General features: G+C 37.2%; 6 protein-coding genes and 1 pseudogene across 9 annotated transcripts; 6 read left to right on the top strand and 1 right to left on the bottom strand.

Moving 5' to 3' along the window:
- Positions 1-11229: 11229 nt before the first annotated feature.
- Positions 11230-28753, top strand: SFC (ARF GTPase-activating protein). Of its 2 annotated transcripts, XM_088123784.1 has the most exons (20): positions 11230-12014; positions 13198-13236; positions 13397-13473; positions 14144-14244; positions 14653-14723; positions 15036-15098; positions 16800-16844; positions 17959-18024; positions 18122-18169; positions 18272-18367; positions 18449-18490; positions 21430-21645; positions 21773-21904; positions 22010-22234; positions 22352-22438; positions 22523-22861; positions 23229-23374; positions 23481-23574; positions 27679-28142; positions 28246-28753. In XM_088123784.1, the coding sequence occupies exons 1-20, from the start codon at positions 11970-11972 to the stop codon at positions 28361-28363; spliced, it is 2514 nt and encodes an 837-aa protein (XP_087979910.1). In that variant the 5' UTR covers positions 11230-11969; the 3' UTR covers positions 28364-28753. The 2 variants fall into 2 exon arrangements, with proteins under 2 accessions (XP_087979910.1, XP_087979911.1); XM_088123785.1 differs by lacking the exon at positions 13198-13236.
- Positions 28754-29236: 483 nt separating this feature from the next.
- Positions 29237-31942, top strand: LOC148211249 (inactive leucine-rich repeat receptor-like protein kinase CORYNE). Its single transcript, XM_088123786.1, has 2 exons — positions 29237-30964; positions 31450-31942. Exons 1-2 carry the CDS (start codon positions 30081-30083, stop codon positions 31766-31768), a joined length of 1203 nt encoding a protein of 400 aa, XP_087979912.1. The 5' UTR covers positions 29237-30080; the 3' UTR covers positions 31769-31942.
- Positions 31943-35779: 3837 nt separating this feature from the next.
- Positions 35780-38155, top strand: LOC111015222 (phenylalanine ammonia-lyase-like). The gene has a single exon (XM_088124067.1). The coding sequence runs from the start codon at positions 36321-36323 to the stop codon at positions 37992-37994; it is 1674 nt and encodes a 557-aa protein (XP_087980193.1). The 5' UTR covers positions 35780-36320; the 3' UTR covers positions 37995-38155.
- Positions 35869-36240, top strand: LOC148211248 (phenylalanine ammonia-lyase 1-like). Its single transcript, XM_088124341.1, has one exon. It carries the CDS (start codon positions 35869-35871, stop codon positions 36238-36240), a length of 372 nt encoding a protein of 123 aa, XP_087980467.1.
- A 3685-nt stretch (positions 38156-41840) lies between the features above and the next one.
- Positions 41841-44245, top strand: LOC111015165 (phenylalanine ammonia-lyase-like; annotated as a pseudogene).
- A 15627-nt stretch (positions 44246-59872) lies between these two features.
- On the top strand, positions 59873-66506 carry LOC111015179 (protein NEOXANTHIN-DEFICIENT 1). Of its 3 annotated transcripts, none has more exons than XM_088123800.1 (11): positions 59874-60347; positions 62161-62254; positions 62356-62439; positions 62711-62774; positions 62892-62938; positions 63600-63654; positions 64648-64686; positions 64945-65107; positions 65662-65716; positions 65815-65871; positions 66138-66396. In XM_088123800.1, the coding sequence occupies exons 1-11, from the start codon at positions 60212-60214 to the stop codon at positions 66178-66180; spliced, it is 837 nt and encodes a 278-aa protein (XP_087979926.1). In that variant the 5' UTR covers positions 59874-60211; the 3' UTR covers positions 66181-66396. The 3 variants fall into 3 exon arrangements, with proteins under 3 accessions (XP_087979925.1, XP_087979926.1, XP_087979924.1); XM_088123798.1 differs by having other exon boundaries at positions 59876-60347; positions 66127-66506; XM_088123799.1 differs by lacking the exon at positions 65815-65871 and having other exon boundaries at positions 59873-60347; positions 66127-66506.
- SCPL45 (serine carboxypeptidase-like 45) lies at positions 66352-69882 on the bottom strand. The gene is made up of 10 exons (XM_088123797.1): positions 69142-69882; positions 68961-69062; positions 68741-68836; positions 68125-68217; positions 67959-68032; positions 67580-67861; positions 67384-67508; positions 67206-67298; positions 67000-67117; positions 66352-66890 (listed from the first exon to the last, which is right to left on the bottom strand). The coding sequence occupies exons 1-10, from the start codon at positions 69515-69517 to the stop codon at positions 66741-66743; spliced, it is 1509 nt and encodes a 502-aa protein (XP_087979923.1). The 5' UTR covers positions 69518-69882; the 3' UTR covers positions 66352-66740.
- Between the last annotated feature and the right edge of the window lie 186 nt (positions 69883-70068).

The following is a 70068-nucleotide window of genomic DNA, read 5'->3' as shown; positions in this document are numbered from 1 at the left end:
GTTTTTGTTATTCGCAACGGAAACACTAAAGATTCAAGAATTCATAAATTTATTTTCCTGGATGATGAGATAGAGTATAAAATTATATTTTCATATTAATATATTAATGATTTATTTTAGTTTTAATGTTCGTATTTGTTCTGATAAGACTCTTAGTTGTTGCTATCCTCGGTCTTAACTATTAAATTTCTTATTTCATGTTTATTTTTATGTTTATGTCTTTTATTAACTAATTTGGGTTTCTAAACTGATGAGTTAGTTTTGACCGATAATTTATATATTGTGATTATATTTGAGTACTTGACAAAATGTTTTTTTTTATAACAATCATTTATTACTTGAATTGTTAAATTAATTATTTTACATATTCGATTAGTGAGTTAGTTTTCATATTCTACTTATTAATTGGACTGTTGCTTTCCTATATTGCCATTAAAATTTTAATAAAATCATATTTTGTCCTTCAATCTTTTGTACGTTGAGAAGAACAATTATTCACATAAAGATGTCTGTTCAAAGAAATTAATCTAATGGATGTGGTTACACAAAAAAGAGCATTCTCATCCGCGTATGGCATGATCCAGACCGATAATATGAAACATCACAATTAAATGGTAGAGATGTGTCTATGAAGGAGAATGTATGTTTCTTATTTCGTCCTTTACATTTCTATAAATTACTATTTTAGTTTTTTAATTTTTAGTATGCTTAAGGGACACGACTGTTTAGGTCAAGACGTTTATTGAGATAAGTTAATCTTATGGTGGTAGTTCACGATGAAATGGAGCATCCATTCGCGTATGTATGTACCACCACCAATTCATAAAAGAATACAAAACATGCCAAACTAATTCATATATCTCGATGTTTTTTTATTTACTATTATTGTTATGATTTTCAAAGTTTTCAAAATAAAAATGATGAAATATTAAAAAATATTCATGTTAAAGATTTGAGATTAGGTAAAGAAGCTAGTGGTCACATAATTTCAGTATGTAATACTTTCAAAAATATGTAATATCACTTTATTTACAAGAATAGACAACAAAGAAAAAAAAGAGATAACGTTGTTTCATGCTTCAAAACTATATTCTTTTTGTCACTAAAAAATTCTTTACATTTTATGTATAGTGTATTAGCAAATAAGCAAATAAACAAATATGATACCCCTTAAGAAATTCATATGAATTATTGAGTGAGTTCATCGTTGTTTGCAACTTCCAATAATTGAAATACAAAGAAAATTTTTTTAATTTCAATTATTCTTTATATGAAGATATTAAGTAATAATTTATTGAATTTAATTTTTATCATAATTATTTGATCCGTCGTAATAATAAATCTTAAAAATACTTTTATAAATAGAAATTATAATATTTTAAATAATTAAAAAATACAATAATTCTATAAATATCTGAAAAAGTAATATATAAATAAGAAAACTAATATAAAAAGTGATTGTTTGATTAAAAAATATTTTTTTACAAAAATTTAAAATTTAGTATAATTTTGAAGATTTTTTAAAAATAATTTTAAAGACTTTCTTAATTACATGAGTTAAATATCATTTTTAAAATTAGATAAATATTTATTTCCACGTGCATTACATGTAATTATTGCTAGTAGAAAAAAAGGAAGGAAATTAACTGGGCATAAAGTTAGCGGCAAGTTAATAATTTGGCATTCATGATGACATAAGCAATATTATAGAAAAGTTTATGTTTCTAAAAATTGGGCAAAATCTATTGGTCACCTCCCAAGGGTTATTCCTACCAATTTTTCCTATTTTTTATTTGAGTATTTTTTTCAATTTAATCTTTATAATTTAAAAAGTTTCAATTTAATTACTTATTATTGGTAAATGTTAAAATTAGTTGATGATAAATTAATGGGTAGAAATTTAAAGAAAGGAAAAAAATGTTATTTACAAGAGGAAAGTTTCTAATTTTCTTCCCAAATTTTTAAAAATAGTAGAAATTCCAAATTTTATTTTCTTGTTGATATTTTTTCTACTTTTAAAATTTTAGCATATCTAATAAGTATTACGTCATATAAATTTATCATAAGTCAATTTTAACATTGACCGAGAAACTTGTTTATGCAGGAATTTGCACAACGGTTCTGCACGAATCGAGCTCGAACCCGGTCTCCGGTTCCGACCTGAACACTAGAGTGGACCTGCACAAGAGGGTAAGCACTCCGACGCTCAAGTCAGTATAGATCGGACTCCGTATTTAGTTCGAGGTGAGATTCGATACCTGAGCGTGAAATGAAGCCCTCTATTTATAGGTGACGGATCCGACAGCACACACGACCGGCGGTTACATGTCTTTTCTCATGTCGGACCTGTCGGGTTCCGAGCAGGTCGGTCCCCAGTCAGGTCGAACCTTGGTGCCCATACTTCATCTTTTATAACGGGCAAACCCAGTCTCCTCGGCGGGGCCGAGGTGGACCTAAGCAATCATTTTTATTTAATTTCTTCAAACACTAATAAGGGTCCTCCACGTGTCTTGGGTATGTTTACCCCCAAACATTGGCCCCCTCTCTGTCAGGTTCGATCTCGACCTGGCAGAGAAGTTTATTCGAATCTATTTTGGACATGTGGCGACTTTTCATTTGTAGAGGGAATATGATCGTTGCGGAAGACGTTTCGACCTGCCAGGTTGTCGGAGCACTCAAGTGTTTCGCCGTTGCGTATCTCGAGAAGATCCCAGCCGCTCGTTGATTACACATGTACGGCGCAGATGTTTTTCCGATCAGCTATAAATAGTCCCGAAACTTCAGGTCAAACCTTACGTTTCCTGAATTTCTGGAGTTCGATCTGAAACCAGCTCGAACCCTTTCTCTAGGTCAGTCACTTTTCCTTGCTCTTACTCTTCTTTCAAACATGGTAGTTTTCTTGTCTTCCCCCTCCAGTAGTGATAGCGTGGGTAGTGTAGGTTGGACAATAAGTAGTTTTTCCCCCAAACCAAGTGACTCTGGGGAGGTCTTAGCTCGTAGGTTAGAGTCCGAGCTGGAAGAAATAGAGAACTTTAGGTTCTCAGATGACGGAGAGGATAGCGATACCTCCACCTCGGGCCAGGGTCTGGAGTACCCTTCTAGGATGCCCGAGCACTATCTTGGACCCCTTCGTAGGGGGTTTAAAATTTTGAATGACATCCTCCTTAGGGTTCCGGAGGAAGGGGAAAGGGCTGACAATCCTCCGGAGGGATGGGTCACTCTTTATTTGAAGATGTTTGAGTACGGCCTCAGACTTCCCCTTCATCCCTTTGCTCAGGAGTTCTTAAACCGAACTGGACTGACTCCTGCTCAAGTGGCCCCCAATGGGTGGGGTGTCATTTTTGCTTTAGCCATTCTTTTTTGGTTGCGAGCTCGGGACGAGGATGAGGCAGAGCTGCTAAGTGTTGACCAGCTTCTTGGGTGTTTTGAGGCCAAGAGGATAGCCAAAAAACCAGGTCGATACTATATGTGCGCAAGGAAGGGCGCGGGTGGTATAGTCAAGGGGCCGACCTCCATCAAAGGATGGGTAGGCAAGTGGTTCTTTGCCTCTGGAGAGTGGTTGACAAAGGACGAATCAGGTCGTGCCTTTTTTGATGTTCCCACTAGGTTCGGGAAATTAGGTATGGAGTCTTTCTTGTTCTCTTTTCTTTTAATTTCTTGATATTCACTTCTAACTTCGAAATTTTGTTTGTTTTGTGCAGTATCAATCAAGCCGATTCCCGAGCTCGCTCAAGCCACCTTCGACACCCTCAAATACTACAAAGACAACTTCCCCAGGGACCGGAAGATTTGGACCTTGGTACCGACAAGCTGCTCTTAGAATCAGAGCTATTGGACTACAACCCTTTAGTTCGTCCGATTGAAGCTTCGAGGCCAAACTCCAAGCTCGGTAAGCCGTGTTCAATCTTCGACTCCTATGCCAGCTTCAAGTTTTCACTTTTGACTTTTTGTTTGTTTGTTTTTATTGCAGCCATGGTGTGTGGATTCACGAGTAGCGTGAAACGTAAGTCTAGGGGCCGTGTTCACGCCCTTAAGACAGTCCAAAGCTCTGATCCAGTTACTCCTGCTGTGGATCAGTGTGTAGCTCAGGACCAGGCGGGTCCATCTTCTGAAGTTCCAACTCCGGTGATCGAGTTGGATTCTACTGGGGAGCGCTCCAGGGAGAAGCGCTCGAGGAGCGAGTCCGAAGCATTGGACGTGTCACCTCTTCACGAGGTGAGAGAGGGCTCTCCTCTGAAGAGGAGGAAGAAAAAGAAGAAAGCCACCTCCTCCTCGAAGGTTGGACCTCGTGGCCCCCTGCCCTCAAGCCACGCCGATCTGGTGGACGACCCGGAAGCTCGGATGGGGGGGACATCCGACGTGAAGATGCGGTTCAGAATGGAACCGTCGAGCTCCGGGGTGAAAGACCAGGTGTCACGCATCTCGGCTGCCTGCTTGGTTCGCTGTCTCAAGAGAGCCTCCAAGTTTGTGAGCGACCCATGGTCCGTGCTGCAACGAACTATCGACCACGCCGTCGAGGTAAGACCTGCTCTTTAGCACTTGGTTTTACTTCCTTATTTTGTGATTTGGTCTAACATATGCTCGCCTTCTATGTTTCGCAGGCGTTTACTGCCTCCATCCACTCAGAAATCATGATCAAGGTCGAGTTGGATGGGAGGGAAGCCTTGACAGCGAAGGAGAGGGAGAACCCCTCTGCTGCCTTGGAGGCTGCCACTATGCTCAAGGGCGAGCTGCTGAAGGCTTGCAGCGAGGTGGATATATTGAGGGCCGAGGTTGAAGCCAAGGCCGAGCTGCTGAAGAGGGAGGATGAGAGGCATAAGGCCCACCTCCGAGCTGCCCACGCCATCACAAAAGGGTTGGAGAAGGAAAAGTTTCAGCTCCTTAAGGAGAAGGACGACATGCTCCAGGCCCTTGAAGGGAAGGACGCTGCAATTGGGCGTCTCAATGCTGAGCTGAAGGCGGAGAAGGAGCGCCTTACCAACAGAGCTCTCCTTGAAGCAGCCTTCAAGCAACACCCAGATTTTGATGGGTTTGCCAAAGATTTCAGCGACGCAGGCTTCAAATTTCTGATGAAGGGGATTGCTGCTGATATGCCACACCTCCAGGTCGACCTCGGCGATCTGAAGAAAAGGTACGCTGAGAAATGGGCTTCTGGGCCTAACGGCACTCTAGGTACTGCATCCCTGGTGGACAAATATGTCAGAGATCTGGACTCTGACTACTCTGACCTGGATGAAGACGAGGTCCCAAGTCAGGAGCCTACTGAGGTCGGCACCACCCAAGAGGGAGTTCCTTCTCAGCAGAACGGATCTTAGGAGGTCAACCTTCTAGGCTCTCAAGGCGAGCTATCTTCTCATCTTGGGAGCGGCTGAGTCTCCTCATTAGCTTTGTTGTTGTTGTTTGTTTTTTCTTCTTTTGTAAGCCTTTGGGTTGGGCTACAAGGTATACAAGCCTTGGCTCTGCCCTTTTGATTAATGAAATTTCCAATTCTCCATTTCCCTTTGTTCTTCTGCCACTTTTCCTTTAAGCTTTTAAACTTGCTTTTGTAAGTTGGAACTTATGAATGAATAAATTCATCTCGCACCTCTAACTTAAAGGATCGCACCTCTAACTTAAAGGACCGCGCCTCTAACTTAACTTTGAGCTGAGCTAAAAGATATCTATTTTCACATCGTACCTCTTACCTAAGGTTTGAATTTGAGAGTTTCTTTTATTAATCTTTAATATTTCTCCTCGAACTCGGAAGTCCGAAAGAACATTAAGCAATTGGAACTTTCTACATCGTGCCTTTAACTCGTACGTTCAAAGGGTTGAATTTTGAGTCCCTAGTTATTATTCACATCGCACCTCGAATCCGTAGGTTTAGAGGTCCGAATTTCTTGAGCCTTCAACATCGCACCTTTAACTTTATCGTTACAAGGATTGAATTTTGGCTTGTTATTGATTTTGACATCGCACCTCAAACCCGTGGGTTTTGAGGTTGCCGATTTTAAGTCTTATGGGAGTCTGTGGCCCCCATTTAATTTCTAATCGAACTCAGAGTTATGAAATTAAATAACCCCATTTATTGAAAGTTCTGCCCCTTGAAAATTTTTACAAGCCCATTTTGGGACTATTTTGACATTTCAGGGGTAATAGCGCTTCAAGTGCTCCGCGTTCCATGGATGCGCAAGTATTCTTCCTTCCAGGTCAGCCAGCATATAAGTTCCAGGTCGGACTATGCCTTTGACTTCGAACGGTCCCTCCCAACTTGGGTCAAGGGTGCCGACATGACTCTGAATTTTTCTTAAGACTAAATGTCCAACTTGAAAGCTTCAAGGTCGAACTCGGGTATTGTAATGTCTGGCCATTCTGTTCTGATACTCTGCTAAGCGCAGCTGAGCCATTTCCCTTTTCCCTTCCAATAAGTCCAGGTTAAGGAGTAGCTCTTCCTCGTTCTTTGTTGGCTCGTACTGTTCTACCCTGTCTGTTGGTATGCCGATTTCTAGTGGTACCACGGCTTCGGAGCCAAAGGCTAGCGAGAACGGAGTTTCGCCAGTTGACTCTCTTGGGGTGGTTCGATATGACCACAAAACTTCAGGTAGCTCCTCGGCCCATCTTCCCTTTCTGGAGTCCAACCTTAGCTTGAGTCCTCGCTTTATGATCTTGTTTACTGCTTCAACCTGCCCATTTGCTTTTGGATGCGCAGGGGACGAACTGAGGTGGCTTATACCCAGTTTTTTGCAAAAGTCCTTAAACTTTGCATTGCCAAACTGTTTTCCGTTGTCCGTCACAATAGCATTGGGTATGCCAAAGCGGCACACGATGTTTGTCCATATGAACGACGTGACCCTAGACTCTGTGATGTGGGATAGTGCCTCGGCTTCGGGCCACTTAGTGAAGTAGTCCACAGCAACAACGACGAACTTTGTTTGTCCTTTGCTTAGAGGAAAAGGACCTATGATGTCTACCCCCCATTGCGCAAATGGCCATGAGGCCGAGATGGGGGTGAGCAGTTCGGGAGGTTGATGGATAATGCTTGCAAAACGCTGGCAGTTGTCACAAGGTTTCACAAACTGCTTTGCATCCTGCTCGACATTGGGCCAATAGTACCCTTGTCGAACCACCTTGGCCGACAACGACCTAACGCCAGAGTGGTTTCCACACACCCCTTCATGAACTTCCCTAAGAATGTAAAGGCCTTCTTCGGGAGTCACACACTTGAGGAGAGGCAGGGAGAAGCCACATTGGTACAACATTCCTTCTCGGAGTGTGAACCGAGCTGCTCTTTGCGCCATCTTCTTTTGCTCCTTCGGATCTTGCGGTGGGTTTCCTTTGATGAACTCCACGATTGGGTCCATCCAGGTTGGATGGATGTATGGGAATGGGCTCGCGGTCGCCAGGTTGGATGGATGAGGCTCCCTTTTCACCAGGTGCGCCCGGGACCCTAGAGGGAGACACAGTTCGGTTAGCACGCGTTGCCTCGGCATACAGTTCTTCCATTGTGCGCAACCGATGGCGCATATCATCCAACTCGCGCTGGAGAGTAGACAAAGCTTTAGGGTCTGCTGCCTGGTTGGCCCTTTGGGAGGTTTTTCTCGAGGTCCCTCCTCGGCCTCTGTTGGCTTTTGAGGGTTTCGGATGAGCAGGTGGTAGCTCTTGGTTCGCATGGCGGGCAGATCTGCACGGCAGATCTCCCTCTTGTCCTGCTCGGACCTGGTCCTCGACTATTCTTGCGTCGAGGTCTCGCTGAGTGCCATTATCAGCGTTCACACCCCTCCGTTCTGTCGTATTGGCAGAGTTTGCTGGATGCACCATTCTTGCGTATATTTTCTAGATCGGGATGACTTAAGATGTCCTTCCCCACAGACGGCGCCAAATGTTTATGCAGGAATTTGCACAACTGTTCTGCACGAATTGAGCTCGAACCCGGTCTCCGGTTCCGACCTGAACACTAGAGTGGACCTGCACAAGAGGGTAAGCACTCCGACGTCAAGTCAGTATAGATCGGACTCCGTATTTAGTTCGAGGTGAGATTCGATACCTGAGCGTGAAATGAAGCCCTCTATTTATAGGTGACGGATCCGACAGCACACACGACCGGCGATTACATGTCTTTTCTCATGTCGGACCTGTCGGGTTCCGAGCAGGTCGGTCCCCAGTCAGGTCGAACCTTGGTGTCCATACTTCATCTTTTATAACAGGCAAACCCGGTCTCCTCGGCGGGGTCGAGGTGGACCTAAGCAATCATTTTTATTTAATTTCTTCAAACACTAATAAGGGTCCTCCACGTGTCTTGGGTATGTTTACCCGCAAACAAAACTAAACTAAAAATATTAAAATATTAAGATCTAAATTTGAAATCTTTTTGAACTAGGGTCACCATATTATTAAAAAAAAAATCTTAAACATTAGAAATTGAATAATATATTTAGCAAAAAAAAAAAAAAAATTTAAGGTCATTCGGGCAAAAAGAGGATTTGTCCATGTCCTACAAAAATCAATTATTTCTTTTTTTTTTTTGGTTTTGTGTCCTTTGTCCCTACGACCTATGGGATTCCCTTGTCCCCTATTGGGTTGAGCCTCATGAGTATTTTTGCCTTCTAATAAATTTGAAACATTACTTCAAATAAAGGGTCTACTACAAATTTACATATGATATTTTATTTTGTACCATTGATAGTTAATTGTAATTATAATTAACCAAAGATAACCTAAAATTCAATAGTGTAATTAAAATTATTTAGGGCCCGTTAAAATTATTTAGATACAATCTCGTTTTGGTTTTTAGTTTTTCAAATACATCAATTCAATTTTCTTTTTTTTTTTAAAAACCAAAATTTTATATAAATTTCAAAAACAAAATAAAGTAGTTTTTAAAAACAGGTTTATTTTCTTCCAATACTCACATTTTTTTTTCATATTTGTCTCTAAAAAATTTATTTCTCACTCTAAAATTTTTATTTCTAAATTTCTCTCTAGAAGCTTTATTTTTCTCTAAATTTTTCATATTTTTCATATTTATTATTATTCGTCTCTCCAATTGTTCATGTATTTTTGTTTTTTTTTCCTAATTTCATTTTTCTCTCTAAAAATTTAATATTTTTTTATAACTTTTTCTCCCAAAAATTTTATATTTTATAATTTTTCTTTTACTTCGTAATCTATTTTTCCACTGAAAATTATATTTTATTTTCTCGTTCAATTTGATTCACTGTAACTTTTATTTATCTTTGTATTTATTTATTTTCTCTAAAAATTATATTATCTCTAAATTTGTTTCCACTATAATTTTTCTCTTTCTTCATAATTTCTTTTCTCTTTTCTTTTAACATATATTTTCCTCTCTAATTTTTTTTTCCTATAATTTTTCTCTTTTTGCCTTTAGAAAACATAAATGATATATTTATCGTTAGGCTAAATATATATCTAATTTAGTCTACTAGTTTAAGTGTTATTAGTTTTAGTCTCTCGTTGTTGGTAGTTGTTAAAATTGACATATGATAGACCTATACCATATAACATAATATTTACACATAAGGAGAAAGGAATGTCATCTGAGAGAGAAAATTTAATAATCTCCTCAAAGTTAATTTCAACAAAATTGGTAGAGATTTCTAGTTTTTTTTTCCTTTCCTAAGTGAATTTTAATATACACTAACCATTAGAGAATAATTAAAGAAATTAAAGTATAAAGGACTAAATTAAAGACTTAAAAAAAGACTAAATTAAAAAATAGAAAACTCCTGAGGATTCGTCATTTATGTTTTTGGTTTTTGGTTGTATGTTTTAAAAAACAAAAACCATATAGGTTTGATAACCATTTTTTATTTTTTGTTTTTAAAAATTAGAAAATTAAAAATACATATTAGAGAGAGAAAATTCTATGTAGAGTATAGAGACGACAATGAGTGCGAGTGAGGATACTCTCCCTTATTCTCGTGTTCGCGAAAATTTTTAATCACCGTCTCCACCTCGTTCTTTGGTCCGAGAGATGTTCTTGATAAAAATTATCGATTTTATAATTGTTTTTAATTATTTTTAGAATTGAAAAATAAAAAAGTGTAATAAATAAATATTAATTATTTAAAAATGGAATCAGGGATAGGGTCGGGACATTCATTTCCTATTTTTTGGGCCTGAACTTAGAAATTTTTGTGATCCCTAATGTAGAGACATGAAAATACAAGTTTAGAGAGATATAAATACACTTTTGAAAGATAAATTTTAGAGAAATAAATAAAAAATTTAGAAAAAAATTAGTGAAAGAAAATTTAAAGACAAAAAGAGAAAAATTTTAGAGAAAAATGTAAACTCGAGAAGAAAATATATGTTAAAAAAATTAGAAAGAAGAGAAAAATTATAGTGTAAAAAAATTTAGAGATAAAAACAAGATTCAAAATATAATTTTTAGAGAAAATAAATAAAAGTTATAGTGAAAGAAAATTGAACGAGAAAATAAGATATAATTTTCCGAGGAAAAAATAGATTAAGTAGAGAAAGGAAAATTATAAAAGACAAAACTTTAGACAGAAAAAAGTTCGAAAAAATATTACATTTGTAAAGAGAGAAATGAAACTAATTTGTTAGAAAAAAATAAAAAATAAAAATACAATTTGGAGAGAGATAAATAATAATAAATATTTAAAATATGAAAATTTTGAAGAGAAAAATAAATTTTGTAAAGAAAAATGTAGAAAGAGAAAAAATTTTAGAGTGAAAAAGAAAATTTTCATAAATAAATACTACGAGGGAAAGTTGATTATTATAAGAAAAAAATCAGATTTTAAAAAATAGAAATTTATTTTTGAAAACAATTTTTTTTTTGAAAATTACATAGAATTTCAAAATAATTTTTGAAAAAAAATACAGAAAATTGAATTACGGACCCTAAGTTTAAATTATATAACTTAGGCTTTTTGTTATTACTTAGACTTAATATTGAATAAGTGAAGAATGATATTTGAGAAGATGCCTAAATTGGTTTTGTTTTTTGTTTTGTTATCTTTCGAAGACAGCCGCTGCAATGTTTGTCGTCAGCGTTTGACGGACACGCGCCCCAAAGAGGCGGTGGGTTTCTTTCAACTGTCGCTTTTTTTTTCACTTCTCGAAACCCTCTAAAGCTACTCACTGTCAGACCCCAAAACGACACCGTCCGGTTCACTCCCCCGAAACGACGTAGTTTCTTCCCTCCCTTTCTCTTTCTCTTTCTCTTTCTCTTTACCCACCGAAAAAATAAAAAAAAAAAGAAGAGAGAGAAAGAGAGGGAAAAAAAGGGGCAAAGACAGAGGAAAAAAGCTCTGTTTTTTCGCTTTAATCAATGACTGTGGCCTGTCTCTCCCTCGCCTCGCACACATGGCCTTCCTTCGACATTCTCAGGTTAATGGAATCGGAAGGAACTCAAGAGATTGAAAATTGAAAATCTCTTCATCAATTTCTCCAATATTCCCCCGCCATACCCATAACCCACATCCATTAATGCTCCCTTTGCTGATCCCCTTCCCCCATTTCTCTTCTTCTTCTCTCCCTTTTCCACTCATTCCTTCTCTAGGGTTTTGATTTTGAAAACTATACCCAATCCCCACCCTAATTACATCCTTAATTGTTCTCTTATTGGGTGCTGTAGGAAAAAGGGAGCACCCCCTTCTCTTCTTCTGTACCCTCTGGGTTGAAAATTCAAAGCTATTTGTTCTGTTTTTGGCTTTTCTTTTTCCCTTGTGCCGGCTTGGCTTGTTGGGTTTCTTTTCTTTTCTGGGTTTGTTGATTGGAGGGTTCGTCAGCGTGGTCATTTCTTGCCTTCCTTTTTTCTGGGGTTTTCATGTCGTTGATCATGGTGTAGAATGTGGGAGATCTGATTCTGTTTTTGCCGAATTCTGGGGGATCCATGTCTTGCTTTGCTTCCCCTTTACCGTGATCGAGTTGTCACTTCAATGGCGCCTTATTATTGACGTTTATTTTCATTTGCCTGCAAGTATTAGTTGTCTCTCATAATGCATTTCGCGAAGCTTGATGATTCTCCTATGTTCCGCAAGCAGGTCAGAGCTCTCTCATTCTTTCCGACTTTGTAATTAATGTTCTTCTTTTTCGATTTATCTTCCCTCTCGAACTCAATTTTGCTGGGTATTAATTGTTATCTGGTTTCTGAGACATACAAGGAAACTTTGTAACTCTATAAATGCTTTATCCCAAACGAAGCTTAAGAAGTTTAAGAAGGGTGTTATTATATTTCGGCGAATCCCTCTGAGAATCCTGGAAACCGTCTTTTTCTTTTAATGAACACTTTCCATATTTGTTTCTTCTTGGTCAAGCAGTCAATTTCATTGGGGAAAGTTCCTTTAATGAACGCATATGCCAGTTTTTGATAGATTGGTCGTCAATTAAATGGTCAGTTATAGGTTTTATGAGCGTATTTCAGAAAATATTTTATTCCCAAATTTGAAATTTTATTGTCCACGAACTCGGTTGCTAACTGTTCTTCTTAGAATGGAAAATTTACAGTCCTTGAGCCTATTCCCCAGGCTACATTATTTTTATTTAAATTTTTTTTTTATTATTTATTCAGAAACAGAAAAATACTATAATCCCTGAGGACTTCCTAATGAAAATATATTTAACGCTCAAAAATAAAAAAGGATGGCAGTAATTTTGGCTAGCTCGTTCACAAATGAGTAGTGCCCTGCTTTCTCCTTGTTAATTAATCCCATATGACTTGTTTTCTTATGATACAGAGAACTTTTTCACTAATGTGGAGAAGAGTGTAAAGCTATATTAGCACTCCTAGGAGCTAGCAAGAAAAGTACTCCAATTTGAGTTGATTATAAAATGAGTATGAATAAAACAATTATTCTAAGGAACGCCAATTGGATGGTTTAAACCTTACCTTCTGAACAATATCTTCCGACTCCCACATGATATATATGTCTTGTCTTCCAAATGTTCTTGGAACAGAATTATGAATATGGGAAGAGATTTGAGTGGATCCTGGTAATCAGGTAAAACTTCAAAAATATCTCAAAATCATGTAAAGTAGCAGCCCGCCCCCCACACCCCCTGTGAAAAGGAAAAAAACAGAACAGTTATGGAGTAAAATGGATAAAAGAGCGCCATAAATTTAGAACCTTTAAGTTTCATAAGCATAACTTGGTAAATGATTTAATTGTAGTTGGAAAAAAGATGGAGATGTAATTGTAACTTCTACTTTTCTTTTCCTTACTGCAGTTATACATCTTGAGATTGTTTTTATCTGCAAATATGCAGGTTTGGCTAGGTTTCTCTTACATTATTGCTGACGATGAGTGTCCTATTTTGGCACCAACGAATGAAAAATTTGCATGCTTGTACCAGTTGGAATAATTTGCATTTGAAAGATGTTGAATTGTAGGTGCTATTTTTGTTGTTAATGACATTTGTGATACAGATACAATGCTTGGAGGAAAGTGCTGAACTATTGAGAGAGAGGAGTTTGAAGTTTTTTAAAGGATGTAGAAAATACACGTACGTCTATTTTAGCATTTATTGTCCTTTATTTTTCTGGTTGTTTCAAAATTAGGGTTCCTTCATGAAGAGTACCTCTATCAATCCAGTTGTGCTTCTAAATGAAATCAGAATTTTCTTTATAGGAGGACTTCATTCCAAGTTGGAGAATAAGTACTGTTTAAGTTTGCTTTTGGAAAATTATGCGTTAATGTTCACTGTTAGGTGATTTTTAATTTGTCCATGTACACTGCTAAGAATTATGGAATTTTAAATATGATCTTTGTTTACTTGACCTTTTTGCTGTTTGATGGGTGCTCATAAGCATTCTCCATGACAACCTTCTTCTAAGTTATATATAATCTCAATTCGTGTAATAATAGGGGATATGATGGTAGCATTTGTTTCTTCATTGCTCACTATTTTCCTAAGTTATGAAGTAGAATGCTCTTTCATGGTTTGTTTGATGTTTCGTGTGCAGACTACTTGAGTTTATGATTGAGGGTACACTTCTGACATTAATTTTCTTCCTTTACTCTCTTACATGAAGTTTTGAAAATTTCATTGCTTAACCATAGGACTCACACAAGGATTTTCTTTGCTATTCAGTGCAGTTGATTTGGTCAACTTTACTCTTGCCATCAAGATTCTGCAAAAGTTTTTGATTTCACTTTCTTTTTATATTTTGCAGTGAAGGACTTGGTGAGGGATATGATGGTGATATCGCTTTTGCAAGTTCCCTGGAAACTTTTGGGGGAGGGCACAATGACCCAATCAGTGTTGCTTTTGGAGGTATGCTTGTTTATTTTGAATTTTATTTGGTTATGTTACACGTGTGGATTGTGCACAGGCATTTGTTTTTTGAGATACAATTGTGCACAAGCTTGAGACATTCAACACCACATAATTTTGTGTCAACTGAAGTTAAGCATGAACCCTATTCTGAAAATAACCTTGAGCATAGTTACTTGCATTTAAGGTTGTTCAGTGCAATTTTGTTGTTTGCTTTGTTGATCTGCAGTCATACTGATTTCTATTTATTTGCAACATCTCTTGCTCTGTCTCATTTCTTTTTTGAAATGATGATTGCATCTATGTTTTCTATTACAGATTAGCCTCTTATATAAGTTGAATTTAATCTGAAAGTTGAGCATAGGGTTCAATCTTGCTTGGTCAATTAACTTGTAGATGATATTTCAGGACCTGTCATGACCAAATTTACAATTGCGCTGAGGGAAATTGGGACATACAAGGAAGTCCTTCGTTCCCAGGTATAGTTTGTCCCCTGTATAAATGTGCCTTGAATGTGGTGTAGTCTTCCATTATCCCTTTTTACTCACTGTTCAGGATTGTAGCTTTATCCATTTTTCTTTTCTGCTATTATAGATTTGTCTTGGAAAAGCTGGATAAAATTCATATTTTGCTCATTGATCACTGATCCATTCATGATTAATTTGTCCTTCATATGCTATTCTTCTCTGTATGTTCAAATTCTTTAGGTAGAGGAAACTTCAAAAAAGTTTTTGGATGTTGAGTATTTCGTTAGAATACATTTCATATTTTTCTTCTCTTTCTACTGTCAGGTGGAGCATATGCTTAATGACAGATTACTGCAGTTCGTCAATATTGACTTGCTTGAAGTCAAGGTACTACAAATTACAAATTGCTTAGTTTTATTCTTTCTCGGTAGGTAAATTGTTTAGTTAAATATAGATTTTCTTTTATGGGTTGGACCAGGTAGTTAAAGGGACAAGCTTGAAATCCATGTGTAATTTAGATTCAGGCCATGAGTTCAACTATCTCCAAGATATTACATCCTATGAGTTTTATCACTAAAATATTACAAGGTTAGGGGTTGTCTTGTGAGATCACATATCAGTTAAGAATACGATGCACATAAATTGGCATGGACCCTCATGATTATAAAAAGAAAAAAATTAAATTGGGTTTTGCCTGTATTTTGCGCAACTAAATAGGTATGATTTTAGTTGGGACTGTTGGGTTAGGAACAGTGGAATTACGATGTAATTTAACTACTCAGAGAGTTTTCTGGAGTCAAATTTCTTATTCTTGGCACATTGCTTTTTTCCCACTGCATATAATGTACCCTTAGGCTCATGCATGTAGTCACATGGATCGCAATCCTAATTGACATGACATATTTCAGATTTTTACTGGTTATGGTAGATGATGCCAGTTTTATATTGTAATAACACGGCAGTTTTGGTTTCTGGCTTCTGCATATTAACTTTCTTTACTGATTTTCTGGCAGAAGAGCTCTTAGCTGACTAGTTGGACCCTCTTTTTATCCTTTTCTCCCTTTGGATGAGAAATTAGAAATAAGGAATGATGCGAAGGAGGTATCCTCACATAAAGTTGTCACCAAGCTTTTGCTGTATATGTAAGAAAAGTATGGAGAATCTTGGTCTTCTCTTCCTTCATCGTTCCTAAGCCTGAACTCTCTGGGCCATGGTTTTCTCTTTTTGGAAGATTTCAATTTAGCTTTATGCTTCCCTCAAAAAGCCTTGGCAGCTTAAGAGCAACTTCTGGCCATCCTTTTAAAGACAAGGAAGAGTTCTTGGGAAGGGTGCTGTTAGAGGAATTTCATAGGAGGTGTGGAAAGAAACTATTGAACCTTTAAAGAGACTTCGAGAGACTATTATCATGGATTCTCAACAATGCAATGCCATGGCATTATCCAAAGGAAAAAAAAGTTTTCCTGTGGAGCTCTTTTTAGGTAGCATCAAACTCAAGATAGTTCTGGGAATCCAATGTGGAAACTCTATGCTACCTTTTATTTCTTTGCTTGGCAGTTCTGGAAATATTTTATCAAATGATATAGAGGGCCTCCCCATGATCAAGGATGGCCGTCAATTTGGAAGGGAAGCTAAAATATCTGCTTACTTACATTAGGGCTTCTATTTTGTCTTCATGGCTTGAGAGGAATACCAGAGTCTTCTTTGATAAAGAAAAGTCATCTTATATGTTTTTGGTGAATCACTTCTTGTTGTAGCAGCCTCTTGGCCTAATCAATATAGGCCCTTCTTTTAATGCCTTCTTGTAATTATGCTATTTCTTCTAATTGGAAGATATTTTTGTAATATACTTTGCATGGGTTCTCCTTTTGTACATTTCATTTTGTAGATTGAACCGTTTCTTATAAAAACAAGACTCCTTTTGGATACTATAAGTTTCAAAGTTTCGAATTGATTTCTTTCCAGAATGAAGTTTGTTTCCTATAAAAGACTGTATATATGTATATTTATCTATATATAAGGAACCAAATATGTCTAGCTTGTCAAATTCGTTGTTGAGTCCCTCTTTTAAGGGATCTATTGTTAGTGCAGGAAGCAAGGAAGCGCTTTGACAAGGCTAGCCTTCTGTATGATCAGGTGCGTGATTATTGAAACTTTTGTATGGAATATATAGTTGCAGTACCATGCTGTTTCATTTTTTTTGTTGGATTTATCTCTCCTCAAGTTGGGTTTGGAATGGATTAAAAATGATCAGTATATCATCATAACAATATTAACTGTAGGGTTATTTATTATTATTATATATATTTTTTTTATGAAAAAGCCAAATTTTCAATAAATGAAAGAATACAAAAGGACGTACAAAAGACCAGTCCAACAAAAGGAGCCAAACTAAAAGAACGGACTCCAATCAAGCAAGATCAAGCTTAAAGAGTAAAAGCTTTGGACCGAGGCCAAAAGGGAGACGTGAAACTGAATGATGTCCCACACCTCCCTCAATCTCTCTATCCTGTTGTTACTTGTTACTTTCAAACAATAGGGTTATTCATGTATTTGATAGGAACTAGTACTTGCAATAGAAATTAATAAAAAATTATATCAAAATAGGAAAGAAAAATTACAATATCAAGCTTAATGAGTAGAATTAAAAAGTTCTCTTATCCAAAAAAATTACAATAGCCCCTCCAACCCCAAGCACCTTGAGAAGCGTAGAATTTCACAAGTAACCACTCTCCAAATTATGCATATCCCCGAACCCTATAACTCACCCTGTTTATAACTACTTTTCACTAACCAAATCCTACTAATGACAAATATATCCTTTTAGAATTTGCTTAGTAATATTCCTAATGGCATTTAATGTTTAACATGATTTATCGGAATTCCTTGGAGCTAACTTTTTTGCTTGTAACCGGAGCTTGCGAAATAATAAGATCGTATAATAATAAACAAAGTGAACTTTCAAACAGGTTTGTGTTTGGGAAGACCTGAAAGTGAAGAGATAGGTTGTAAAACGACTCTTGGGCTGTTGTTATTGACTATATGGACTATGGTGCTGCTGCGGATGGTTCTTTGTTGACTTTTAAATGCCCTTTTACAGTTCTATGTGAATGAAGTAACTGAAACAGCTTGATTTTATTAGTTTCAGTTGGTCTAAAGATATTTTAGTATGTTCCAATATTTAAGTATGCATGTCCTGTTTGATATTTGTTACTTAGTCTTATTATTTTTTTTTTAAATGATGTTACAGGCTCGTGAGAAATTCCTGTCACTGAGAAAAGGGACTAAAAATGATGTCGCTAGTCTTTTGGAAGAGGTATTATGCTAAATAAAAAAGTTTTTGAGAGTTCTCATCTTTACCTTTTTAGCATTGAATTTGCTCATCAGATTTAATTTGGTCTGACACATTCCAGGAACTTCATAATGCAAGATCTGCATTTGAGCAGGCACGCTTTAATCTAGTAAGTTCTGCACTCTTTTTTCAATTATCAATATATGATTCAAATAATATTGTAGAATAATTTAATTCATAGCATTTTGTTCTTTATATCCCTTTTTTGTAGGTAACTGCTCTTTCTAATGTTGAGGCCAAAAAAAGGTTTGAATTTTTAGAGGCGGTGAGTGGAACAATGGATGCACACCTTCGTTACTTCAAACAGGTAAGTTCTTGACAATTATCTTTGTATATTTGTTAACTATATCACCATATTCCTACTCATCTTTTTACCTCTTCCCTGCAGGGGTATGAGTTGTTGCATCAGATGGAGCCATATATTAATCAGGTTATAATATATTTTCATTTGGGCTAAACTGAATATATTCTTTAATGAGTGTCGGTTATTATTGTCATCTCCCAGTTTTAGAATTTCAATTGCTTAAAGGCAGAGCAATAAAACAGGAGAATTCTTTGATGAATATTTAATATAATTAGCTTCAGCTGTAGGAATTAGGATCTTGTTCTGTCATTGTAATATTTCTATTTAGTTAGCTAGAATGCTGGTGGGAAACTATTGTGATGCTGCTGCTTAGGCGGATAAATTTTGCAGTTGGACAGCTGGACAGTTTTTCATGCATTAATTTTATTTTTGTATTAACCACCACCGAGAGAAGCATGAAAGAACAGTATCCAAGTTCCAAAGTAAAACGCTCTGAATCAAAATCCTTATAACTGCCAAGGAAATGGCTGAACAATGTGTCATGTGGTATACTTCAGCAAAGACTTGATGCGCCTAAACCATTTTCAATTTGCTGATGACATTCTCTTTGGAAAATCTGTCAACTACAATTGATGTGTTTGAGAAGGCTTTGGCTTTGAAAATTAATCTCCTCAAATCAGTAGTGGCTGGGATCAATTGTGATGAGGCAAGAACCTTGGATGTAGCTTATATTTTCTGCGGTGGCGTTGGTTCTTGGTTACCTACCTGCACGATTGGCTGACTAAAAAACTGAAAGGTAATGAAAAGGGAAGCTCATGGCCAGACAATGGAAAAAATAATAGCCTTCTTTCTCAACTTCTTGAAGTTAGAAGAAGAAAGTAGCCAGAAAGTTCTGTTTTGGGAAGATATTTATGGTGTGGAGCGCACAGTTAGCTGACTAAAAAGTCAGGAAATGCAAAAATTAGTGCCTTTTTTCTCAACTTCTTGAAGTTTTAAGTAGAAAATGGTAAAGAATGTTTGGTTCTTGGAAGATATTTGGCTAGATTCTTCATCTTCTCCATCTTTAGTTTTTACAGATGTACGCAACATCTCTTCTAAAAAGGGACTACAGTTAGCAATTGTTGGAGTGAGGAGTGATAGAAGTGGGATTTGGAGATCAGAAGAAATCTTTTTGACCTAGAAATAGGGAGTTGGGCAACTCTCATGGATAAATTCTGGTTCAAACAATATCATGTGATGTGGTGCTAGATAAAACTGGTTTATTCTCGAATAAATCTACATTTTTGAAGCTTACTGCGATTGCTCCTAAGTTGAAGGTTCCCATCTTGAATAATGGTTGGAAGTTTCTTGGATAAAAGTGTTTCTTATGGTTCTTTGTGTATAGAAGCCTCAACGGTAGACTTCAAAAGTTTCCTAATTGGGTTCTTTAGTATGTGCCTCCTAGATGGAGCTGATGGTGATAATTACTATTGGGGACATCATTTCTCATGGTTTTCTTCGCAAATCGTAACGGCGATCAGGCTAAATAATTGAAAATCCTAGATTTGTCATTGTTATACTCCTTGCAAAAATAATGAAAAAACATTGGTGATGAAGAAAAATAATTGGTGTCAGCGAGCTTGTGAATCTTCATTCTTCAATTAGCTATGAATAAGTTCTTGACATCATTTTGTTGGGGCTCACATGGTTTCCCATGATTGTTTTAAGTTGGAATGTCAGAGGCTCGAGAGTTCAGGAGATAAGAGCTTTAGTCAATTCTATGATTCTTAAAATTACCCCCTTCTTAGTCCTTTACCAAGAAACAAAGATATCAGTTCAGCTTTAATGGACTATAATTGGTTCTTCTTGAGGGATCCTTGTTCTTGAGAAAGACTCACTCTTCTCTTGGCCCATGAAGTCTTTGAGGATCCTTTCTTTTCGATCCTCTTTATTGCCTTCTGATATTTATGATTATTTTCAAGCTTCTGAGGGATCCTTGTTCTCAAGAAAGACTCACTCTTCTATTTGCGCATGAAGTCCTTGAGGGTCCTTTCTCTTTGACCATTAAGTTCTCTATTGTTGATTCTGCTTAATGGCTTTCTGGTATTTATGATTATCTCAGGCTTCTTTTGTATTCTAGAGAGAATTTGGAGACCTTTAGGGCATTTGCTGTAGCTGGATTCTTAGAGGACACTTCAATATTAGTTGGAGTTGGTAGAAATATACCTCTAAATCCCCACCAGAAGCATGAAGCTCTTTAACTAGGATATTAGCAATCTTGCCCTTAAGGATATCCCTACTTGGTGTCCAACATGAGAGATTTGTGTTTTGCCCCCCTTTCTGTTAGGTTTCTAGTCTGCCATGATTGGATTCTAAAGTTCTCATATTTTAGAGCTAAACACCTTGAAAAACCTTCCTCTGGTCACTTCCTAACCTTTTTGAAGCTAGTGCATCTAATAGGGTCCTATCCTCTTTAAATTTCGAAAATATGTGGCAATGACACCTTAATGATTTCTATGTTGGTGAAACTCCACGAGAATTCAGTATTACTTTCCCCAACAAAATATAAAATCCTTGCCAATCTTAAGTTCAAGATGACCAATAAAACTCTACTTTGGTGCTATTCAAAGGGCTTCTCTTTGTAACTTTTCACCAAATGACTGAAATATTTCTTGTTTCAAAATCTACTGTTTATTTACAAATTTTTTAGTAGTCAGTGTTGCCTTTTGTTTTTGGTATTTGATATTATTCTTCATGACAATGATTTTCATTCCTGCACCAAGATAGTCTACCCATGTTCGTGTTCAAATTCCAACAATTTTTTTTTTAAAAAAGAAACCACGCTAAACATGTTCATCTGTTGACCTGGTTTTTCACTCCTTGAGAATAGGTAGTTTCTCGTTTTCCCACTGATTACTCTAATCTATTTTAGAATGGAGGGTTAAGATATTTCCTCGTTTCTGACCAACACTTAATTGTGGGAGACTTGACCTGGATTAATAAGTCAGTATCACATGACTCTGATCGATTCTGTAGATTTATGTAATTATTGGTGTCAAAATCATTGATGCACTTTTGTTTTGCAGGTGTTGACTTATGCCCAGCAATCAAGAGAAAGGTCTAACTATGAGCAGGCTGCTCTTAATGAACGTATGCAAGAGTACAAGAGGCAGGTTGATCGGGAGAGTAGGTGGTCATCCAACGGTTCCAATGGATCTCCTAATGGAGATGGTATTCAAGCCATTGGCAGAAGTTCACATAAAATGATAGAGGAAGTCATGCAATCTGCTGCAAAAGGAAAGGTCAGGAAATATTGCATTATAATATTACCGATCTCCCAAGGTGCATAGGCGGTACCTTTCTCCTTGCACCTACACATATCTATATCTTTTTTGCATGACTATATCTTTATATTCAACCATAACTTAGGTTCAAACCATTCGACAAGGTTATCTCTCAAAGCGTTCTTCAAACTTGAGGGGTGACTGGAAAAGAAGATTTTTTGTTCTTGATAGTCGGGGATTGCTGTATTATTATCGCAAACAGTGCAGCAAATCATCTGTAAGTAATTGAATCATGTTACTTTGTGTAGAGCAGATAGTTCTTTTTTTTCCCTCTCTGTTACGCAGTAGTCTTTGGTTCGTGTGTATGATGGGTGCCTTTTAGGTGTCTGGAGGCCAACTGTCTGGTCAGAGGAATAGTTCAGAGCTTGGTTCTGGCCTGTTGAGCCGCTGGCTTTCTAACCATTATCATGGTGGGGTGCATGATGAGAAGTCTGTTGCTCATCATACAGTGAACCTACTCACTTCAACAATCAAAGTTGATGCAGACCAATCCGACCTTAGGTTTTGCTTTCGCATCATTTCACCAACTAAGAGTTACACTTTGCAGGTTCGGTTTATGGGCTAGTTTGGGCTGAAAAGTTATGCTTCACTTGGTTTTCTTTAATGAGAGAAGATTATATAATTTTAAGGTTCCCTATAAATCTATTTCTGCATGTCAGTGCAGGCAGAGAGTGCGCTAGATCAAATGGATTGGATTGAAAAAATAACTGGAGTTATTGCTTCATTACTAAGTTCTCAGGCTCCAGAGAGGGTATTTATTTTGCCTTTCTTCTCACTTGATTCTGGATATTTTCAAATATTGATGTTAATGGTTATTTGTATTATTGTTTATCAGTGTCTTGGGGGTAGTCCCATCGGAAGTGGTCATCACCGGTCTACCAGTGAAAGTAGTTCTTTTGAAAGTTCCGACTTTGATCAGACAGCAGCTGACGAATATACATCTGAAAGAAACCTTAGTTCTTCTCATATGGAACGCCCTTTGAGAAATTTGCAACAGCAACGATCAGCTATGAAAATTGAGAAGCCAATAGATGTACTTCGTAGAGTATGCGGGAATGATAAATGTGCGGATTGTGGTGCTCCTGAACCCGACTGGGCATCTTTGAATCTTGGTGTTCTTGTTTGTATCGAATGTTCTGGTGTTCACCGCAATCTTGGAGTTCACATATCAAAGGTTAATATCTTGAACTTGTTTTTCATGGATTTTATCCCGCAGTGGATTATTCATCTGATGCTCCTGTCCAGCTAAGGAAGCATGATGCTATTTCGAAGGGGCTATATATGTGTGTCATATATATGAAATTATCTTGCTATGATTCATTTAATATGTTCAGAGTGGCATGGCAACTGTATCTTTTGACTTAGGGTAATCGAAGCCCCTGAGTGATAAATTTTTATGGCATTAAGTTATCAATGTGAAATCTAGAAGTAAAAAGCTCTTCATTTTGTGGTGCTCTTGGTTTTTTAATAAGAAGACATCCCTTTTATGGTAAGAATTATTGCTTCCTGGTATGCTGATTGATTTTTCTGCAACTATGTAGGTGAGATCCCTTACATTGGATGTCAAAGTGTGGGAGCCTTCAGTTATCAATTTATTTCAATCTCTTGGAAATACATTTGCGAACTCGGTTTGGGAGGAGATGCTGCAATCCAGAAGCGCCTTTCAGGTTGATCTTGTTTCGACAGGGTAAATGAACTTCACTATTAATTCAAAGTTTGTCAAGATAATCTGCAATATCTAGCTTCATTTTATTTAGTTTTGCTAACATTTACCTGTTATTTTTGTGGTGAAGAATGTACAAGTCTGATAAACAGCAGATGCTTTTCATCAGCAAACCTAGTCATTCTGATCCAATATCAGTGAAGGAGAAGTTCATTCATGCAAAGGTGTGATCACTCATCTCCTAGTCTGTTCATGTCTGATTTTTTTTTTTTTTTTTTTTTTAACTTATGCTTACTTGGTCAGTCACTCTCAATTTTTCTTTTTTGGTATGTTTTTCATTATTCTTACAAACAACACATTTGAATTATTATCTAAATTTCAAAAAGTAAATCAAGTTGGGTCCAAGATTTACTTCTCGCCTATCTGTGTGGATTCTGATATTGTTAAGTGGGGCTATAGTCATTTTAGTTTCAAATCGCTCACTTGTCCTTCTAAGTATTCTTTACCGTCATGGTGGGGAACTAGTGTTGCGGGCAACTGGGAAGGCTTATATTTTATGAAGAAACTAAGTGCTGTTAAAGGTTTGTTGAAGTTTCGGAAGACGGGTTTTTGGTGACACTAGGATTTAGAAATTAGAAATTTTGGAGAGAATTCACAAATTAAATTGATGTAGACCTCTACTAAGATAAAAGCCCCCCTACAATAGGATGTGAGTAAATATGGTTCGCGCCCTTTTGAGTGGGTCTCGGTCTATTAGTTCAAAGGCTATTCAAAGAGTTCCTGGAATGCTATTTCATCAGGTTTCTCCTTGTTCTCTCAATTCGTTAATTGCTTTCTTGGTAAGGTTCATATATCTATTTTTGGAGGATCGTTGACTGGGAGATAAGCATCTTTTCGCTTTGTTCCTTCATTTGTATCACCTTTTGGATTAAAGGTTGCATTTGGTGACCTTCATTATGCCTTCCTCGGGTTATGGCTTTTCTTTATCTTTAGGCTTCCATTGACCCTTAGCAGACAAGGAGACGGGATGTGGCTACCCTTCTTTCTCTTCTAGGTAATGTTCAGATGGGTCTGGGGAGGGATGTTTGCTTTTGGGCCACCACCCTTCTAGGGGCTTCTCTTGCAACTCTTTCTTCCAGATTTTATGTACCCCTTTGTCCCCTTCGGTTGCCCCTTATTTCTCCTCTCTTTGGAGTTAAGGTCCTGAGAGTGACAAATTTTTTGCATGTCAGTTTTACATGGATTGTTAACACTTCAAATCATATCCAGAGACATTCCTCCTTAGTGCTGGTCACGTAGTGGTGTTGTCTGTGCAAGCTTGTATCAGACGATCTTGATCACATCCTTTGGAAGTTCTCTGAGTCGCTTTGTTTTGGATTTTGGGATCTTGTGAGTGCGCAATAGGGATGTTTGCTCTATGATAGGGGGGTGCTCCATTTTCCTCCTTTTTGTAATAAGTGGAGAGTTCTATGGTAGACTTTTTTTTTGTTATTTTTATTTTTAGTTACTATATTGTGGGGTTTATGGCTTGAGATGAATGGTAGAATTTTTGAAGGGGTGGAGAAATCCTGGGAAGAGGTGTGGGGATTGTTAGATTTAACGCCTCTTTAGGGCCTTCGGTTACTAAACCGTCTGTTTTGTAATTATTAGTTAGGCTTTATTATTTTGTATTGGCATCTGTTTGTTGTAGACTCCTTTTGGTGGGCTGTTTTTTTGTGTGACCTTTTAGTTTCTTTCATCTTTCTCAATGAAGTTTGGTTTCTCATTAAGAACGTTTGATTTGGAACTTCACTTACCCAAAGCAGGTAATTCTTTTTGTGGGTCCTTGCTTTTGTAACTACAGTTTAGCTTTGATCAACGATTGGAAAGCTGTAATATGTTAGTTTTTGGAGGGCTTTTTCATCTGCCCAGTAGGTTGTTCTCCTTCTCTTTATCTATACATTCTGTTTCCTATTTAAAAGAAAGGAAATTTTTTTTAGAGAATTAAGTCTTTTGGTGGTTTGGGAGAGGGAGGTGAGCTATTGACTGAGTTATGGGAGGAGCAAGTGGGATTGGAAGGAAAGGGAAATTAGAGGTCACTCGGGAGGAGGATGTTAGTTGGAGGCAAAAAACTTAAGGTCAATTGGGCCAAGGAAGGAGCCTGCAATATGACCCTTATTTCATAATTTTGCCAAAGGAAGAAGAAATAAGAATTTAATTGGTTCCTTAGAAAAGGACAATGGGGAATTCGTGAGGGAGGACAAGGAGATTGAGAAGGAGATTGTTTTTTTTCTTTTCAAGTCTTTATGCTCCTCGTTCTATTCTTAGGCCTTTTCTGGAGGGACTGAACTAGTGTCCCATTTCTGTTATAGATATAAGGAACATTAAAACCCTCGTTTACTTTGGATGATATCAAAAGAGTGGTTTTTGGGTTCGATAGGAACAAAGTTCTTGGTCCAAATGGTTCTTTGATGGCTTTCTTTCAAGGTAGTTGGGAGTGCATTAAGGAGGATTTGTGGGGGGTGGGAGGTGTTTAGTGAGTTTTATGAGAGAAAGATCATTGATGCCTCCATGTATGAGACCTACATTTGTCTTATCCCCAAAAAGGATAAGCCAACAGGGTTAGAGACTTTAGGCCAATTAGTTTGGTTTGAAGTCTTTATAAGATCATTGCTAAAACATTGGCGGCTAGGTTGACAAGTGTCCTCAATAGCACGATTTCTAGTTCCCAAGGAGCTTTTGTTGCTCATAGACAAATCTTCGATCAAGTGTTAGTACTAATAGGTGATCGAGGATTATAGAGAGATCAGTCAAGAAGGGGTAACTTGTAAGATAGACTTTGAATGCCCTTGTATCCTTTTGGATTGAAGCCCCTTCATTTAGGTGGGCTTCTTGTTGTAGAGCTAGTTTTTTGTATGTCCTTGTATCTTCCTTTTTTCATTTTTCTCAATGAAAAGTGCAGTTTCTCATATTAAAAAGAGATTTTGAAAAAGCTTATGATCATGTGGATTTCACTTCTTAGATAAGGTTCCCTCGAAAGAAAGGTTTTGAATTTAAATGGAGATCTTGGATCTGGGGTTGTATAAGGTCGGCAAACTTTTCTATCCTTGTTAATGGTTGACCCAGGGTAAGATTGTTGCTACTAGAGGTTTTAGGCAAGGTGACCTTTTCCCTTTCCTCCTGGTGGTTGTATTGACAGGTGTGGAGAAGGGCATTATCGAGGAGTTTAAATTAGGAAACGATAGAACTCATCTAATGTACCTTCAATTCATGTACGACACTCTTTTCTTGGGAGGGAGGGGGCTTTCTTTTCAAGAGGGGTTAACGTACTAAATGCCAAAAAAACAGAAAAAGAATTAACTCTCATCAAGTCTGTTTTTGGTGGAATGCCTACCTATTTCCTTTCACTGTTTAGAATCCCTATCTTGTTGAGTAAAAATTTAGAGAAAATCATGAGGAGGGAGGAGTGGGAGGGGGGAAGTTCCAATCTGGTTAGTTGGGAGGTCGCCCCGTGCCCCTTGTGCTTTGTGTCTCTTTGTTCCATCTTGAGGCCCCTTCTTTCTCCAATCTTTGAAAGCTAAAGGTATCCATGAAGGTCAAATTCTTTGCGTGGTAGGTCTTGCAAGGAAGTTAACACCTTAGATTGCGTTCAGAGACATTACTCTATGGTGTTGGGCCCGCGAGTTGCAGTTTTTGTAGACAGGAGGATCTTGACCCTCTCTTATGGAGCTGTTTCATTCCCACAGGCTTTATGGAGTTGCTTTGTCATTTGTGTCAGTTTTTGGGATCTATGGGGCAAGTAATAGAGATTGTTGTTCTAAGATGAAGGAGGTTATCTTGAATCCTCCTTTCTGAGATAAGGGCACAATCTTCTAGTAGACTTTTTTTTGGTGTTGTTTTGTGGAATATTTGGATGGAGAGAGAGGATGAAGTTTTTAGAGGGGTTGAGAGATCCTAGGAAGAGTTGTGGAATATTATTAGGTTTAACATCTTTCTGTGGGCTCCGGTTTTGTTTTTTAGTTATTAGTTAAGTTTTAGTCTTTTGGATTGGAGTCCGTTTATGCATAGGTAGTTAACATATGCTTGATTAGCTCTAGAGATGTCGAATAGTAATGAAGTCCATTATCTTATTTGAGCTTTTGGGCTACATGATAAAGGTAGTAAACTTTAGTAGCTGGACTTAGACTCATGAATATCTACTTGTTTTTCAAAAATAAATGTTGCTGCTCGATGTTGGAAGGTAGATGACAACTACCGTGGTTTCAGTAGTCTTCCATAACTTGTATTGTTGCCTTTTTCTGGGCTTGAAGTTAATATATTCATGGTTGTTGCTTCTCTTTGAATGGCAGTATGCCGAAAAGGCTTTTGTTCGGAAACCAAAGGAAAATCAATATCCTAATTTGGTGGCGCAACAGATCTGGGACGGTGTACGCTCGAATGACAAGAAAGCGGTTTATCGGCACGTTATAAACTCGGAAGCAGACGTAAATGCAGTGTATAAGCAAATGCCTTGTGGCTCTTTGACTCTTGCTAAAGTAATGCTAATGCAGGAGCCGGCTGGCCCCAGTGATTTTGTTGAGAGATCCACAATCCCTTCCAACTCAGGATGTATGAGCGAAGGCAGCCAGCCTATGGAGGATCTAGACGGCTGCACGCTCCTGCATCTCGCTTGTGAAACAGCAGACATCGGTATGCTCGAGCTCCTTTTACAATGCGGCGCAAATATTAATGCCATCGATTCCCGACATCAATCTGCACTTCATCATTGTATCCTCAAAGGCAGAGCTGCAGCTGCCAAATTGCTTCTTTCCAGGTTAGTGATAAAAGGAGAAGAAAAAGAAAGCCCTTTTAGTTTTCACCCCGTCTCCATCTCTGCACCATTAATGGTAAAAAAAAATTGGCTGTATACATTGCAGGGGAGGGGATCCACGGGCGGTAAATGGGGACGGTAAAACCCCGCTCGAGCTGGCAGTAGAGTTAAAACTGAATGATGTGGAGGTTCTTGCTATACTATCATCAGATTCTAATGGATGACATTGATGTGAAATTCCAGGAAAGGAAAAGGAAGAAGAAAAAGGGTTTTTAAGGCATTAAGATATAAGATATTGGAATTTGTAAGATAGAGATGTATTTATGAATTTGGAGAGCTGGTGGAGTTTTTTTTTTTTTTTTCTTTTCTTCTCTTTTATCGAGTGGGAAAAATGAAATGGCAAGATTGTTTGTTTGTTTTTTTTTTTTTTTTTTATTAGGTTAAAGAGAGTGGTAGGTCCAGCTTGCCTGCCCCCTTGGGCAAATCTTTGCAAGTTAGTCCAACAGAGTTGTATTATTGTAAAATTGGCCCACCTTGGCTTGGGCTGTCCCTTTTGTTTAATTATTATTATTATTATTATTCAGCTTGCTTCCATTTCATGGTGAAGCTTTTCATGATTATTATTTTTATAATTAATCTGTAGCCCACTGTGTATTTGTACATTGCCTTTTTTTCTTTCTATTATTTTTGTTCTATTCTATCATTTTAGCTTTTTATATTATTTTCTTTTCTCGAGTTGTGGGCTTTTCAGAAAGCATGGGCCGGGTCTGCAAAATTGGATTTGGTGGACCCCAGGTAGCAGATGGGCCTAGCCTGGGCCCAATCCCCCACCTCCTAAAAAACAACATAAAATGAATTTCAACAATTAATTATGTCTTCCTTTCGTAATTAATCTTTCAGTGCAATGCCGAACTAATTTCGGACAAGTGTCAAAGATAAAGGGGAGAGGATATAATATAATATAATTAATTACATTAACAAAAAGACTTGGAAAAAGAAGAGCAATTATTCGAGGAAAAAAAAAAAGAGAGCACAAGCCACAATTAAACTCATTCATGTTATTAATAATAATGAAAAAGTAAAAATAAAAGAAAAGCACAAAGTCCAAAGGGGGTTGTATGAGGAACGGTCAGGATGTGTTGTAGGCAGAAACCAAGGGAGGAGATTTGACAGGCTATGCTTTCGGCTCTCGTGAAAGCGACCGGAGCTGGTGACGTGGCGGTGGGACCCACCCGAAACACTCTCAAAAGGCGGGAAGAAGAAGTGAAGCTCTGAAAAAATGGGGTCCGTCCTCTGGCCATGGCCTTCGCGTTGGCCTCACAGACGATTTTTTTTTTTTTTTTTTTTTCACTATTTTCTTCCCTCCTTTTAAGTATTTTCTTTTTTGTTTCCATTCTTTGGAATTGGAATTGGGTGTTCGAAGTTGGAACCGGAGACTTGAAGCTTCCATTTTGATTTTTCTTTCCCTCCTTTTCAATTTTTCACTTTCTGGGTCTTTCTCTCTGTGTTTGTTTGTTTGTTAATTTCCATGGCGAGAGCAGCAGATTCCCCATTTGACTGCTACTGCACTGCTCCCTCATTCCCCATTCGTCACGGACTAAACATATGGGAATACTGAATCCTTGCCTCCCATTTTTTGATTCTTCCCGTCTTCCCACTCAAGATTTCCCGTTCCTCTTTCTTTCTGCATTTTTTAACCTCCTCCAATGAATCTATGGCCACGTCTCATTCCCCTTGAAGAATTTCTTGATTCCCTTCCCCACCCAATTCCCAGTTCCCAGTTTCCACACTGCGGACTCGAACGAATCGTTTCAGATTCGAATATTTCTCCCACGAGCCCCAGGAATTTGATTATTCCAATATGTAGGGTAGCTAGCAATTGAAAATTGAAAACCCCTCCTCCTCCTCCTCTTTCTGTGTTTGGGATTTTTGTTCTTCGAAATGGGGAAGAGAGGAATTGGCGCCAAGATTGTGATTGTATTCATGTTTCTGCTCTCTTTCCACCATTTCTCCGACGCAAAATGCCAGGAAAGAGCAAGCAAACGCCTCGCCTCTTCTGGGCCGCCATTCCCAACAGCCACAACAACCTCTCCACGGTTCAAAAATGGCGTCCGGAGAATCGTCCTCAGTGTGGCATTGGGGGTGGTGACAGGGTTAATCGGAGCCCTTCTTTTCGCTTGCTTGATCCGCAGCTTCGTCCGGTACCTAAACAGAACCCCGATTCTCAAAGGCCCCGTCATCTTCTCCCCCATAATCGACCCCAAAACGCTCCATCTGGCTCTCAGAAACGAAAACCACCTTCTGGGGTCCAGCCCCCATGGGAGGTACTACAGGACCGTTCTGGACAATGGGCTGACCATCGCCGTGAAGCGGCTCGTGGGGTTCGAGAGCCCAGCCGAGGCCGGGAAGTCGGCGAAAAGGCAGACTCAGCAGCAGCTGGAGAAGCTGGCCAAGCTGAGGCACAGGAATCTGATGAGCCTGAGGGCCTATGTTGGGGAAGGCGAAGGGGAAGGGCTATGGTTGGTTTATGACTATGTGGGAACAGGGAGCCTTGAGGATTTGATGAAGAGAGTGAGGGAAAATGAGGTGAGGGTTGGATGGGAAGTGAGGCTTGGGATTGCTGTTGGGGTTATAAAGGCCCTTCAGTATCTTCACTTTGATTGTGATCCTCACATTCTTCACTACAACTTGAAGCCTTCAAATGTGATGTTGGATGCTGAGTTTGAACCAAGGCTTGCTGATTCTGGCTTGGCTAAGCTCTTCTCCAACTTGGATATGGCTTCTAACTCTGCATATACCTCCCCTGAGTGCTCTCAGGACCGCAGGTTAGCATTCCAAAACCCCCCACATTTAACTTGTTGAGTCTCGGTTTGATTACGTTTTGCATGTTGGTAACGTTCTGGCTTCGATTTGCTAGTGTTTTAATCTTAAACCACCACTAAACCCACCCGTGAACCAATTACGTCGATGGAAGAAGAAATGATATTGTAGAAATTTGGACATTACCTAAAGTGCGGCTGAACCCAAAAGCTTAAGTTAATTAGTAGTCAGTAGGCTTCTTAATCGGGTGTAGCCCTTTGGTTAGCAAGAAGTTAATGGTGATTAAGCTTAAGAAATGAATGAAGAGTAGGAATTCAAATACACGACGTTCGGTTCTGATACGATATGAAACTGCCCATTAGGTAAAAGTGACAAAAAGTAAAAGTTTCAAAGGGGATATAGAAGTTGGGATATTCAGCACTCTCTGTTTAGAAGCTGCATTGTGGTGAAAGTAGTTGTAATCATATTCGACATTTGTCGGTTTTTTCAGTTTTAACAGGTACAGCGATAAGAGCGACATCTTCAGCTTCGGGATGATTCTAGCGGTTCTATTAACAGGCAGAGACCCAGCAGATCCATTCTTTGGAGAAGCAGCGAACGGAGGAAGTCTAGGCCAGTGGTTACGACAATTGCAGGTCAACGGGGACGTTCGAGAAGCGCTAGACAAGAGTATCATAGGGGAAGAAGGGGAAGAAGATGAAATGCTAATGGCTGTGAGGATTGCTGTTGTGTGCTTATCAGATCAGCCAGTAGACAGACCTTCCAGTGATGAGTTGGTACACATGCTAACACAATTGCACAGTTTCTGAAACCCCATCCAATTCAAACTCAGCCTCTCTACACCTTCATTTCACTGCTTTTTTTTTTTTTCTTCTTTTTTGGAATCTCAAAAGAAGAAACTTATTACTGTAAAGTGGTGTTGACCTGTCTGTTGATGATGTAAAAGAAGCTTTTGTGCAAAGGAAAATTCCATTTTGATAGTATGATTGTTTGGTGAAATGACCACTTAACAAACATCTTAAACAGGGGAGTGGGGTTCTGTTGCCATTGCCACTCTTTTTCTGGACAGATTTTACCTTCATCTACGTGTTCTTTTACCCTCATAGCCACCATTTTCCTCCCCATTCAGGCTCTTTATAGACAAATTTGAAATTTGCCATTCCTGGTTGAATCGATTCTGGACATTGGGATAATTTTCTATCGAATCGGATTGGTTGGTGCTCGAAACCTATTTCTAATCGTGCACCTAAAAAACCTCTCGGTTGTTTATTAACTAAATAATAATATGACATAATTATTTGACAAATGTTGATTGATTTGATAGGACAACGCAGTAGATAAATAATAGAAGAGTATGAATAAATATGTAAAATACGTATGATACATTGCTTCGCTTCAAATAATTTTTATGTTATCACAGATGCCGTTTTATCTTTTCCAACTATATCTACTCTCGGTTGTTGTATGTATAACCGAGTATTGTTCTATGGTTAAATTTAATTATTGGTTGGATTCGAGGGAGGGAGGAAAAAAAAGTGAAAAAGTTGTTGAAAAGGGGAATGGAGTGTTTTCTCCCAAGTGGGTGACAAAGTGTGGGTGATGGAAAGGGGCAGGGTTTGAAAATGAAACTGGATTTAACGTTACAAACAAACACAAAAATAATAAAATAAATAATAAATAAATAAATAAAAAGAAAAAAAAAAAGAAGAAGAAAAAGTCTGGAAAGTCGTCCCATGCTTCTGGGGCCAAGGCCAGCACGCTCCGAAAGAGTACCATAAACTTCATGACCCTCCAACCAACACCGTCTCCTTTTTCTCTCTCTCTCTCATCTTTTACACATTCATAAACACCCGGTGGGAATTTGAGCTTTCAATCTTCCATTTCTTTAAGGGATCATTTATTTGATGGGAATCTAATATTGTCGATTCTCACATTTATTTTGCAGTAATGGATACTTGGATATTCTAAATAAATTTCAATTTTTTTAATACAACATGTTGGGGAGGGGATTCGAATTAAATAAATTTTAATTAAATTATATAATATCTCCATTTACTTTTAATATTTGTAATGACTTTTATAAATAATATATATTATCTTAAATACATAATTTTAAATTGATATTCTTCTTAAAAGAATATAATTTGATCATATAATGCATGAATTTCAAAAAATATAACATTAATTATATAATTGTATTCTTTTAAATTAAAGTTGAAAATAAAATTTATATTCACTATTAATTACTTTTAAAAAAAAGTCATAATATGAATTCTACTTACATATAAAAATTAATAGATATACACAATTAATATAAAAAAACTGACAGAGAAGAAATTTATATAGAGAAAAATTGGAGATATATTTGCTAAAAAAAATATTAGAAAGATGAAAAACCAGTTAAAATTTGAGAGACAAAGTTTGAGAAAATATTAAAATTTTAAAGAGCTAAAAATGAGAGTGATATGTCGGAAAAAAAAAAAAGAAAATACGAGATTAAAATTTTTGAGGGAGAGAAATAATAGTAAATAATAAAAATTTGAGAGAGAGACAAATTCTTTTTAGTGCAGGAAAAAAGTTTTAGAATGAGAAAAAAATCGTTAAAGAACAATATGTGAAAGAAAAAAATTGATAATAAATGAGATTTTGGAAAAACATAAATATGTTTCTAGAAAGTATATATATATATACATATATTTTATCCAAAATTTAAAAACATTTCTAAAAACAGAAAATAAAAATTTAAATAGATTATCAAACAAGTCTGTTGTAGTAATTTTGATAATGTCATCCATTCATTTAGTTACTCAATTTTATAATTGATTTGTATATTTCATATTAATATAAATCCTTGAACTAACAATCTATCTTTACAGGTTTTGTTAAAAAAAAAAAAAAATCTATCTTTACATGTTATAATGTAGTTAATATAAAATATTATGAAGCTTTCATAAATTATAATGATTAAATGAATTTTATTTTATTAAATATAAATTAGTGTATTAAATATAAAAAAACGAAAAAGAAAATGTTTATACAAAAAGTCATTTTGAAGGTTAAATTACTAGTATGAAAAAAAAAACTTTAAAATGTTGCTTTCCACTCCCTAGGAATTATGATCAAACTTATAATTGACAGATATTAAATAAATAAGGAAACGATTGTATTAGATATTTTTTCTTTTATCGTACTAAACAAAATATATTTTATACTTTTAGAAATCAATTTTAAAAAAATATAATTTTATATTCCAACCCACAACTATTGATTTATAATATATGCTTTAGCAGTTGACCTGTACTCGAGTTGTCCTATACAAGATTTCTTATTCCCATGGCTTTTGACTCATTAAAATAACAATAATTGCTGAAAATAGTTAAAAAGAAAATAATATTTTTAAAATGGTTTTCAACGTTAGACACTTCTTTCTTGGAAGTGCTCACCTACTTTTGGGCTATGGGAGGCCCAAGGCCCAAAGACAAGCCCAAACTTGACTCAAGATCAGTATTTTGAATGAGCTGACTCAACAAGTATATATAATAACTATTTCTAAAAATTCATTTTTATTACAATAAATTTCTATTTTACTAAAAACATTAACTAAAAGTTTCTTAATTAAAAAAAAACAACTTTAATAACTTAACAGAGGAAAAAGGTACAAAAACACATTTGATCCCTATACTTTTCACTAAACTAACAATTTAGTCTATAAACTTTAGTTTGTAACGATTTAATCCCTATACTTTCACTAAAGTAACGATTTAGTCCTAAACTTTAATTTGTAACGATTTAGTCCCTGTAGATTAAAATTTGTAAAAATTTAGTCACTATCGTGAACAATTTTTGTTTAAATTAAGTGTCAAATTTTATTATATAACAATTTAATCTTTTTAGTTATAAACATATTTGGTCTCTCTTTAGTTTATCTATCTATATATATATATAAGAAACTTAACAAAAAAATTTTACGATAGGGACTAAACGGTTACCAACTTTAAATTACATGGACTAAATTGTTACATATTAAAGTTCAAGGACTAAATAGTTACTCATATGAAAGTATAGGGACTAAATCGTTACAAACTAAAGTTCAAGGACTAAATTGTTACTTTAACAAAAGTATAGAAACCAAAAGTGTTTTTTAATTGAGAAAAAAATAGTAAAAATATCTAAAAATACAAAATAAATTTTAGTTAAAAATACTAATTCAATAAGTTTCAGTCAGATTTTTTTTTTGTCATTTTGAGCATGCACATATCATCTTTGGTAAGGTGTAAGGTTTGATTCTTCATTCTCAGATTTGTTAAACTTGAAAAAAAAATAGTTTTTAAAAAGGGCTAAAATAATTAACTTTAACTTCTACGTCTTGAAAAATAGATTTAAAAGTTCCATTTCTAACCATAAATGTTAATATCGAGACCGAAAGCTAACTTGACAAGCTTATTAGGTAAGAGCAAAGAAAAATGCATAGTTAGTTAATTAATCACCAAAGCACATGTTTTAATTGTTTGGATATAAAACTTTGGTCATCAACTTTGATGTTTGAAAAGAAAGTCCATTCTTAAATTAATGAGGTTTCCACCCTCTCTCCTAAAGCTAAAATAGCCACCAATTTAAATTTATAATATTAAGTTAATTGATCAATTTTGACCAATTGAATATAAAAAAGAAAAAGTTAGTTCCCAACTACCCAATTTCCTCCTAAGTGGTGTGCTATTTCCTTTACTCTTCCTTTACCCAACACAAATGCTTGTTAGTTTATGCTGAGAAAGCTTCCCCTATTTAAGCAGCTTCTCACAAAGACTCTTTACAAACGCTCTCATTTCCCCCATCACTCAAAATACCATCTTTATATTCCCTCATTTCTCATTTCTCTCTTTCTGTGTTGTTCATCATCTTCTTGATTGCAATGGCTCACCTAAATACTTCACTCGAGAGCTTGTGCAGAAGCCCTCAAGATCCACACAACTGGGGCGTGGCTGCCGAGTCCCTCAAAGGCAGTCATCTTGACGAGGTCAAGCGCATGGTTGAGCAGTTTCGGAGGCCTGTGGTGAAGCTCGGAGGTGAGACGCTCACCATTTCCCAAGTGGCTGCCATTGCCACCCGTGACTCTGATGTCATGGTGGAGTTGGCTGAGTCGGCGAGAGCGGGTGTTAAAGCTAGTAGTGATTGGGTGATGGAGAGCATGGGTAAAGGTACAGATAGTTATGGTGTCACTACGAATTTGGTGCCACGTCCCATAGAAGAACCAAACAAGGTGGGGCTCTTCAGAAGGAGCTAATTCGATTTTTGAATGCTGGAATCTTTGGGAATGGGACCGAGTCGAGTCACACTTTGTCTCACTCTGCGACCAGAGCAGCCATGTTGGTAAGAATCAACACTCTCCTTCAGGGATATTCAGGCATTAGATTTGAGATTTTGGAAGCCATCGCTAATCTCCTCAACCACAACATCACACCATGTTTGCCATTGCGAGGAACAATTACAGCTTCTGGGGATCTAGTCCCCTTGTCATATATTGCTGGGCTACTTACCGGTCGTCACAACTCAAAAGCTATTGGACCCAATGGCGATACCCTTGATGCGGAGGCTGCTTTTAGACAAGCAGGCATTCCATCTGGATTCTTTGAGTTACAACCTAAAGAAGGTCTTGCTCTTGTTAATGGTACTGCTGTTGGTTCTGGGTTGGCTTCTATTGTTCTTTTCGAGGCCAATATTTTGGCTGTTTTGTCAGAAATTTTATCTGCCATTTTTGCTGAGGTTATGCAAGGAAAGCCTGAGTTCACTGATCATTTGACCCATAAGTTGAAGCACCACCCTGGTCAGATTGAAGCTGCTGCAATCATGGAACACATTTTGGATGGAAGTTCCTACATGAAAGCAGCTACGAAATTACATGAGATTGATCCCCTCCAAAAACCCAAACAAGATCGTTATGCTCTTAGAACCTCTCCTCAATGGTTGGGCCCCTTGATTGAAGTGATTCGATTCTCCACAAAGTCAATCGAGCGAGAGATTAATTCAGTCAACGATAACCCATTGATTGATGTTTCAAGAAACAAGGCATTGCATGGAGGCAACTTCCAAGGAACACCAATTGGAGTTTGCATGGATAACACTCGTCTAGCCATTGCATCAATTGGGAAGCTTATGTTTGCGCAATTTTCAGAACTTGTCAATGATTTCTACAACAATGGTTTGCCTTCTAATCTTTCTGCAAGTAGAAATCCAAGCTTGGATTATGGGTTTAAAGGTGCTGACATTGCCATGACTTCATATTGCTCTGAGCTACAATATCTCGCAAATCCAGTAACAAGTCATGTTCAAAGTGCCGAGCAACACAACCAAGATGTTAACTCTCTTGGATTAATTTCTTCAAGGAAAACAACTGAAGCCATCGATATTCTGAAACTCATGTCTTCCACATTTTTAGTTGCTCTTTGTCAAGCAATTGACTTGAGACATTTGGAGGAAAATTTGAAAAGCATCGTTAAGAACACAGTCAGCCAAGTAGCAAAAAAAGTGTTGACCACTTCCTCGAACGGCGCACTTCACCCATCAAGATTTTGTGAGAAAGATCTACTTAAAGTCGTGGATAGGGAGTACGTCTTTGCATACATCGACGATCCATGCAGTGCTACTTATCCATTGATGCAGAAATTGAGACAAGTTCTTGTTGAGCATGCACTCGCTAATGGTGATAACGAAGTGAACTCATACACTTCAATCTTCCAAAAGATTGGTACTTTTGAAGAGGAGTTAAAGGCAGTTTTACCAAAGGAGGTTGAAAATACAAGGTTGGAATATGAGAACGGAAATTCTAAAATTGGAAATCAAATTAAGGACTGCAGATCTTATCCACTATACAGATTTGTAAGAGAAGAATTGGGATTAAAATTGCTAACAGGAGAAAAGGTGATATCTCCAGGAGAAGAATGCGAGAAGGTGTTCACAGTTTTGTATCAAGGAAAGATGATTGATTCTATCTTCGAGTGCTTGAAAGAATGGAACGGTGCTCCAATCCCTATTTGCTAATGCTCTTTGCTATTTGTTTTTGAAAGTTAGCATACCAAACCAAAAATGGTTGAAGGATACAAGTTTGCATTTGTATTCTACTGTTATTTTTCTTTTCTTTAAATCATTTTTAATTGTTAATTCCATTGTATCAATGAAAATTCAGATTGGTGTTTGAGTATTGGGTTAGAAATTCACTTTTTTTTAGATGTATACAATTTGAATTTATACTACATGGCCAATATTGGTTAATTCAATTTAACCAAAACTAATTTTAGGAGAATTATAAACTAATATTAAATCACACAAGTTCAACGTATTGGAACTTAACCAATCTCAGATTAGTTCAAAACTCAAGCAACAAATAAAAATAAAATTTTCAATGAAAATTTTAATTCCCATAAATAACATTGCTATCAATGCATTCTATGAGATGAATAACCTACCAAATTAGTATATGAGATTAATTTTTCCTTTTTTTTTTAAAAAAAATTATGTTGTGTGGTCCATGAACTTTGTTACTTACTCCATTCTGTTCCTTAATGTTTTTTTTTTTAAAATGTCATATTTTTTTTTCTTTCCACCTTATTTTAGTTCTCAAAGATTTGCATGAAAATAATTCTAGTCAATCTATATTATAAACCTCTGTTAAATCACCTGTTTTTTCAACATGCAAATAATTAAAAAACCCATACTTAGGTTAATAAAATTAGAGTTTCTCAAGTGGATTATATTGTATTAACATGTGAGCTAAGCATTATTTAGAATATTTCGTAACGTTTGATATATCGCTATATATTGCGGAGAAATCTTTGTAAAATAATTACATCATGCAATCTTTATCAAATAATATACCTGCAATATCTAAGGATTAAATGACTAAATTTAGAGGTTGATCAAATTATTGTTGATATTACTTTGTTTAGATGATAAACTCTCTCTTATATATATTTTCCATTTAAAAACCTAAACCTAAGCATAAGTACTTCTTCTTCTTCTTTTTTTCTTTTAAAATATACAAATTTGTAATTGGTTTTTTACTTAAAGGTGTTATTTCATATCTTTGGGTCAATGCAATTTAAAGAAAAGAAGATATGAAATAACAACTACAAATATGTATACCAAAAAAAAAAAAAAAAACATTGATAAAACAGAATATTATGATCCCAATCTATCCTACACTTGATACCCAACCTTACCGAGCAACGACTCAATTTGTTTCCAATTTTCCAAATTGTACGAGTAATTTTCTTATCGACGTCTTTGCGGTGAAAAGGTGGAGACAATGGATCCACGTTTCAAATAAAAGAAGAATTTTGCCTTGATGATTGGAAGCACCTCAGATAGTGGACAATTAATGAAGGTCATTTGAATAATTTGAGCAGCAGCATGGTATGGTGTGACAGCGGCCTCCTTGCCACTTTGAGATCTACCACCTTAAAAGTATAAGGTAAACATGAAGAAGTTCTTCTAAAATTTAAAATAGCATATATATTAAATAATGTAATGTGTTGTACTAAAAGTAAAAATATAGTAATATGTTTTGGTTTAAAAAAAAAAGAGACATGAAAAGACATAGATATAAGCCCATAACAACTACATAGTGGGTGAGTATTACAATAATGATAATACCCACCCATATGAGTTAATTTATTATAGTAATAATAAAATAATCATTATTTTAATATAAGCTTAATTGGCAGCCAAATAAAGTCACCCATATTGACTGACTCTCACAAAACTCAACTTAGATTAAAAATTAAGAGGATAAAGAAATTAAAGAAAAAGAAAAACCAAAGCAAGTTGTGGGGAAGGCCTTTTTGACCTACTCTTCTAATTAATTGCATGAAGAAAATCAATAATGCCCTTTTCAAATTTTTATTCACATATATATGTTATATAGTTTTTATGAAAAAAAAAACTATTTTGATATTTAAATTTTTATGTACCTTCTATTTTCGTCCTAAAACTTTCCAACGGTCTCAAATATTGTTTGCTGTTAGTTTTTTTAGAAAAAAATATTTGATATAAACTTGGCGTTAACATATTTGTTTATGCAAAGATTTGCACAACAGTGTGTTTCTGGTTGTAGCTCGAACCCGGCCTCTGGACCGACCTGACCACTTGGGCGGACCTGCACAAAAAGATGAGCACTCCGACGATCAAGTCAGTATAGGTCGGATTCCAAGTTTAATTCGAAGCCAGAAATCATCGTACCTGATCGTGGAGTGAGGTCCTCTACTTATGGGTGGTAGTCCCGCTAATCTCGCGACAGTTACACCCGGTAATCTCGGGACCGTCGGTTACACCCGGTAATCTCGGGACCGACGGTTATACCCGATAATCACGCCGCTGACAGTGGCTCACATCGGCCCCCACCGAGCTTCCCGGTAGGTCGGACCTCGGCCAGGCTCACCTCGGCCCTCATACTTATCTGTCAACGCTAGTGGTGGTGATCTCGGGCGTCCGAGCTGGTCGTGACTCATGAGTCATCATGGAGCACCAATAGGGGTCCTCCACGTGTCCAGGGTACTCCCTTCCCCAAACAATATTTTTTTATTTAATTAGATCTATAGCATGTCGAACACGAACACGTGAGCATACTTTAAATGATAAAAGCAGTCTTTTGAAATCTCCACACCCACCCCTGTTTATACTAGAAGAAAGTATTTAAAGCTACAATATCGGGTTAACTATGGTCAAAATGTAATTAGGTTTCTATTATGTGATTAATCTAAAAATTAGTGGTAAAGGCTAACAAAGTTTTTATGTAGAATTTAATAACTAAAATAAAATATTTAAAAATTAAAGGACTAAAATAAAAGTCATGTAAATTTAGTACCTATAAAAAAGTTTAATTCAAAATTAATCTACCAAAATCGAGGCTCAAATGGTTAAGACACCTATCTCTGATTAAAAGGTCGTTTGTGTCATCCTCAAAAGGGATAAAAATGTCAACCTTGTTGTTTATGAAAAATAAGAATTTTGTGTCATCCTCAAAAGGGATAAAAATGTCAACCTTGTTGTTTATGAAAAATAAGAATTTTGAATTTTGGTTTTATTACTTATAACTACTGGTTAGCACCAAAGTTTTAAATATCGACGTGGATGGATATTTTTGTAAAAATTATAAAAATTAAAGAATTGTAAAAAATATTTAAATTAACAAATAAATATTTTCTCATTTCTAAATTAGTTAAAAATAATTAATATATATATATATATATATATATATATATATATATTAGTGACATTTTGTTGATATTTTTATATTTTATCGATTTTCTTGTAATATGATGGAAATTTAATTTATTTTACGTGGTAATCATGGTTCTAAATATCCATTCGACATATCCATGTTGTGTCTACTACTGATGGGGTGACAGCTAGTTTTGGTATCCTTACGAAAAATTAATCACATTAAACAAAAGGAATAATAAATAATAAATAAAATAATAAAAGGAACAGTATGAAATAGTACTAAATTTAAGTAATAAATAAATTAAATGGTAGAATATAAACCATACAATAATAATAATAATGAACAAAATAAAAAATCTCATCTATAACACCTTTACATTTATTTAATTAAAAGAATCCAAGATATAAAATGGAAAAAATACTATAAAAATATAGTTAAAAAAAAACAAAATAATCATGGAGGAGTTAGTGTTAATTAAAAGAAAATGAGTTCAAACCTATCCTAGATCGTTAAAAAAAATATTGGGGTCAAGAAATTCACAAAGAGACCACCAGACCGAAGAGTTGCTGTATAATCAGTGGCCATCAAGTTTGACCCAAAAAAATATTTGGTATTATTCAAAGTTTAATTTTAAGCCTATTTTGCAGTCACACCAATACCAAACATCTAAACTGTTTACCTTCACTCTCTCTACCAAACTCAACGCAGAAAAAGCTTTCTGTATTTAAAGCAAAGCTTCCATTTCTTTCCAAATCCAAACCCACAGATTCATAAACTCCATCTTCACACTTCACTCTCTCATCCCTTCTTTCTTTCTCACTCGGTTTCTTTACTTCCCCCTCCTAATTCATACAACATGGCCCAAGATCCAACTCAACTGGGGTGTGGCCGCCGAGTCCTTGAAGGACAGTCATCTCGATGAGGTCAAGCGTATGGTCGAAGAGTATCGTAGACCCGTGGTGAGGCTCGGCGGGGAGACTCTCACCATTTCCCAAGTCGCTGCCATTGCAACGCGTGATTCCGATGTCACAGTGGAGTTGGCCGAGTCCGCGAGAGCAGGTGTCACAGCTAGCAATGATTGGGTTATGGAGAGCATGAGTAAGGGTATGGATAGTTACGGTGTCACTACTGGGTTTGGTGCCACATCCCATAGAAGAACCAAACAAGGTGGAGCTCTTCAAAAGGAGCTGGTCTGATTCTTGAATGCTAGGATCTTTGGGAATGGGGCTGAGTCGAGTCACACTTTGCCTCACTCTACGACTAGAGCTACCATGTTGGTAAGAATCAACACACCCCTTCAAGGATATTCGAGAATTAGATTTGAGATTTTGGAAGCCATCGCTAAACTTCTCAACAACAACATCACTCCATGTTTGCCAATATGAGGAACAATTACAGCTTCAGGGGATCTAGTCCCCTTAGTCATATATTGCTGGGCTACTCACAGGTCGTCATAATTCAAAAGCCATTGGACCCAATGGCAAAACTCTTGATACAAAGGCCGCTTTTAAACAAGCCGGTATTCCATCTAGTTTCTTTGAGTTGCAACCTAAAGAAGGTCTTGCTCTTGTCAATGGCACTGCTGTTGGTTCTGGATTGGCTTCCATTGTTCTTTTCGAGGCAAATATTTTGTTTTGTCAAAAATTCTATCAGTCATTTTTGCTGAGGTTATGTAAGGAAAGCTTGAGTTCACTGATCATTTGACCCATAAATTGAAGTACCACCGTGGTCAAATTGAAGTAGCTGCAATCATGGAACACATTTTGGATGGAAGTTCGTACATGAAAACAACTATGAAATTACATGAAATTGATCCCCTCCAAAAGCCCAAACAAGATTGTTATGCTCTTAGAACCTCTCCCCAATGGTTGGGTCCCTTGATTGAAGTGATTCGGTTCTCCACAAAGTCAATTGAGCGAGAGATTAATTCAATCAACGATAACCCTTTGATTGATGTTTCAAGAAACAAGGCATTGCATGGAGGCAACTTTCAAGGAACACCAATTGGAGTTTCGATGACAACACTCGTTTGGCTGTTTCATCAATTGGGAAGCTGATGTTTGCCCAATTTTCAGAACTAGCCAATGATTTCTACAACAATGGTTTGCCTTCTAATCTTTCGGCAAGTAGAAACCCTGGATTATGGGTTTAAAACTGCTGAAATTGTCATGGCTTCATACTGTTCTGAGCTTCAATATCTAGCAAATCCAGTAACAAGTCATGTTCAAAATGCAGAGCAACACAACCAAGATGTAAACTCTCTTGGTTTAATCTCAGCAAGAAAAATAGCTGAAGCCATTGATATCTTGAAGCTCATGTCTTCTACATTTTTTATTGCACTCTGTCAAGCAATTGATTTGAGACATTTGGAGGAAAACTTGAAGAGCGTTGTTAAAAGCACTGTAAGCCAAGTAGCCAAAAAAGTGTTGACCACATCCTCTAACAGTACACTTCACCCGTCAAGATTTTGTGAGAAATATCTACTCAAAGTTGTCGATAGAGAATGCATATTTTCATACATCGATGATCCGTGCGGTGATACTTACCCATTGATGCAGAAATTGAGACAGATTCTTGTTGAGCATGCACTTGTCAATGGTGATAATGAAGTGAACCCAGACACTTCAATCTTCCAAAATATTGGTGCTGTTGAAGAGGAATTAAAGACAGTTTTACCAATGAAAGTTGAAAGTGCAAGATTGGCATATGATAGTGGAGATTCTGAAATTGAAAACAAAATTAAGGATTGCAGATCTTATCCATTATAAAGATTTGTGAGGGAAAATTTGGGAACAAGATTGCTAACAGGAGAAATGATGATATCTCCTGGAGAAGAATGCGAGAAGGTGTTCATGACTTTATATCAAGGAAAGATGATTGACTCTATCTTCGAGTGCTTGAAAGAATGGAATGGTGCTCCAATTCCTATTTGCTAATCCTTTTCCCAGCTCATTGAGGTAGATAATGCATTCAACATTGATGAAGATTTGTATGTGATAATATTCTACTCTGTTTTTTTTTTCCTTTCCTTTTTCCATCTTAATTATTTCATTTTATTACAAATGAAAGGGTGAATAACAGTATTTTGTTAAATGTCCCAAATGCTCTTAATACTTATTTATTTATCAAATGATTAATTTAATTTAACAAGCTTTTAAGTTTCAAAATTTCAACCATATGAGACATGTTTGGGAGTAATTTTACTGGTAGTATTTTTATCCTAAGTTATTAAACATAAGGAGCGACAACAGAGCTGTCCCACAATATAGAATAGCACAATTGGCACAAGTTTTTCTATTAATGGTAAATATAGCACAATTGCACACCCATCCCAAATAAAAGGTATGAAAGGTTTGAAAAGCTCATCAAATAAAAACATATCTCAGCATCACACGTCTATTATTTATATACATTTATCACTAATATACCATATCAATAAAATAAAAATGATATATATATCAGCGATCTTTCGATCATACACGTCTATAACTAATACACTTTAGTAGTGATAGATCGCTCATATATCATATCAATCTAATGAAAATATAGTACATGAGTGATTATGTAACTGTTATTTTCTACGAGTGTGTTCTTTTTTGCATGCTTGTTTAGGATTTGCACTAATATACTATATCAATACAATGAAAATGGTATATGATTATGCAACTTTGGTTTTATATTGGTGTTCTTTTTGCATGTTTGTTTATTATTTGGTCTTTCACTGATATATCATATCAATAGAATGAATAATATATCAGTGATTATGTACTCTGATTTTCTATCAGTGTTCTATACGCATGCTTATTTAAATATTCGGTCTATCACCGATATGCCATATCAATAGAATAAAACTAGTATAATAGTAATTGTGTAACTTTCACTCTCTATGAGTGGTTTTTTTTTTTTTTGCATGCTTACATTTTGATCTTGTAGAATCAAATAACAATACTAGAGAGGGATAAATAGGGTTGCTTACCAATTTTTTAAATAAAAAAATTGTTTATGTAAAGAATTGTACAACACGGATTTTACGGACTTAACTCGAACCCGGTCCCCAGCTTGACCTGAACTCACGAGTGAACAACTCTCCGACGCTCAAGTCAGTGTAGGTCGGGCTCAATATTAAGTTCGAGATGAGATTCGATACCTGAGCGTGAAATGAGGCCCTCTATTTATAGGTGGCGGGTCCGACAGTACTCACGATCGGTGGTTACCTTTGTCTTTTTTCATGTCGAACCTGTCAGGTTTGAGCAGATCGAACCCGTCTAGGTCGAACCGGGGCTTTTTATACTTAGCCTTGTGAATGGGCGAATCCAATCTCCTCGACAGGTTCGAGGTGGACCTGGGATATTTTATTCCTTGAACACCAATGAGCGTCCTCCACGTGTCCAAGGTATTTTTACCCCCAAACATTTGCCCCCTCTCTGTCAGGTCCGATCTCGATCTGACAGAGAAGTTACCCGACTCAATTTTGGACACGTGGCGACTTCTGATTCGTAGAGAGAATACGACGGTTGTGGAAGATGTTTCGATCTGCCAGGCTGTCGGAGCACTTGAGTAGTCCGTCGTTACGAATTTCGAGATGATCCTGGCCGCTCGTTCGTTACACGTGTACGGCGTAGAGGTTTTTCCAATTAACTATAAATAGTTTCGAGACTTTAGGTCAAACCTTACGTTCCCTGAATTTCTGGAGTTCGATCTGAAACCAGCTCGAACCCTCCGTAGGTCAGTCATTCTTTTTTTTTTTTACTCTTACTTTTGAATATGGTGGTTTTCATGTATTCCCCCTCCAGTAATGATAGTTTAGGTAGTGCAGGTCGGACTATAAGCAGTTCACCCCCCAAACCAAGTGACTCTAGGGAGGACTTAGCTCTTAGGTTAGAGTCCGAGCTGGAAGAGATAGAAAATTTTAGGTTTTCTGATGATGGGGAGGATAGTGAAACCTCCACCTCAGGCCTGGATTTGGAATACCCTTCGAAAATGTCCGAGCATTACCTCGGACCCCTCCGTAGGGGATTTAGTATTCCAAATGATATCATCCTTAGGATTCCTGAAGAAGGGGAAAGAGCTGACAATCCTCCAGAGGGATTGGTCACTCTACTTAAAAATGTTTAAGTACGGCCTCAGACTTCCCCTTCACCCTTTTGCCCAAGAGTTCCTAAACCGAACCGGACTGGCTCCTACTCAAGTGGCCCTCAATGGATGGGGTGTCATTTTTGCTTTGGCCATCCTGTTTTGGTTACGAGCTCGAGAAGTGGACGACGCCGATCTGCTAGATGTTAAGCAGCTTCTAGGGTGCTTTGAAGTTAAAAGGATAGCTAAGAAGCCAGGTCGGTACTACATGTGCGCAAGGAAGGGTGCGGGTGGTGTAGTCAAAGGGCCGACCTCCATCAAAGAATGGGTGGGGAAATGGTTCTTTGCCTCTGGAGAGTGGTTGGCAAAGAACGAATCAGGTTGTCCCTTCTTTGACGTGTCTGTTAGGTTTGGGAATTTAGGTATGAGGTCGTTATGATTACTCTTTGCAACTTTAGATCTTTCTGCTCTAACTTTTCATATCTAACTTGAATTCTTCTCTGTCTTGTGCAGTATCGATCAGACCAATTCCCGAGCTACTCAAGCCTCCTTCGACACCCTCAAGTATTACAAGGATCACTTTCCAAGGGGCAGAAAGATCGGAACCTTGGTGACCGATCGGTTGCTGCTTGAGTCTGGGTTGTTAGATTACAACCCCTTAGTGCGTCCAGTCGAGGCCTCGAGACCAAACTCTGAGCTCGGTAAGCCGAACTCGACTTCGCTTTCAATTTATGTTTTAATTTTAGTTTCTAACTTTTCGCTTGTTTATTTCGTAGCAATGGTGTGCGGATTCACAGGCAGTGTGAAGCGCAAGTCTAAGGGTCGTGCTCACGCCCTTAAGACTGTCAAAGCACGGAGCTAACAACCCCTGCTGTGGCTCAACCTGCGGTTCAAGATTAAGGCTGAATCGTCTAAGTCCCAACTCCGGTGATCGAGTTAGACTCTACTGGGGAGCACTCCAAAGAAAAGCGCTCGAGAAATGAGTCCGAGGCGCTGGACGTGTCGCCTTTGCGCGAGGTGAGGGGAGATTCTCCTTTGAAGAGGAGAAGGAAGAAGAAGAAAACTACCTCCTCCTCGAAGGTGGGACCTCGTGGGCCCCTGCCCACGAGCCATGCCGACTTGGTGGACGACCCCGAAGCTCGGATAAGGGGGACGTCCGACGTGAAGATGCGGTTCAAAATGGAACCGTCGAGCTCCGGGGTGAAGGACCAGGTGTCCCATATCTCGGCTGCGTGCTTGGACCGCTACCTTAGAATGGCGTCCAAGTTCGTAAGCGATCCTGGATCCATACTGCAACGGACCATTGACCACGCCGCTGAGGTAAGTTTTACTTTCGTACTTGTTCCTCTTTTACAACTCGTAGCTCGGTCTAACTCTCGTGTGCTTGGTCTTTGCAGGCGTTCATTGCTTCTGTTCATTCGGCAGTGATGATAAAAGCCGAGCTGGATGGAAGGGAGGCTTTGGCAGCGAAGGAGAAGGCAGCGAAGGAGAAGGAGAACTCCTCTGCTGCCTTAGAGGCTGCCACCACGCTGAAGGGCGAACTACTGAAGGCTCGGAGCGAGGTGGATATCTTGAGGGCCGAAGTGGAGGCCAAAACCGAACTGCTGAAGAATGAGGGTGAGAAACATAAGGCCCACCTCCGAGCTGCTCATGCCATCACCAAAGGGCTGGAGAAGGAAAAGTTCCAACTCTTAAAGGAGAAGGACGACATGCTCCAGGCCCTTGAGGCGAAGGATGCTGTGATAGGGCGTCTCATTGCCGAGCTCAAGGTGGAGAAAGAACGCCTCGCCAACGGAGCTCTTCTGGAAGCAGCGTTCAAATAACAACCAGACTTTGATGGATTTGCCAAGGACTTCAGCGAAGCAGGCTTCAAATTTTTTATGAAGGGTATTGCTGCCGACATGCCCCATCTTCAGATCGACCTCAGTGAACTGAAGAAGAAGTACGCTGAAAAATGGGCCTCTGGGCCTAATAGCACTCCGGGCCCCCAGTCTTTGGTGGAAAAGTACGTTAGAGAGCTGGACTCTGACTACTCCGATCTCGAGGAAAAAGATGTTCCTAGTCAAGAGCAGGTTGAGGTCGGCACTACCCAGGAGGAGGTCCCATCACAGCAGGGCAGGTCCCAGGAGGTCAACTTTCTGGGTTCCCAGGGTGAGTTGCCCTCTCACCTCAGGAGTAGCTGACGCTTTTGAGCCTTCATGCTGTTTGTGTTTGTTGTTTTTTTTTTTCTTTTTGAATTTTGTGTAAGTCTTTGGGTAGAGTTGCAAGGTATACAAGCCTTGGCTCTGTCCTTTAATCAATGGAATCTTCATTTCTCCACTTCTGCACATCGAGCTCCGCCTGTTCTTTTATTGCTTTTTCTTTAAGTTTTTGAACTTGCTTTTGTAAATTTGAACTTGTATATGAATAATTTCATCTCGCACCTCTAGCTCGTAAGCTTAAAGGATTGAATTTGGGAGGAACTCTATCCACATCGCCTCTTTTACTTACGCTTGTTTTTAAGGCTTGAATTTGAGAGTTTTCTTCACTGGTATTTGATATTCTCCTCAAACTCGGAAGTCCAAAAGCATATTAAACAATTTGAACTTTCTACATCGCACCTTTAACTTAAACATTCAAATGGTTGAATTTTGAGTCCATAATTAATATTCACATCGCACCTCGAACCCGTGGGTTTGGAGGATTGAATTTCTTGAACCTTCCACATCGCACCTTTAACTTAAGCGTTCAAATGATTGAATTTTGGTTCATAATTGATTTTGACATCGCACCTCGAACCCGTGGGTTTTGAGGTTTGAATTTAATCAATTTTTACATTTACCTTGCCAGTTTTAAGTCTTATGGGAGTCCGTGGCCGCCATTTAATTTCTGATCAAACTCAGAGTCATGAAATTAAATAACTCTATTTATTAAAAGTTCCTCCCCTTGAAAATTTTTACAAGTCCATTTTAGGACCATTTTGACATTTCAAGGGTAATAGCGCTTTAGGTGCTCTGCGTTCCACGGATGCGCAAGCATGTTTCCTTCCAGGTCGGCCAGCATGTACGTTCCAAGTCAGACTATGCCTTTGACTTCGAATGGCCTCTCCCAACTTGGGTCAAGGGTGCCCACATGACTCTGAATCTTCCTGAGGACCAAATGTCCAACTTGAAAGCTTCGAGGTCGAACTCGGGCATTGTAATGTCTGACCATTCTGTTTTGATACTCTGCTAATTGTAGCTGGGCCATTTCCCTTTTTTCCTCTAGTAGGTCGAGGTTGAGGAGCAGTTCGGCCTCGTTTCTGAGCGGTTTGTACTGCTCTATCCTGTCGGTCAGCATGCCGATCTCAACCGAAACGACAGCTTCAGAGCCAAAGGCCAGTGAGAATGGGGTTTCGCCAGTTGACTCTCTTGGGGTAGTCCGATATGACCATAATACTTCGGGTAGCTCCTCGGCCCATCTCCCCTATCTAGAGTCCAATCTCAGCTTGAGCCCTCGTTTTATAATTTTATTTATTGCTTCAACCTGCCCATTTGCCTTCGGATGCGCAGGGGACGAACTGAGATGGCTTATGCCCAGCTTCCTGCAAAAGTCATTGAACTTTGCATTGTCGAACTGCTTTCCATTGTCCATCACAATAGCGTTTGGTATACCGAAACGACATACAATGTTTGTCCATATGAAAGATGTGACTCTGGACTTCGTGATGTGAAAGAGCGCCTCGGCCTCGGCCCACTTGGTGAAGTAATCCACAGCGACGACGGCGAACTTGGTTTGCCCTTTGCTCAGAGGGAATGGACCTATGATGTCAACCCCCCATTGTGCGAATCGCTATGGGGCCGAGATGGGGGTGAGCAGCTCGGGAGGCTGATGGATAATATTTGCAAAGCTCTGGCAGTTGTCGCAAGTTTTCACAAACTACTTCGCATCCTGCTCGACAGTGGGCCAATAGTACCCTTGTCGAACCACCTTGGCCGATAACGACCTGGCACTAGAGTGGTTTCCATACACTCCTTCGTGGATTTCCCTAAGGATGTAAATGCCTTTTTTGGGAGTTACACACTTAAGCAGAGGCAGGGAGAAGCCACATCGGTACAATGCTCCATCTCGGAGTATGAACCGAGCTGCTTTTCGCGCCATTTTCTTATGCTCCTTTGAATCTTGCAGTGGATTCCCTTTGATGAACTCCACGATTGGATCCATCCACGAGGGTGCTGGAGTATCAAGCTCCATCAAATCTGGCTCCAAGATTGAAGGATTGTCTAGGATCTCGACCGGGACCGACCTGGCCAGATCGGTCTCATATGTTGGTGCCAATTTGGCTAAGGCATCTGCGTTGGAATTTTCTGATCTTGGAACTTGATTCACCTCGTAAGTCTTGAACTGGGCGAGGTGCGATCTGACTTTGCTTAGAAATTTTTCCATCCAGGAGTCTTTTGTTTGATACTCCTCCTTCATCTAATTTATGATCAGCTGGGAGTGACTGAACACCTTGATATGGATGGCCCCAGTCCTTTGGCAACGCGCAGCCCTGCCAGAAGCGCTTCGTATTCGCCCCATTATTTGAAGTCCGAAAATTGAACCGCAGGGCATACTCAAACCGCATGCCACCTGGTGCGAGCAAGAGGATTCCTGCTTCGCACCCTCTCTCATTGTAAGATCTGTCAATGTAGATCGTCCACGGGAGGTCGGACTCGGCCGATTGAGGCGGTGGGGTGAGCTCCGCGATAAAATCTGTCACTGCTTGCCCTTTCAAAGCAGTTCTGAGTTCGAACTGGATGTCGTATTCGCTCAACTCCATTGCCCATTTCATCAGGCGCCCTCATGTTTCTGGCCTGTGAAAGATATTCTTCAGGGGTAAGTTGGTAAGTACTACGACGGTATGCACTTGGAAGTACGGCCTAAGTCTTCGGGTCGAGGTAACTAAGGTGAGGGCCAGCTTTTCCATTTAAGGGTATCTGGTCTCGGCCTCGGTCATGGCTTTACTTGTGTAATAAATGGGACTTTGGCGTACTCCCTCCTGCTTGATTAGGCCGAGCTAACAGCACTGTCGGACACTTCCAGGTACAAGTGGAGCTTGTCTCCTAGTAATGGCATGGCGAGTAGAGGTGCCGAGCAGAGATAGTTTTTCAATTGTTCCAGTGCTTGCTCGCACTCTGCCGTCCATTCAAATGGTCCATTCTTTCTTAGGACTTTGAAGAAAGGAAGGCACTTATCTATTGACCTCGAAACGAATCTATTCAGAGCTGCAATCCTTCCATTGAGGCATTGAAGCTGCTTTAGTGTTTGGGGTGCTTCCATCTCGAGCACGGCTTTTATCTTCTTTGGGTTAGCTTCGATCCCATGGTTATTTACCATGAAGCCCAGAAACTTATCCGAGGAGACTCCAAAGGCACACTTCGCTGGATTAAACTTCATTTGATACTTTCGCAGTACTTCGAAGGCTTCGGTCAGGTCGGAAAGATGCGACTTTGACTGCTTGCTTTTGACAAGCATGTCGTCCACATACACTTCCATGTTTCGACTGATCTGCTTGGTGAACATCTTGTTCACCATTCTTTGATATGTCGCACCTGGGTTTTTTAGCCCGAAGGGCATAACCTTATAGCAATACAAACCTTGGTCTGTTATGAACGCGGTATGAGCTTGATCTGGCACATGCATTTTAATTTGGTTCTATCCGAAGTAGGCATCCATGAAGGAGAGCAACTCATGCCCGGCTGTTGCATCTACGAGCTGGTCGATCCTTGGTAGTGAGAAACAGTCTTTTGGGCATGCCTTATTTAAATTTGTAAAATCTACGCACATTCTCCACTTCCCGTTAGCTTTTTTAACTAATACAACATTAGAGAGCCACTTGGGATACATAATTTCTTTTATATATTCAGCTTTCAAAAGTTTGTTTACTTCCTCAACAATTACATCACTCCTTTCCATATTTACATGTCTTCTCTTTTGCTTTACAGGTCAGAATGATGGATCTATGTTGAGGCGATGAATCATGATCCTTAGGTCTATGCCAGGCATGTCCTCATGGAACCATGCAAAAACATCCGAGTTTGACCTGAGTAAGTTGATCAGTTTTTCCCTCTCAGTGGCCCCCAACTTGGTTCCTATGCTTACTTGTTTTTCAGGGCTAAGCAAAGGAACAAGCTCGAGCTCCTCTGTTGGCGTAGAGAACTCCCTTTTGCCTTCTCTAGGTAGATCGGCCTCGGATTTTTACAGCTTGTCCCAGGTGGTTTGTCCTTCCAGGGCGCACACTGACGACCCTTTGAGTGCGGAGGCATGGCACTCCCTTGACATCCTTTGTTCTCCTCGAACTATGCCTACCCCATTGGGGGTTGAGTATTTCAAAGCTTGGTGAAGTGTTGAGGGAACAGCCCGAAACGAATGGATGACAGGTCTTCCAAAGATGGCATTGTAGGTCGACCTTCCGTCAATTACGACGAACTCGGCCATCTGCGTGACCTGTGTACTGTCCTGCCCAATCGTAACCGGCAAGTCAATACATCCTTCTGGGGAGACTGATTCCCCTGAAAATCCAACTAAAGGTGTTGGACTCTTCTTCAATTGTGCCCTGGTCCATCCCAAGGCAAGATACGTTGTAAGAGACAGAATATTGGCGGATGCACCACCATCTACCAATACTCTCCGAACCAGGACGTGATCAATGAGGGGCGCGATCACAAGTGCATCGTTATGGGGAAAATGGACCCCCACCAGGTCGGAGTCGTCAAAGGTAATGGAGTAGTTCAGTTGCTGCTCCCTAATGGCGCACACCTCGCGCCTGGCTTCTCGAGCCAACTCTTTTCTTTTATTTCCAGACTGGCCCCCACTTGGGCCTCCGAAAATGGTGTTGATGACCGCAGGTCGGTCATCTCGACGAGGCGGCATCCTTGAACGCTTCCTCTCTGCCCCAACCTCCCTCTGGTGACCATCGTTGGCAGCCAGAGCTCTTCGGTCGGTTGTGTTGGTTGAGTTTACTAGTTGAACCATCCTTGTTCACGCTTTGTAGATCGGGATGACCTAGATTGTCCTTCCCACAGACGGCGCCAAATGTTTATGCAAAGAATTGCACAACACGGATTTTACGGACTTAACTCGAATCTGGTCCATGGCTCGACCTGAACTCACGAGTGAACCTGCATAAGAGGGCAAACTGTTCGACGCTCAAGTCAGTGTAAGTCAGGCTCAATATTAAGTTCAAGATGAGATTTGATACCTGAGCGTGAAATGAGGCCCTCTATTTATAGGTGGCGGGTCTGACAGTACTCACGACCGGCGGTTACCTTTGTCTTTTTTCATGTCGAACATGTCGGGTTTGAGCAGATCGAACTCGTCCAGGTCGAACTGAGGCTTTTTACACTTAGCCTTGTGAATGGGCGAACCCAATCTCCTCGGCAGGTTCGAGGTGGACCTGGGATATTTTATTCCTTGAACACCAATGAGTGTCCTCCACGTGTCCAAGGTATTTTTACCCCCAAACAAAAATAATCCAAGAACAACAAGCAATTAGGCATTCAACGCAAGAAGATTATCAAGTAAAAAAAAATATTGCAAAAAATAATCGTTAAATAATCCTTTATGCAATCTAGCTAAATAATTCAACTCAATTTAAATTGTGAAAATTAAAAAAGAAAAGGGAAGAGAGTTGATAATTTTGTAATGGTTCACAATGCCCACTCCATCCCCAAGATTCTCTTCTTGAATATTTCACTACAACGACCTTGTTATAGTGAAAAACGAATCTAAGCTATTTAATTTTATTTCAGTTAGAGTTAGTTCACACAATATTTCACTCACAATAGTTTTTACTGGTTTATGATCCATCCAATTACTTTTTCATACAACTTAAGGTGTACCCACACCTTAATACAAAATCGAATTGAAAAATGAACAAAACTAATGGATACTTACATAGTTTTTGTCCCATAAAAAGGGCTAAAAATTCACATTCTAATGCATCTGTCGCAGGGATAAAAATTGGCAAATTTTAGTCCACGACATAATGAGAATTTCAAGCTTTTGGAGAGCTAAAATTAAAAAAAAATGTGGATAAATTTTGCTTGAAAAAATGATGAATAAGAAGATGAAATTTGTGGCTTAAAATAGATTTTTTGAAAATTTGAATCTAAATCATTGGATCGAGGTAAGAAGAATGGGGTGGAGATTAAATGGTAAAATAAAATAAACAAATAAATAAAAGGAGAGGATTTTTTCAACCGCAGACTGGAAATCTACTTTTTTTACTCGCGCCTAAGAGGACACACCTGACACCAGGCGCTTGTAGCAAATGCACGCGTGATGCGACACAGGCAGCAGCCAGCAATAGTTAATTTCTTATTTTCCTTTATATTTTCTTTATTTATCAAATTGCTCCACGTGTCACTCGCTCATTTGTCAAAAGAATTGTGTTAGCATCATCCAGCTATCACAAGTTGATTCGTCCACGTCATCTGCCACATCAACATAATTTGACCATTAATGCCATAACATCTACCTCGTTAGGTGTCATGCTAGTGACGCCATATGTCACATGTCATATTGGGATTTGTCTAATTTGTTCACGTCATTGACAGCGTCAGTCGCTGCGTAGGATTTGTCTTCCAATTTTTCTTTGGATCATAACTTTCTCACAACGTTGGATTGCTCTTTTCAATCTCTACGCTATGGACAATTTGAAATATTGAAAATGATCATTAACATATTTGGTTTAATTCAAGCCTTAAAGGTAACACTATTTGGTCTATCATCGATATCCTTTTATCAATAAAATTAAAATGGTATATCAATAAAAAAAAATATTAAAATAAAACAAAAACAAAAATTCAAGTAAAACAAAGTTGTCCATGAGGATATCAAGTCAAACTAAATAATTGTTAATCATCGGTCACAGTTCACCATATAATGGTAAGTGAATACGATATCATTCTCTAAATTTGGTTTCTATATCACTTGCTACCACACATACTATTGCACCATTTTATTTAGAGAACCAAATTAGGGAGAAAGATTGAATTAATATAAATAAACAAGCAAGAATAATGAGTAAATGAATAAGATGAAAGACATCTTAGGAATTGATTTCACCTCGTATGGATATGTGAACTAATTAATTAATTACTCAAGACTAAATAAACTATTGATCTATAGACTAAGAACTCTCTATTTTCTCAACCGTGCGAGTTAATTCTCCTTGCTAATTATGACACCAATGTTCGAACCTAGTTTCAATAAAGCGAATGATTTAATGTTATAAGTCTTTTAATGACCTTCTAAATATCTCAATCTCAAAACTATTTCCGAGCATAACATTTTAAATATTAAGATCAATAAATCGAAGACCTATTAGACTAAAGCATGCAGTGTAGAGAAACATAAACAGAACATTCAAAATCATTAAATCAAGAAAATTAAACAATCCATCGTTATAGTTCAATGACTACATCAATCTCTAAGTACAATAAATTTAGTACTCATGGATAACCATTTCGTTTTTAGTTACATGTTTTTAAAAAATTATGCTTACTTTCGATGATTTTAATATAATTAATTCATTGAAAATTTATGATAGAATCATTAAATTACTAAACCAACGTAACATTTTTTCTAGTATAACATGTAGGACTTTTTAATTGGAAATATATACTAATTATTGCTGTAGTATACGTGCTTTGACAGAATGACATAACATTTGAGAGCTTGCAAAGGGAGTGGGACGGAGAATGAAAAATACGTGATATTTTTGCTCTCTCTTTTTTATTTTTCTTTTCTTGCACTTCTTTTTTCCGTTCTCTATTTTTTTTTTCTTTTTAATCTATCTCACCCAATTTTTATTTTTTCTATCTCCTCTGGTAGCTAGCCAAATTTTCTCAATAGCTAACTATTTTTTTCTAGTTAGAGAAGGAGCATGAAACTCATTGTGCTTTACGCCACATCTTTATCTAACAATTATTTTTTTAAAAAAAGTTAGGCAAAACTAGTAAAGTAATATTATCTTCTTCGTCATCCCTAACAATTAAAAATAATATTTTCATCAAGATTACATTTTTCTCATTTTTTTAAAAAATAAATATTTCTCCGGATGATCTAAAAGATCCCACTTCAAATTAGAGGAAAATCTAATGAGAGAATCTCAATGATCTCTCTTTAAACTCTCATCACATTATGAGTCAATCTTTCACTAAAGTTAAAGTTATGAGCCACATTTTCAACTTTGTGGAGTCCAAATCATAAAGAAGACTCGTTTGAATGTCGTTTTCAACGTCCAAGTTAAAGGAAATAGAGAAAGGGATCAAATGAGCACTGCAGCACTTGATTGAGCTAAGAAGCCAAAATGGTAGTGTCAAGACACTATACTTCGGTTGTCCAAGCGTCATTTAAAGAGTCGCAGTACTGTTCTATAGTGTTGTGGTACTATGACTTAAATTGATGTTCTAATTCAAAGTGTCGGTGGTGTCTAGTTGTAGGGTCATGGTGATACTTCGACATGGGCCAGAACAGTCATAGGCATTTTCTATTTAAATGATACTTTTAAGATGAAGTGAATGAACCCGCTAAGGAGAAGTGAAAGAACGGAGAGTATGACAACAATTCTTCTTTAGAGCCTAAGAGATATATATACAACAAGGCAACCGTTGTTGTTCTCAAAGTGTCAAAAATAGTCATTATTGTGGTACCTTGAGAGTTTTTGCAGAACATTGAGAAGTTTTAATGTGATCTTAAAACTTGATTTTCTTCCTTTGGGAAAATGAATGGCAGAGGGTTCATAGCTCATGCATAGAACTATGCTTAATTTATTTCTATAATTAGCTTTAAAACTATTATTAAAGGCTAATATAAATACTATAGCTTAACCACAATAACAATGCTTGTTTTCCCTTTGCATGCATCATCATGTCATTTATAGGCTAGGCTAGGACGAGTTCGATGAGTTTTAGAATATTACATCGGAAATTAAAGAATAGTGATTCAAAATATATACCTCTATTGTTAAAAATAAAATACAACACTAACCATATCTAGAACTTTCTCGAGGTACGGTATCTACATAGATGTTTTAGATAGTCTTTATCTAGATTTATCTCGAATATTATAAATAAATATTCAAAGTAAATGTTATAGTAATATTCTATCTTTAATAAATATTCTTTGGACTTTGAGGAATTTTAGAGAGTTGTTTAAGATAGGAATAGATTTGCAGAAAGAAATATCTAGAATACATACAAGAGCCTAGAAAGATCTGTTTGCTTCGACTTCAAGGATTATTTGTCTATAAATAGGAGAGATGTCGCTACCTATTATTGTAAAGCAACTGAGGTTAGAGTGTGTGAGAATCTTATCTCAAAGAATGTTATTTTGTACATTTCTAATAAAAGTTTCCTTCTCTTCGAGATGTCTCTTCCTTTTTTATGTTAATTTTTTCCTTCGTATACAAGTTACAAGCCATGGATTCCACTATCATGGTCAAAGATCAATGAAATACATTTTGTCAAACAATGAATAAAAAGAATAATAATACTTAGATTCGTCACCATGTATAAAATATCTGTCGACATATCAACATTTTTAGGTAGTAAATATAATCGATATTTGCATGTTATTTAAAAAAATCGATAAAATATTAAATATATATAAAAAATCACTAATATAGATATAATATTAATATTAATCATTTTTCACCTATTTGGAAAGGTTGAAATTATTATTTGTTAATTGAAATATCTTTTACAATTTTTTTATAACATTTCTATAAATATCCATCAATATCGACATTTTGTCGGTATTTTTATTGACATATTCGTAAAATTGAGATCTCGACATTTCTATCAACATCAATATTTAAAATCTTGCTTGTCACTATGAATTTTTTGCCTACTACCATGGAAAATACTTGGCTCGTAATACTTGGCTCGTAATGAGGAATCTTGTCCACACCACCATTAAATAAATATCTGACAACTCATCAGTTTTTAAAAACATTTTTTGATTTTGCATTTCTCTCTCTTAGTTGTCAGATATTTAATGGTGGTGTGGGTAAAATTCTTTCAAGTAGAGAGGGAAGACCGATTTTTACTTTTTTTTCTTCAAAAAATAAATAGGTACCAATTTCTTTTTTTTATTATTATTACTACTTTTTTTTGCAATCAACAATTGGAAGAAGATTCCTATTGACCGGTTAGGAGGTACGTATTATTCATAAAAAAACTTAATTAAAAAAACGCGGAGTAACTTTTAAAAAATAAGATACAAAATATAAGAAGATGCAAATTATTTTTTGTATTTGGTTAAAATTTTAAAGAATAATGGAAATGGTAAAAAGTGATTTTAAATTAGCTTAAAGTATTTTTTTTAATATTTTTTATTAAAAAAATAGTTTGAAGAATTATGAAAAGATATAAAAAGAAAAAAGTTAAAATTACTTTTTAGATTGTCTGAAATAGTGATCCCCTCTTCAAACGTTTAAATACTTCTTTCACTTTTGACTTTAGTTCATTTTAGTACGTTCCTCAATTTTTACCACGTCACTTTGGTACTGTTTAAAATTTTAGTTTATTTTAGTCCATATACTTTTAGAACATCCGTTTTAGTCTATATGTTTTTAGAACGTCCGTTTTTTGTCCTTATACTTTGAAAAGATGACCATTCTAATTCATATTTGTAAATTTTTAACATAAATTTTATATCTACTAAAAATTCTTTTAACACAAAATTATTGCTATATTTCAAGAGATTTAGTTAATGAAGTGTGAAGCTAAAATTGCGATAGAAATAAATGAGATAAACTATTTCAGAGATCAGACTGGACATTTTAAAAATACCGATCGAGACTAAAACGAACAAAAGTTAAAAAAATATATGGACCAGAACGGATGTTATAAAAGTGCATATATCAAAATAAACTCATGCTAAAAGTACATGGACCCAATATTTAAACCTAAAAATACCAGAAAAAAATCATGGGTTGGCCTGAATATTCATTAATGATCTATTTGGTACCTCAAAATTTTAAGGGTTTGAAATCTTCACAAATTTCAAATAAATTTTCAGGTTTGTTATCACATGAAAAACGTTTTGAAATCTTAAATCATGTTTTTACGTTTAAAAAAAGTTTCTGATTCAATTCTCGGATTTAGAAGGATTTTATACAATTTCTAAATAAATTACTTATTTAACTTGGTCATATTTTAATATCTAATTAATAAATTTAAATTAAAAGCCTAACTCAGTTAACTTTTTATTTTGTTTTCCTTTACCATGGTTATCCGGAAAATGAAAATAAATTTCATTATATTCATTTCATGATTTATAAAGAATTTGAAATCATTTATTGCATTTAAAACCACTTATTTAAAACCATTTGAGTCCGAAGGAGAGAGTAAGGATTGAGGTTAATAATAAAGAGTTTAGAATGAATAGATTACAACTATCTAAGTAGTTTCAAAACCAATTGATAGCACCGTCAGCTTATTTTTCATTTCATTCATGTTATTTAATTATTTTATTTTTTTTAGTCCAATATTTTTATTATTATTCTATTTAATACCAAAATTAAATAATGGTACTAACTTTTTTGTCCCATTTGAAGTTGTTATTTTTATATATATATATATATATTTTTTTTTTAAATTAGCCTCCCAACTACTTCCCCCTGAATTTTTTATCTGTCCTCTTTTCTGTCTCCATATTTCTATTCTCCACCCTTCTTCTCTAGCTACTCTTCCACCATTTTTCGGCATCTCTCAACTTCCTCCTTTTCTCATCCCTAATCTTCTTCTACGTTCTATTTTTCTCCTTTTTTCTATTTTCTTTTTTTTTTTTTTTTATTATTTCTCCCCCTTCACTCACAGGGTAAGGATTAGATTTTTTATTTATTTATTTATTTATTTTTTTCTCTCCCCCACTATCTCTCTCTTTTTCCTCTTTTCCTCCTTTGCACGTTGACTTCATTTTTGGATAGATTTTCTTGAAGGGGACACAAATCATGGAGGAGGCTTTTAATCTTACTTTTTGTACTCCAATTCTTTCTTTTATTTTTTTTTTAATAGCTCTAAGAAATTCATCAAGTGAAATTGCAGGGTTATTCCTCCTCCAAAATCCCGGTAGAATTATCACTAAAGGTTTGGAGTCTTCTTTATTTTTCAATTTACAAAATGTATATTATGATTTGAGTAGGAGAGTTAATTCTGCGTTTCCTCCTATGCTAAAGAATTGAGTAGTTTTTTTAGTCTCATTTAGTATTCTGTTAAATATTTGTTTACCTGTGTATTTTCCTTGACTTTATTTTGTTAAATCTTTTTATATATCTGTTTTGGTTGTTAGATCAATTTCATAAGTTTAAAATTTGAACAAATTTAATCTTTTGCCATGTCTTGAAACTTGAATGTATGAGATATGCTTGAAATTTTTGTAATTTGGTAATCAACCTCACAACCTCTTGTGGTAGATATATGTCAATTACTGTTGAGTTTGATTTGCTTTTACATAATCTGTAAATTAGATTATTTAAATCTACGCTATTTTATTTTACATGAAGATTCTAAAGTTGATTTTATAAATTTTAAACCATGTGATTATCTAATCTTGGCTATGTTTGTATTTTTCTTACTTTTAAACCCAATGAAATCTCGTGCATCCAAATTTTAAATGCTTTTTAGATTTGGAACGTTTAATTCCCCACCAAATTAGTTTTTACAAACGTCCAAAATCATTTTGTTTACACAAAATATAACAAAACTTTAAATGATTTCTAAATTTTAAATATTAAATTTTTTAGATTTGAGTAATGTTGTCTTTATAAATTTTTCTTAAATGGTCCTAAATACACCAAATTCTTCACCAAATTAGTTTTATAAAATTCCAAAAAAAAGTTTTGGTTTTCACAAATATAAAAAAATTAGATTTGAGAACTAGTAGTGTTCACCCTGTGAATTTTTTAAAACTCACAAATACATTAAAGTTTTGGAGAGCAAAGTCGTGTCCTGGGTTTTCAAATAAATTCCGTAAATACATGAAATTCCCCTTTTAAAACGAATTTCACTAATTAATTTTTTTTCCTAAAACAATTAAAACAAAATTTGAAAAACCACTAACAATTTTAAAAAATAAAATAAAATGGAGATTGAGTAGTGTTCACTTTTTTTGGAATATGTTGAATTCCTTAAATACATAAAATTTCACCCAAAGATAATTTTCTCATATTTTTAATGGTATTTAGGCCACCCATAATTATTAATCCATGTTTTATTTCTAAAATGTAGATTAATAAACCTGAGACATTGGAAAATAAAGTAAATAAACTTTTTTGGACCTTCAATAATTTGGATAATAAAAAATAAAGTACCGGTAATCGTTTTCACAGGTGTTGTAGGATTCTATCAATTTTCGTATACAAATTTTTTCTATAATTTTTTCTAATTGGATGATCAATCACACCTTTAACATGATTGGTGACGACTCCAACGTTCGGATAAGAGGAGTTCTTGCGATGAAAAAAAAGTTTGAAGAATTCTAGAATAGATATAAAACAAAAGTGCTTTTTAAGTGAAAAACATTTTAGACAAAGCGTTTAAACTTGTCAAATAGTTACTTTTGTTAGACAGCCAATCATAATAATAATAATAATAAATAAATACTAAAAAATAATAATAATAACCCACAATTCTATAAATAGTCTAAAAAAGGACTGCAAATTCCCAATTTTATATTTCTAGAAAAATCTTCCAAAAAAAAGTCAGTAGTGTGTGTTTGGTTAGAAAACGTATGGCTATGCAATTGCTGACTCGACTGCCATGCTGCTCAAAATGGTGCCACGTGGAATTACCTTTTTCCCTTTTTTTTTTGTTTTTAAAAAAATTCACTGATAACAAGCAACCTCCATACCTTATCCTGCATGTGAATGGCTCTCCGTTTCCCTCTTCTTCCCCTTCGAAGGAAACACCCTGAGTCGGAGCAGAGCCTCCATGGAAGTTGGAGAAAGAAATTGTTCACCGGGTTATGGCAGGCCTCCATGGACATTTAGAGGCAGGTAATTTAGTGCCCCATTTACTCTTCTCTTATAGATTTGTTCTTTTTTGTTTTCTTCTTAAAGAGTTCTCTGATTTGATTTGACATTCCCCTATTGTTTAGAGCCTTGTATCAACTGCATCTTGTGAAGGGGAAAATTGCTCGAGCCTGCATCCCCAAGGAGTTGAGACTCGTTGAAGCATTTGGGTATTCTTTAATCGCTGAAAATTAGTGTGGTTGTTGTGTATTTTAGGGGATTAATGTCGCGGAATAATGTATTTCCTGATAGTGGGTGTTTTTTAGCTGCTAAATTTAATCCATGTTATTTGATTCTCAGTTCCCAATTTAGAGGTGTTTGAGGATTGCGGGTCCTCCGCATTAAGCCCTTGTAGCTTTGATTTTGGTTTCGGTTTCGCCAAAATGTTATAGTTCACACCAATTAGTATTTGTTTAATTTACCCTCTCCCTCTCTATCCAGGTATACTCTTGGTGGGTTTTTTCTTGCAAGCTATGATGACAGTCCTGCAGGAACTTTTGATGAGGTTTTTTTTTTTTTTTTTTGCGATCCTTTTTTTACCCTTTTTTGTTGAGGCTAAAACGATGCAGAATTGGTGCTTCTGCTAACATAGAACCCATGTTTTTGGCTTTGGTTTTGGCAGCTTGTGGTAATTGCTGGAATTGTTTGGAACCGTCCGACCTCTTGCGCGTATGTTTTTCTACTATCCTGTTTTTAGTCTCTACAGTAAGAGAAAGGGATAATTATAGTAATATTCTATTACCCTTTTTTCATTGATTGGAGTGAAAAAGGTTATAGGAGAATGTTAGTGGGAATGGGATAAGATAATATTTGTAATTTTGTTTGGTAGATTAGTTTGTGTCCTGGTTGAACCGGTTATTGAGTGGGCTGGCTTGGGTTGGGTTGGGTTAGGTGGGCTTCTTCTGTGCTAAAATAAATAGTGATAATTCAGATTTTGGTTTCCGGTTTCTACCGTCTCTCTCAACTGGCACTTTTCCCCAGAAGTTGCAGAAAAAACTTAATGTCAATCAACCTATTGAGGGAGGTGAGTATGGGTTTTTTTTTTTACTCGGTTCAGCCTCTGATTCACCCTGCGGTAGTGACTCGGTTTTTAATTGGACCGGCCTGGGTCTGGACTCTGGAGTGGTAGCAGAGGAGGGGTTGGAGATATTATATAGCTTTTGGGTTTGGGTCTGGGTCTGGGTTTTTATTGTGCTCAAACGTTTGAACAATGATTGGAAACAAGTTAAAGGGGTTTCAAAAACGTTGAATTTGGGAAGAACCAAGTCTTGTTTTCTTCTAGATTGTTGAAGTAGAACCTTACTTGGTGTTTGTTCTTTTGTGGAAGCAGATGGGCAGCTAAGGTTCTGGTGAACAGTGTTCAAGCTTGTGACCATGGACGAAAGGTTTGGCATTTGAAGGATTGTTTGATTTTTAAAGTTTGAATCAAATATTTGTAAAATTGTGGATGTTATTTGCTTTATGTCTTATAGCCCTCTTCTATGACTGAGCCATGATCCAATATGTCTGCATGATAATGAACTTTCTCCATTTCTCATATTTAGACATTATTTTTCCCTAAAAATAAATGGGGGGCATATGTTAGGCATCCAATAGAAAAGGTACTTATCCTGCGTTAGTCACTTTTTAAAGTTCGAGGACGTATTAGACGCAACTCTGAAAGTTCACTCTTGCTATTTAACCAAAAGTTAACTATCTTAATTTTAGCTCTTTCAAGGAGTAGAGCCCTTCAAAAATTAAGATAATTCCTATGGGATGATACGCCTTCTTTTTGAAGTTCCCCTCGTAGCTTGAAAATTTCCTCTCCCCTTGTGGCTTGAAAATTTCCTGTAAAGTGGTATTCATGAACACCGCCCCTGTTAGGTATTATATACTATGGGATCCCATGGAACGGGATGATCTATTCCGAAGTGTTGGGCAACTATTGAAGATATATATAAAGGTGGTTTAAGGGGAGTGTAAAAACTTGGTTAAGCTGTCCTCCATCATCGCCTTAGTGTCCTTTCTCTCTGATTTAGATTTTCTTTCGACGAAATTCGATGCCAAATTGTTCCATGATAGCTCAAGAATCAGCAATGGCTGTGGCAGTCAAGTGGGTGAATTGCTTAGTCAAGTGGGTGATAGCATATTCTAACTAAGTCGTTGCCTTTTCCCTTCCCTAAGTTACACTTTTGTCGGTATTACAAAATGTCTTGATAGCTCCTACCCCCTCTTGTAATTAGCCTGCATTTAATGCCCTTAATGCTCTCTTGGAGTTTGTGGCTCAATCAGTATTATATCCATTTGGACCTTTTGTCGTGACGTTTGACATTCAATTTCTTTTGTTTTCTTTCATTTCTTTCTTTTTCTGTTTACCTTAATTGTATTGCCTCTTGCAGGAAATAGGACTTCCAAGTCAAGTTGCAAGGTTCACAAAAGTAAGCTACTATTTTAGATATTATGGTAGTTCAATATTTGATTCATGAACACACACACAGTTTGAAAATGAAAATTTGATCAATATTATATTGCGGCGAGCCCTTCCCTTCAATTAAGAAGTATTGCAACAGTCAACCACTCACAAGAATCATGACGATAGTCATCTGACCTCCAAACTATATGCTTCTTATCGACTATATTTTTTTTACGTGTTGAACAAGATCAACCGAAACTAATGTGCCCTCATGTGAAAACAGAGGATTGAGGCAGTTCCAAAGCATCGGAGCGAAAGTGGACTTCTAAACTCCTTAGGTGGAAAGATTAATGTCTACAACCAAAAGAATCAGGAGCATGTCCAAGTGACTGAAGTGAAGGGTCCTACTTCAACCAGCATCTGCAATATAAACCTTTCAACTTCTGGTGAGCTGTGCAAATATGGTAGCCAATATTGCTTATATACTTGTTCTTGGAGCAGAAAAAATTGTTACTGCTCGTCTCCTTCACTGTTCACCAATGCTATATCTTTTAATTGTTACTCGTATTTCTTCTGCATTATCTTTGGATCCTCGTTATCTGATGGAATTTTTGCAAGTAGTATACTTCTATTTAGATATAAACCAAAGGGAAAATTATATAAAGAGAAAACAAGTCTATTCGGGCGCCCAGGCGGTCGAAGACTCTCCACAAAATGATATTACTAGCCTAACTCTCTGTTCACGTGCCCCAAAAACATATACTTCTGTCAACAAACTCATAGTGAGGACTCCACTGCCCTCGCTTTCAAAATATACTCTTCGACCGCCACTTTCTCGCACATGTAATATGCATGGGTGGGCTGATTGTACCATTCACAGTGGTCTATGACATTTCTTTTCCTAGTTTCAAGGAGTATTTGGTAATTTTTGCGAGGAGTTGTATTTTTTTGTTCAAATAAAATGTCCCATGATTTATTTATAACAAGCTGATGGTGGCAGTTCCTCTCAACAAATGGATGGGACCAGCTATCAAAATGTCTCTTCCAAGTTACAGGTAACTTTGTTTATCTCTATTCAATAGACAACTGTTTTTGTTTGCAAACTTCCTACTTCATGGCTTATGATGACAGTTCCATTGTTCTAAAATGTCAGTGGGCATACAGAATATACTCCTGAATTATTCAAATACTCATGCCAGATTCGATGCAGGTTTGTGTCTCTGTTTTCTAGTTGCTTCTACCTCTTCATCTCTCATCTCATGAAAATTCAAAATTCTTGGATGAGAACTGGAGTTTGGCATGTGTGGAAGTGATTTTAGAATAAGTGTTTTTGGCCCAAGGGATTTGTATTAATAACTTTTGTAAAAGGTGCTTTAATTATTCTAAAATCACTTTCAAATATGTATTTATTTCAATAATCAGATTTAGTATTTAAAGAGTCGAGAACCTGACAAATTTCATTTAGGGTGCGAGCAGTAAAGCCAATGAAGGTCTCGGTCGAATTTCCCGCTCAAAATGAGCACCATTCTTGCACGAGAAGAGGCGGAGAAGGTGCAGAAGAGGAACAAAGCCTCAGCACATCTGTACTATTGTCAAAGCCCATACTAGCTTTAGAATTTAGTTGCATGGAAATGAAAGTTGAAGCTCCCACTGTTGTTTCTCAATATTTTAACCACTCTCTCAGAACACCTTGAACGAATCCCATTCCAATCCCACTCTATTCACAGTTAAGTTACATATGTTGAAAATTCTTTCCCAGAAGTCTTGTACAATATGTGAGAGACTCATCACAACAAATTAAACTCTACTCTCACAAAGTTAACAGCAGCTTCTCATTTTGCCTAAGATACCTTCTCTTCTCTACAGAATCCATGAAAGATGACAAAAACAATAAAAGAGATCTTTTTACCCCATATACTTTTCTCATTTTTTACTGGTGATCTTTACAAAAATCTTCCTCTCCAGTGTGGTGACACTTGAGGGATAAAGAAGGGAAAGCAATCTTCTCACTCTCGGATCAATCAAACTTCACTCTTTGACCTCAGCTTGGCTTGAATTCTCGAAACTGCATTGACACTTTCAGAAAGCTTCTGGCAGAGGCTGACTTTGCAAAAATGACTTGAACAACACCAGTGATCTTTCAGGTTGTGAAAATGGTGCCTCGTGTGATGCCCCTCTGATTGTGGCGAAGGAAAGAATGTTGCCATAAACTTGAGTCCACCCACCAACCTGAAGAGCAAAAACCATTCACATTCATTCATATGAAAACTGATTTCTTACTTTGTGATATGTCATATCTCAAACTGTTTCTGGATTTGTTTTGTTAGACAAGATTTACCTGCTGTCCCTCGAACCAGACTCTGTATGGCACAGTTGTTTTTAGTCTCAACTGTTTTGCTAGTTTATGAACAAGAGTTCTACTTCCTGTGAGTGGAATAACAGAATCTTGATCCCCACTGCAAATTCAAGATGTTTGAAGCATTCAGTTTAAACAGCTTTAGAGTCGAAAGAGTGTCCAGTTCCGTTCAAAGGTGTTTCATTTACCTGTAGACCAACACTTGTATTCCTGCTTTGATCAGTTTCCCAACAATGTTAATCGTCGGTATCTCCAGGTCCAGCAGCTTATAATCCAGAATGCTATCAATTACGAAAGAAAAAACATGAAGCTTTACCATTTCAAATATCTTAGTGGGTATTGTTAGTGTGAAGAAGTTTGTATTACTTGCTGCAAACAGCCCATCGTCGCACTCCCACAAGCCGTGCATGGAGTTCCTTGTGTACATCTTGCCTATTGAGATAGTTAACCGTCTCGTCCTCCACACAGACATCGACCGACTCGGTTACTTGCTACACAGGATGAAGAAATGTGAGATCCTGAGAAAGCAAAAGAGAAGTAAATCTACTGGTTCTCTACTCACTTGAGGGTTGAGGATTTTGGACTGTGAGAACACAGACGATATGCAGACATCAAGAGTAACATCATACTTGTCAACAAATCTACTGGTTTCTTTGCTCACTTGGCTCATCACCCTTGAGCAAATGGGTGAAACAGACCCCCTATAGTACTCACTCACATACCGAGAGTAGTTACACATCGACGTGAACATTTTAAATGTTGAATCTGATATCAGTCCGTGCGACCAAAGGAACTCGGCCCTCGAATTGAAGTCGGTAGTGAAATCTAGAACAGGATTACCAATCTGAAAATCAAGTGTATGATACGTAGTGCATTAGTTTAAGTTTCAAGAATCAAATTAGCAAACACGATGAATGGGGTTTGAATTTGCATTTACTCACAGCAATGCCTCTAAGGTTTAAAGAGGTGTGGTTAGATTGGAGCATAAGTTCTGCCAGTTGGGGAACATAATGACCTGAACCAATCAAGAAACCGACAGTGAGAATGCTTTTTTGGTAGAAATCAAGAAGGAAGATGAAAATTTTTGGGAGAAATGGTAGAGCATACCAGCATAGCTTTCTCCAGTAATGAACAAGGCTCTGTTTTTGTAATGTGGGAATCTGGCAAACCATTTCTCCAAGAACTCCAGATTGTCCCTTGCTACAGAGATATAAAACATAAACATCAGTTCCCAGCCTCTTAAAAACTAAAAACATATTAGAGAAAGGTAACTTTTCATTTAAAGGGAGATACAAAAGTCCACCTTCATCCATGATAATTGCTGAAAATGAAAGTTACAGTGGGATAGTAGAGGGTGATTTCTGTAATTCTCTTTTATTCTCTTTTTTGTACCGTGAACAGTATCACTGAAAATGGCACCACTCAAAAAGTGCAGTCTCCCACAAACAAAAGAGAACAAAGAAAAGATAACAATAAAAAGAAGAAAAGGAAAAGAAGGCAGAAAAGGCAAGAAGGAAGCGTTTTTCACTTGCTAACAAACAAAAGAAGAGAGGGGCCAACAAAACAATAGCATGAAGTGGGGAAGTTGACCTTGAAGAGCCTTTTCTTCAAGTTAGGAATTCATTTTCAACAATGTGGAAAATATCATCATCTCACTTTTACTTCAAAAGAAAAGGGAAAAAAAAAAGTTTCCAAGCAAGTTCTGATTTTCACATTTCCCCACCTGTGATTCTGTCATCCACAGCCTCATAGGAAGAGGTATCAGTCGAATACGAAAACCCAACACCCACTGGCGTCTCCAAATACAACATATTCGCTTCTGAAGATCACAACAAACACAGAACAAACCAGACAAAAGGACAACCATCAAAATAACACCCAAAAATCTTCAATCCTAACCAGACGCATTTCAACAAACACTTAGCAGGCAAAACGATGGGAACCTGTATTCCAACTGTGCTCATTCCGGATCAGAACCTCCCCACGTGGCCGGAACGGCCCATTTTCAGAGAATGCCCCAACTCCCAGAGACGAACACCCAGGACCTGCAAAGAACACAGCCAAAACCAAGTTCGAAAAGAAGAAAAAAAACCCAAATGGGAATCGATCGATTTTCGAAAGTACCCCCATTAAGCCAGAGAACGAGAGGCTTAGAGGCAGGGTCGAGTTCGGCCTCGGCGAAGTAGTAGAACAGAGCCTTCCGATTGCGGGCGCCGACGGTGACATAGCCGGAATACTGGCGGAATCCGACGTGGGGTTGGCCGGGAAGGGAAGAAACGGCGTCGAGAAGATAAGAAGGGTGAGCAATGGGGAGAAAGCGGAGGAGAAGGAGCAGAGAAAGGGAGAGAAGAGAAGACATGGCGAGGGAAGAAAGAACCCAGAGGAGAAAGAGAGAAGAAAGAAAAGGCGGGTTGAATGTTGAAAATGGGGAATTGTAGAAAAAGGGAGAGTGGGGGGTTGTGGTTTTTGTAATGATTATTATTCCAAGTTTGGACCCCATTTTTTCAGAGCCTGTGTTCACTGTTCATCTCCAGGTCTCAAAGGAGAGTGAAGAGTGAGGCGTCAGCAAAAGGCTGAAAACTCTCTTCAAATGCATTTTTGAGTTTCTGACCCAATCAGTGAACCAAAATCAAACACTGTTTCTTCTGTTGTTGTCTTCTTCTGTGCCTTTGTAAATTGTGATAAAACGCATCCAAAAATTTTCACTGCCTATTGCTCACCATTTGTCCACAAATTTCCAGGGGATGCTTTACGAATGGTGTGGGATGCCAACCAGAGTAAGAGTAGGCATGCAATATCATCATTCTAATCTCTATTTTGTATCTTGGTGTAGGATCTACACGTTGAATTTTGGTAAAATATTAGAATTGAAGGAGGGAGCGTGTTCCAAATGCAACGCACGAAAAAGTGCAGGGGAGCAGGGTGTTCCTTGTACTGTAAAAGTAGTTATAGTTTGTGTGATTGTAATAATTTTTCACACATTTTTTCTGTGTGGACCGTGATTTTTTTCAAATAGAAATATATATACTATATATATATATATTTAAAAGT

The sequence above is a fragment of the Momordica charantia genome, assembly GCF_013281855.1.
Source record: "Momordica charantia cultivar OHB3-1 chromosome 5 unlocalized genomic scaffold, Mcharantia_2.0 BLBB01000005.1, whole genome shotgun sequence".
Taxonomy (NCBI): domain Eukaryota; kingdom Viridiplantae; phylum Streptophyta; class Magnoliopsida; order Cucurbitales; family Cucurbitaceae; genus Momordica; species Momordica charantia.
Note: the sequence above shows the minus strand (reverse complement) of the source record. Positions and strands in the feature narration are given on the sequence as shown.

What these genes read in the sequence shown, in the direction of transcription:
- LOC111015222 (XM_088124067.1), top strand. Translation starts at nt 36,321, where the DNA reads ATGTTGGTAAGAATCAACACTCTCCTTCAGGGATATTCAGGCATTAGA.
- LOC148211248 (XM_088124341.1), top strand. Translation starts at nt 35,869, where the DNA reads ATGGCTCACCTAAATACTTCACTCGAGAGCTTGTGCAGAAGCCCTCAA.
- LOC148211249 (XM_088123786.1), top strand. Translation starts at nt 30,081, where the DNA reads ATGGGGAAGAGAGGAATTGGCGCCAAGATTGTGATTGTATTCATGTTT. An exon ending in GAGTGCTCTCAGGACCGCAG is followed by an intron (nt 30,965 to 31,449) that starts GTTAGCATTCCA and finishes CGGTTTTTTCAG; the next exon opens with TTTTAACAGGTACAGCGATA.
- LOC111015179 (XM_088123798.1), top strand. Translation starts at nt 60,212, where the DNA reads ATGGAGGAGGCTTTTAATCTTACTTTTTGTACTCCAATTCTTTCTTTT. An exon ending in TATAAACCTTTCAACTTCTG is followed by an intron (nt 65,108 to 65,661) that starts GTGAGCTGTGCA and finishes TGATGGTGGCAG; the next exon opens with TTCCTCTCAACAAATGGATG. An exon ending in TCATGCCAGATTCGATGCAG is followed by an intron (nt 65,872 to 66,126) that starts GTTTGTGTCTCT and finishes AATTTCATTTAG; the next exon opens with GGTGCGAGCAGTAAAGCCAA.
- SCPL45 (XM_088123797.1), bottom strand. Translation starts at nt 69,517, where the DNA reads ATGGGGTCCAAACTTGGAATAATAATCATTACAAAAACCACAACCCCC. An exon ending in CGATGGGCTGTTTGCAGCAA is followed by an intron (nt 67,299 to 67,383) that starts GTAATACAAACT and finishes CGTAATTGATAG; the next exon opens with CATTCTGGATTATAAGCTGC. An exon ending in TCTGGTTCGAGGGACAGCAG is followed by an intron (nt 66,891 to 66,999) that starts GTAAATCTTGTC and finishes TTTGCTCTTCAG; the next exon opens with GTTGGTGGGTGGACTCAAGT.
- SFC (XM_088123784.1), top strand. Translation starts at nt 11,970, where the DNA reads ATGCATTTCGCGAAGCTTGATGATTCTCCTATGTTCCGCAAGCAG. An exon ending in AGGAAGTCCTTCGTTCCCAG is followed by an intron (nt 14,724 to 15,035) that starts GTATAGTTTGTC and finishes TTCTACTGTCAG; the next exon opens with GTGGAGCATATGCTTAATGA. An exon ending in TCGCTAGTCTTTTGGAAGAG is followed by an intron (nt 18,025 to 18,121) that starts GTATTATGCTAA and finishes GACACATTCCAG; the next exon opens with GAACTTCATAATGCAAGATC.